This window comes from Sus scrofa, chromosome 4 (genome assembly GCF_000003025.6).
Source record: "Sus scrofa isolate TJ Tabasco breed Duroc chromosome 4, Sscrofa11.1, whole genome shotgun sequence".
Taxonomy (NCBI): domain Eukaryota; kingdom Metazoa; phylum Chordata; class Mammalia; order Artiodactyla; family Suidae; genus Sus; species Sus scrofa.
This window is the reverse complement of record NC_010446.5, coordinates 99,051,340-99,114,808: the sequence shown is the minus strand read 5'-3', so window position 1 is coordinate 99,114,808 and position 63,469 is coordinate 99,051,340. Positions and strand designations below refer to the sequence as shown.

Below are 63,469 nucleotides of genomic sequence, written 5' to 3'. Positions count from 1 at the left end.
GGAGGGGTGGGAGGGAAATAAAAGTAGTTAAGTTCTCCTTACTGCCTCCCCTGACAGACCTAACAAAAGCTGTTGAGAAGAAATAAATGGAAATTGGCCTTCAGGAGATTGTTGCCTAGGGAGGCCCAAGAATTGGGGAGGAAAGTGAGTTAAAGTGTTTTTGTATATCCTCCAGAGAGCATGAAGCATACTTCATAAGGGTACAATGGAAAAGTAGGGAGAGAAATTGAAATATCTGCAGGATGCAGACATAAGTACAGGTATGTTTACTTGCAAGTTTTGGGGGTGGGGATGGGCGGCCCAAGGAAAAGATCTTACCACTTAACCCATCAAACACACACACACACAAACACACACACACACACACACACACACACCCTATTGGAAACTAGAGCCGCTTCAGGTACAAGAGCCCTCCCTTCAGCCCAGACACCAGATCTCCAAATTAAAGATTCATGTAAGGACTTTGAAAGCTGAGGGCTGGAAACTGTTCAGTGCAACAATCCCATCCCTGCAACTCAAGAAGCAAAGATGGGTGGGGAGGGCACTGGAAGGAAAGTAAAGGAACCGTAGCTGACAGTGACTGGGAGTAGGACTGCAAAAATCTACATCTAGATTTGAAAAAGGAAATAAAATACAAAGTAAGAGTTAATGAGCTGCTGTTTTATTGATTTAGAGACCATACAGAGGCAGCAATTCTTAGGTGGGGGCCCAAGATTTCCGAAGTTTCTGAACTCTCTCCTCCTCCCAGCACACACACCCTTCCGGCTTTAAAAGTTCCCTGTCTTGGCTGGAGCTGTGGAAATAGTGAATCTACTGTGTGAAAAGGAGTTGATCTGAAACAGAGAGGCCTACACCTGCTAGAAAGGTGACCCAGAAGCCTGATTCTAGAAGTCCTAAATGCTACCAAGCACCTCCTCCCCCACCTGCATTCCATGGGCCTTTCTTGGAAGAAGAAAATACTTCTCAAGGTCTGTGGCAATAGGAAGAGGTGTGTACCACAAATTAAAATCCATTATTCACTTTCCTTCTCCTACCACCCTTCATTCAAGAGCCTTGTTCTATTCTTCAATACTTGGGGTATAGGAGCAGCAGAGTAATACAGAAAAAAACCATCAAGGGAGGGAGTTCTCTTGTGATGCAGTGGGTTAAGGATCTGGTGTTGTCACTGCAGTAACTCGGGTCACTGCTGTGTGCAGGTTCAATCCCTGGCCTGGGAACTTCCACATGCTGCAAGTGTAGCAAAAAATAAAATAAAATGAAATCAGGGCAATGAGGGAAAAGTCAGAGGCAGAAAAGAAGATGGGTGACTCAGGAGTTCCCGTCGTGGCGCAGTGGTTAGCAAATCCGACTAGGAACCATGAGGTTGCATGTTCGATCCCTGGCCTTGCTCAGTGGGTTAAGGATCCGGCGTTGCCGTGAGCTGTGGTGTAGGTTGCAGATGCGGCTCGGATCCTGCATTGCTGCGGCTCTGGCGTAGGCCAGCGGCTACAGCTTCAATTTGACCCCTAGCCTGGGAACCTCCATATGTTACGAAAGCAGCCCTAGAAAAGGCAAAAAGACAAAAAAAAAAAAAAAAAGAAAGAAAGAAAATGGGTGACTTGGATCAGTACCTCATCAGGGATGCAAGGGGGACAACGGCTGAGGGTTAAGTAACAGGAGGACCACTTCTTATCACCCCACTCACACCCAGTGGAAGTTTAGGGGATGAAAGGAAGGGTGGAGAGGCAAGAGGCTGTATCAGGTTTTTCCATTTTCAGAATCCTGGTATGGTTACAGTTTTCTGCCGGGAGTTAAGGCTGCTGGGAGGGGCAGCCAGAGGAAGGAGGTGGAGCTGACTGACTCACAGGATGAGTCACAGATCCAATTTTAAGCACAGAAAGAGGCCAAGATCCTCCCCACCCCCGCACCTCTCTGCACAACCATCAGCCAGCTTTCTTGCCTCTTTTCCATGGCCCCTTACCCATGTGGCCAGTGAAGGGAGGTGACATGAAGAATGTCTCTGGGGGAAGTCATAATAAATATTTTGTTAATCAACTTAGATGCGGGGGACATAACACCCTTTGATTTGCAGACCAACTATCTAAAGTGAAAGAACAGACTGCTTGTATGAGTCACTGAATCTGTAGTTGAAGAGCCTGGAGGGAAAAGGAATTTAGAAAAATCTGGGGTGCAGGTGATTCCCAGCCGGGAAGGGGCTTCTTATCCTGTCTTCTCACCTGTGGTTGTTGTGTCTGGGGCACTGACTCCTTGGAAAAACAAAAGGACACAGAGTCCAGAGGTGTCTGAGTAACTCAGGGACAATCGTTGAACGTCTTTATTGGGAAAGACAAAATGTGACTGGAACCTTGGACATGTGGCTGTTTAGAAAGTAGTAAAAATAGCAAAAGCTAGGTTCTCAAAAGTCATTCAGAACCAGCTCCATTCTTTCCAGCTCAGTACCACTCCCAAGTATACAGTGTGAAGTCAGTGCTAATTTTTGTTTTACTGATCTGTGAGCTTTAGCTTCACTTGAGAAAGAACTGAGCCAATGGGAGAGGGAGGGGTATCTTCCAGGACCTGTACAGCCCTGACTTTAACACCATGAAGAGATTAAATCTTTTTTAAAAAGCCTTTTAATATAATTTTATTTTGTTGATAGAATCCAGTATGAGGGAAAAACGTTTGGTTAAATCTGATAGCTCTCAGTAAAACCAATATAGATCAAGGGAGGAACTTGGATGCCTATTCTATAGTATACTTGCCCCATCAGGGCTGGGGTGGAGAATGTAGGGTGGGGGGGGTAGCACTGTCTTAAATCAAAAAGGGAAAAATAAGAGCCCTGAAAAATCTCCCCTCGCCAATGAAAAGTAGGTACCCTGATACTCTGGATTAAAGGAACTAAGTGCACTTATTAAAGCCTGAGAGATGATACCATCCCTCAACTAGGGTTACGGGGTCTGCTTACCCCCGTCACCCACATTCTCTTTAATTTAGTCTTGCCTCATTTTGAGTGCATGTCACATACCTATCTCCTCCCTTCTCCCCAACAAGGAATTGCTTGAGCTTACCTCTTCCACCCCCTCATCCTCCCCAAATACCACAAACTAACCCGAGTCTTTTCATTTCCCAGGCATTATTTTTTTCACCACCCTCCCATCCTACAACCCTCTCAAAGAATAAAGTAAAACAAACTTTATTCATCCCTTTGGAAAAACATCCGTTGATTCAGGGTCACTTGTCTTTAGAATGAAGAGGTTTTTTAAATGCTTCAATAAGGTTACCTTTCCAAATTAAAAAATTTCTTAATAAAAAAGCTATAGGGCCTAAATAAAGTCCTATTTTCCCACAGTCACTCCTAGGCCATCCCCCGGAATTTCCACCTTTATTTGAAAAGGCAGAAGGAATTGAGATTGGTTAATTTATAAGTCATGACAAAAACAAAAACAAACACGACACAGGTTTCTGTTTTTTGTTCATTTGTCCTCAGTTTTTAAAAACAAAAGTATTAACTAGAATCTAGTAACAGATCAAATCCAAACACAGCAGTCCAGTGGAGAATCAAAACTTTCCTGGTTTTATTCCCTGGGAGTACCCCTGGTCAATTTCCATTCCTATTGGTCCAGGCCAAAATCCTATGGTATAGATGGATGCCTATAGGAAAGCTAGGTGAGCTGTGCAAATTCTAGGTGTGAGTTTGAGCCACCTGTTGTTTGGGTGCATATTAGGGGACGGAAGTTCATAAGGTGGTGGTCCCACCAGTGTTGTTCTAACCCTAGAAACAGGATGAGGAGGGCAAGGCACTCACTTTGGGCACAAAATTTAAGGGATGCCCCCAAACCCAGTAAGCAAGATGCTATTTTAATGCAGTATTTTTTGAAAATCAAAACTAATCCACAATGAACAAAGCATCAAAATTTTAAATAAAGACAGGATTCAATCCTGTACTTATTCAATTCAGATTTTCTCTCCTCACCCTAATCCCAGTCCTGTTGGAGCCTATCTTTTTAAGATTGTGATATTTTGCTTGTCATGGATTTTTTGCATTAATTTTAAAAAATACGTTAAAACAGTATCTTTTTTTTTTTTTTTTTTGAGGGCCGCACCCAAGTCATATGGAAGTTCCCAGGCTAGGGGTTGAATCTGAGCTATAGCCGCCAGCCTACCCCATAGCCACAGCAACTCAGGATCCGAACTGCGTCTGTGACCTACACCACAGCTCAGGGCAGGGCCAGATCCTTAACCCACTGAGCGAGGCCAGGGATCAAACCTGCATCCTCATGGATACTAGTTGGGTTCATTACCACTGAGCCACGATGGGAACTCCAAAACAGTACTTATCTTGATTACTGTTTTTCGTCATCTCCTTAAATTTTGAACCTGAGAGGAGTGCTCAACTCATACTAGCCCTGGCCCTGCCCAGAAATATATACATACATACTCTCCTTTGGAACCTGTCTCCTTTGACCTCATTGCTTCCTTAACACCAGTCTATTTTCAAATAAAAGTCTAAGAATTAATAGCCATAGGAAATTATTAAGTCATCAGATAATCAGATTTAGAAAATAAGTGACTTTCAAGTTTGTTGAGGACAAAGCAAATTTTCTAAACTGTGGGCAGTTCCAATGAAGAGGACAATCTTGGCTGGCTTTGTTACCAAGGGGGTGATGGGATGACAACGTTCCTGATTAGGCAGAAGCAACATATGGCAAACATGAGTTCCCCCAACACACACATTCAGCCCATGTCTGCCCTGGATCAAATGTGGGGATTATATTCCACAGGATGGTTTATGAGTACATACCTCAAAAGAGAAATCCAAATACAGAAGCATAGCCCCAGTTAACACTCTGGACACTTAAGTACACTTATTCCCCTTCTTCATATGCACCCAGTAGTGTATACAATTGCATAGTTGATTTTTCCCCCCCAGGGAAAAAAAAAAAAAAAAAAACTGAAAGAAAAGGGAAAACTGGCCCAGGATAGGTCCTCCAGTTTAAAGCTCTTAGAAATGGTGCTGGCCAGAGTACAGACTGTCCAGACTTGTGCTTTGTGCAAAATGCAAAGGAGCTTCCCTGTACTGTGTCCACAGGCCCACTCCCACCCCCTGGGGAAAAAGGATGGGTCAGGGAAAAGGGGAAATCCAAAGACAGATCAGCTCATTGGAGTAATCTGTGATCTGTGGTTATAGTTCACTAAAATATATTTCTCTAACTACCTTTTTATAAATTGCCCCAACCCCTACCCCAAGTTTCAACATCAGTCCTATTATCAAAAATATCTCTTCTTACAAAGTATTTTTTATTATTTTAATAAACTAACCACAGATTAAGGTCAGCTATGGCTTAACAAAAGAAGCCAGGATGTTAAGTTCATTCTCCAAAAGTAGGAAGGAGAAAGAATCACTTAAACAGGAGGGAAAAAAATCATTTTTTAAAATGTTTTTTGCTTATTACTGGAGTCTTTTTGTTTCATTTCTTTAAAAAAAAAAATCTAAAAAATAAGTGGCTTTCTACAGAAACACAGCAGCAGAAGATGGTAGTGCTCTATTTAGGTTTTTGGTTTTGTTTGAAACAGTCTGGCCAAAAGTCTGTCCTCCTTCCACCCATCCCAAGGTGCACTCAAACCCCAATGTGTGGTTATTGCTAAGCAGTTAAAAAAAGATCACCTCTGCACCAATTCACGTGGAGAAAATTCAATACACACAGCTGCTCTTCTCATCACTCTCTTCCCTTCCCCAGAGGGAACTTTTTTTTTTTTAATAAAATTAGTCTTAAAAAAAAAAAAAAATCACAACATTCTTAACTTAGCTGAGCTCAGCCCTCAAAAAGGATGGGAAAAGATAGGGGCAATCAGCAATCTCCTCTCAAACTAGAAGGATGACAGATGGCTATTTAGAAGGAAATAAAACTCAAGAGGAAAAAAGATTCCCCTTTTAAGTTCTTCCCTTTTCCATCTCACTAAACTGATTTAAGCAATCCCCCTCCTTCCTAATAAGCACCCATGAGCACATATTATTGCCTTGTCTTTCCAGATCCTTCAGGAGGAAGAATTTATCCAACCCTAAATTTTTACTTCAGTTCATGTCAACAGCAAATCCCTCCACACTCCCAACTCTACCATCATGTGCTTTTTCCAACCTAAAAAAACTTTGGTCTGTTTTTTTTCATTTATTGACTGAGAACCTCCTTTGCCTGTTCCTCCCCCAGACTTCTGCCCATCTCCCCACCCTACACACCAAATCTTCCCTTACTACTTCCCCTCAGGTCCCGGGCTGGACCCAAGGGGTCATGACACAGAATTACCATCTTTCCCCCTTGTACCCTTTCAGTCCCGTCAGGTCAAGATCGGCAAAGGACCGGTACAGCCCTCAAGGCACCATCCAGCCCTGACCTGCTCTTGCCAGCCTGGCAGCTCTCCAGAGCACACGCACATTTAAAAGTTTTTAGCCCGGCTCCCACAAACATTACTGCATTTGCCCCAACAACGTGGGGGCTGGGTCTTAAAAGCCAATTAGTTGAGCTTAACTTTGTTTAGCCCCCTTGCCACTGAGGTTTCCCCATTCAGAACCTGTGCACCAGCAGCTCCCCACCCGGTTCACGTTCCCTTCTCCTCAGTTCTTCCCTGTAACAGCAGGAGCAGAAGTTGTTTGTCTCAGGGTGTCCATAGAAGCTGCAGTTTGGCTGTTTGCATTTGGTCTGGGTTGAAGGAAGGCCCCGGGGACCTCCAGCCCATCCATCTGGCTCAGGGGGCTCTCTGTAGCCGTTGCTATAGGAATCAGCCACGCGGAAGTGAGGGGGTAGCAATGCAGCCCTGTGAACTCCATCCTTGGAGTGACTGCCTGGCTCCAGAGAAGGGATGTTGTCCTGATGGGAGTAGGGTCGCCCAGGCGGGCATTGTCTGGGGAAGGTGGCATACGGTGGTAGGCCCCCCACACACGGCCCCCCTGCCAACTGCCTCCGGGGTTCCTGGCAGTGGACTCCACCCACAGAAGGCCGAGGGATGGTAAAGCCACCAGGGTAGCCAGTAGAGAATGCCATTGCCTTGGATTCTGCTGGAGGGGCAGTCAGCAGCTCCTCCCCGCCATCTGGCTCTGGCTTCTTGGCTGGAGGAGGCCCACTCCCTACCCCTCCATTCATGATCTTCCTCTCTGCCTCCTTCTGCTTCTGCTCTGCCAGGAATCTCTCCTCGGCATCAGAAAGGTAGCGCTGGATCATCTCCTCCTGATATTGGTGACGGTGACCCATCTTCAGAGTTCCAACAAAAATAAACTTCCCCTCCCCTTGCATTGCAATCCGCATAATGCTCAGGCTGTGCATCACCTCCTGGCTATACTTGCTCCCTCCATTACCAGCGGACTCAGATGTGGGCTTCTCAGATACAGGCCCATCCCCAGCTGCCTCCTCCTTGCCACCCTTCCAGCTCTTCAATGAGTTTTTCTTCTTCTTCTCCAGTGTCTCAGTGCCGCTGCTTCCCCCTGACCCCGTTCCTGTCCCTCCAGGCTTAGAGCCCTTGCTGTGCATCAGGCCTCCCATGTTCTTCTTGAGTTTGCTACCCAAGGTTTTGCCAAAACTGCCCAGTTTATTAGCCACAGAATCTGCTCTCTTCTTGTCCTTGTCCCGATCTCGCTTTGACTTCTCTTTCCGCTTGCTGCCCTCATTGCTGGCAGAACTGCTGCCAACTGACTCTTTGTCTGATTCCCCAGACTCGGGGGTAGACCGGGGCTCATCTCCAGCTGAGGCTGTGGGGGACTCAGGCTGGGCCAGGGGAGCCTGGAAGAGACAAGAACATGGTGGACAGTAATCCCATTGGTCTGGTTGAGGGAAACCCCCAGGAACCTCTGGCCCATCCATCCGGCTCACGGGGCTCTCTGCAGCCGATGCTATAGGAATTACCATGTGGGAGAGGGGTGGTAACATCTCTATGAACTCCTTCCTCGGAGTAACTGCCTAGTTCCAGAGAAGGGCTGCCGTCATGATGAGGGAAGGGTCACCCAGGAAGGCAGTGTCCTTCCCCAGCTCGTCAGCCCTCCCATGAACTGGGGGAAGATGCATCTAATATCTAACTTTTATCTCCCCCACACTCTGCAGTTTGACTCCCTTCTGTAATAAGGAAACATCAAAATGAAGCCTGATTGCTCTTTTAGAACAATGAGCAGCTGTACAAATACATGGCCTTTGGGTGAGAAGAGAGAATATTCTATAGATGCTATAAATATCCTTTATTATAAGTTTTTCTATGCTAAATTCTGCCCAAAATTAAACTCAAGGAAGTCTTGAATAACCATCCCAAGTCTAACCATTCTATATCCCCTCGACTTTTAGACATTCAGCACTGGAGTCCATCAATTTTCCTTTGCTTCTTTGTTCTATTCTATGGAAAATAATGGTATCCTCAGAACCTACTGGATCAGGAGCTATTCTGTCTCCCCTAGTGCCCAACACAAGGCTCTATGTATGGAGGGCTTGGAACAAATAACAATCTCAAGTTCGCCAAAAAGTCAAGAAAACATCTTTTCTTGTGGCTTAGTGTCAGAAAGCAGAGGTTGGTGGGTGAGAAGCTGTAGAAGACAAAGCTCACTAATAGGTAGAAAGGCAGGAAAATGTCTTTTGGAATTTATTTGATATTTTCCAGTTATTCCAAACCTTCAATCTAAGCCATCACTTAAGAGACTCAGAAGGAGGCCCCCACCAGATGCCCTTGTTGTCCCTGACACCGAAAATGAGGACATGTAAGGGTGGGGTGTGACGCCCTCACCTGCGCATCAGAGGACACTGGGATCCACTTCACATTCATGTAGCCATGCAGCAGATGCAATTTGACCTCCAGGGACAGGATTACACTGTGAAAAGGAGGAAAAAAATTAAAACCATACTGTGACCTTTAAAAGGCAAAGCAATGTGATCCAGTTGGGTGGGAGGTAGGCTGGAAGAGGGCTACACATGGCTGGGAACTCAGACAGAGCTGGGTCTGAATTATAGCTCCACCAATTACTAAGCTTTATGGCCTTGGGCAAGTCACTTCAACCTTCCCGAAACTCAGTTGGGGTTGATAATGGGTAGAGATTATAACATCTATCCCTTGGGGTTGTTATGAAGATTTAAATAGCATTTGGGAAGGGCCCTGCACAGTATCTGGAAAATAGGAAATACTAACTAAAAGGTAGCCATTATATTATTAGTGGTGTAAATTATTACTTAGAAGGCGCTTTTGACAATTAGGCGAGAACTTATTTAAAAAGCCACAAACTCTGGCTTTTTAAAGCAGACCCTTTTAGTTGGGTCCAGTTTCAGGAGTGCAAAGAAAAAGCACTGGGTAACAGGTAAGGGAGGAGCTTTAACATGCACAAGCTCCTCCTAGGAAGCTGTGGAGACAGGAAGAGGAAACCAACTTCTGGGGTGGGGGTGGAGAGAACGTATTTTTCTTGCTGTTTTGATTCCAGAAAAGCAAAAGTCCACAGCAAACTATTTTGGTCAACTATTTAAAATCCTCTCATTTGGGCTGGGAGAAGAAGTGTAATTTGATTATCTTGATCTTCTGATCGCTGTTTTGTGGATTCTGCAAGAACATTCCTCAGACTGTAAGGAAACCTAAGGATTTCCTTCTCTTTCACAGGGAAAGAGAGCAGCTGCACGCTGCAAAGAGTCCTGGTGTCTGATATGTCTCCCACCTTTCCATCTTCTCAAAGACACCAGAACTAGGATGTAACTGTCTTTGCCTCTGAGCTGAGGAAAAGTCCCTGGGAGATGGATGCTGTAGGTGGAAGAGATCACAGCCTCACTGCAGGCGGAAAGGCTAGGCCTGCCTCACCTGGCCAGTCGGACATTGTCATTGTCATCTTTGCCCCACTCCCAGCCCTTTCCAGGGTCCACGGCAAAGTGCAAGGGCAGCAGCTTATGCTCTGAATCTGTAAGTGGGATCACAGCTGGGGAGGCAAAAGACATATGATCAAGGAGTCTCCATGAGGAGAGAGGAAGGCAAATGAACACAGACTGACTTCAGTAAAAAGGCTGAATCATACCAAAAGTCCCTCCCTAACTGGAGTCACTTCTCAGTTTACATGTGAATTACCTTAGCATTAAAAACTAACAGGCAGATTTTCCCTAAATATCCAGCATACAATTTAGGCCATTAATTGCCACAGCTTCCCACCAGTTGGTCAGCTAGCACCCATGATGTTCTTGCTAGTTAACGAGGATTCAAGGAATTCAAAGTCACTATTAAGACAAATAGAGCAAAGCATCATTTGGAAGCTTCCATGACCTTAATATATCAGAACAGGGAATATAGGCTGTGTTTTTCCCCAAACCTTTTTTTTTTTTTCCTTTAAATTTTAAAACCCCAGTATATCTCATAGCTTAGTAAAAAATTATCAGTGTGCTCTGTCTGGGCTCTTTCCTCATACATTCTCTCTCATTTCAGTTTTTTCAAGTGAAAAAGCAGACCAAAAGACACCGGAGACACAGACATTGCATTCCACACCTTGTTCCTTGCCATTCTCCTTCTGCTCCATGGACACGAGTGCAGAAAAGTGGGCCTGATCATAGGCGAGCACCAGAGGGGAGCGGTGACACTGGCTGGCTGGAACCTCCAAGGGCAGATAGATTCCCCCAAAGGGAATAGGGGCGAACGCTGCAGAATACCATGAAGATTATTATGAAGGCTATATTCCTGCCTAGTGGGAAATGCCTCCCCACCACTCTGCCAATTGAGCCCCTCTTTCATTCCAACTCATGTTTAATAATTCTTTCCTAAGAAGCCTCAGCAATTTACTCTGAATCTTCTGAGAATCCTGCATTGTTCTAATTTATAACTTGTTTTTCCCGAAGGGTCTACATAGCCCTTTTCCTGTCCTCCTCGCAGTGCTCAGCCTGAGGCTCTGCAAATAGGGCTGCTCAGGGTAGAGTGAGGATCCACTGACTCACCTTCCCCACCAGAGTCCCTCAGCATGGTGTCCGCCACCACGACTATGGGCCTCCTAAGCACGTGGGCAAGGACGAAGACGTGGAATTCTTCCAGGCTCTCATACACAGGCTCTTCTGAACTCTCCACCCTAGAGTCGCAGGAGGGGAGAGAGTGGAAGGGGTGCAGTGGAAGGGAGAGGGAAGAAAACAAAACAAGAGACCCCTGAAGACCAGTTCTGCAAAGAGGAAAAGGAGAAAGGTCCTTTCCTGGTTTTCCACTCTTAAGGATACCATAGACATAGCTGATTGCTTCATGCTACCTACCATGGCTGTTTCTACTTTTGTTTCACAGATGGGGGAATGCAAGAAAAGAAATGTGGAGGTTCAAGGGTTAAAGCAGTGTTAGAAATCAGAAGGCAGGCCCTCTCTTAATACTCATCTTATTCAACGACCTACCCCAATTCTCTATATCCAGTAGCTCAATACACAATTGTGTAGCCTCACCCTGCTTATATTACCCACCACAACAACCCACACATCACACTCACCATGTCCTACCAAAACAAAAACCCAAACAAAAATCCCTCCTTCCATGTTCCCATACTTGAAGAACAGCCTCACCCATGTTCTTAGTAGCCAATCAGAAATCTATGAAATATTGACTGTTCTTTATATCTAATTTTCAATTAATCACCTGGCTTGACTGGTTCCTTACCTTATGTGTCTCTTGGATCTGTCTCCTGTGGCCTACTGCAACCCACCACCCTTGCTCACACTCACAGCCCCCTCTTTCCTGGATTACTACTACTCTTCTCCACTTTATCATCTGTTCTGCTGTCAGTGTGTTCAAATTCATGAATTTGCTCCCGTCACTTGCATACTCACAATTCAGCAGTTTCCTGCCCCTCAAAGCAATGTTATTTAACAAGGGGTGGTTACTACATATGCAGATTTCTGGGCCTTACCTCAGTCCAACTTGATTGGACTTCCCTTGGGTGAAATTCCAAAAATCTGCATTTTAAACAATCTTTCCAGATTCTTATTATTCTCATATATAATAAAGTTTGGGGAGGTTATAATTTTTAACTTTTTACTACAGAAAATTTTTAAATTTAAACATATTCAAAACTAGAAAGAATATCATAATAAATTCTCGTGTATCCATCAGCCAGCCTCAACAATTAAAAACTCATGGTCAGTTTTGTTTTACCTAGACCTTGATATATTTCTGTAAGAATTGGCCCCTACCTCCAACCTACCCAACAGATTATTCTGAAGCAAATCCTAGACATCATATCATTTCATCCAAGCATATTTCAGTTTCTATCTCTAAAAAATGATTTATTTTAATGATGACAATATTATCAATATGACAGTTTAAAAACTACCACAATACCATCAATATTACACCTTAAAAACTCAATAATGTACACATTATTCACATTTCCCCAACTGTCTTATAACATCTATACATTCCAACTGGTTGATGTGCCTCTTAAGCATCTTTAAATTTAGGTTCCTTCTCCCTTTTATTTCTTTGCCTTTATTTTTTGAGGAAAGCAGGTCATTTGTCCCGCAGTTTCCCAAAGTCTGGATAGAATAGACAAAAATCTAGACTGCTTGGAGTTCCCGTCGTGGCGCAGTGGTTAACGAATCCGACTAGCAACCATGAGGTTGCGGGTTCGGTCCCTGCACTTGCTCAGTGGGTTAATGATCCGGCATTGCCGTGAGCTGTGGTGTAGGTTGCAGACGCGGCTCGGATCCCGCGTTGCTGTGGCTCTGGCATAGGCCGGTGGCTACAGCTCCGATTCGACCCCTAGCCTGGGAACCTCCATATCCAATAAATAGCAAAAAGACAAAAAAAAAAAAAAAAAAAAAAATCTAGACTGCCTAGCTTCATCTATCATTCCGCACTATGTACTCTATATGCTGGTAACAGTGAACCACCCATAGGACCTAGAATGTACCATGCCGTTACACCCTCTGTGCCCTTGCCATGGCTTCTCCCCTCTCTTTCTTTCTAACATCCTCTTAGCACAGAGCTCTTTGGACACTGAGGACTCAGCAGAGATTACTTCCTGCTCCCCTACTTAGACATACTTACCCACCACAGTTGGCTCCATTGGTACCTAGATGCATGCGGGGTTCACTTGAGGCAAGCTTGATCAGCTCATTCCATTCCTTTTGCCATTCATCCTCTGTGTACACCAGTCCTGACTATGAAAGACAGGCAGGGATATCAAGCAATGAGAGGTCAGGTTCAAGAGGCAGCAGCCATTCCAACTCACTTGTGTTATTCTACTCCCTATTCTATTAGCACTTGGCTTGTACAACAATAGTACAATAATTTGTACTACAAATACTCAAGATTCATGAAGGAATAGTGTGTGCTACTCTCAGACTTCTTCCATTCTTTTCTGACCCATTACAGTCTAGCTTCTGCTTCTGCCCTCTAGCCTATGCCCTTTACCCCCTACTTTACGTGACTCTAGCAAAAGACTGTAGCCTTCTATTTTTTTGGCCACGCCCATGGCATGTGGAAGTTCCCAGGCCAGGGAATGAACCTATGCCACAGCAGTGACAATGCCAGATTAAGGTTCCTTAACACACTGAGCCACCAGGGAACTCTGACAATGACCACCTAATTGCCAAATTCAGTGGACTCTTCACTTCTCATCTTTCTTAGCCTTTGTGTACCATCTGATCACCTCCTTAAACTTCCTTTTCCTTTAGCTCGCACGACACTACTTTCTCCCACCTCTCTGAACTATCTACCTCAGAAATACTGATGTTGTCTCAATGATTGAGTCCTTCTGGGTTGTCTCTTCTACTACTATAATCTCATCTACTGCTATCTATATGCTCGGGACTCTAAAAATCTTCCCCTCTAGCCCAGACCTGCCATGACCCCCTCAAACTCTATTCAGTTAAAACTGAACTTCTACATTTTCTAAAACCCACTTTTCCTATATACCTACCTTTGTGAACAACACTATCACTCAAATACCCAACTAGAAGCCAAGGAGTTATTTAAGACTCCTCTCCTTTCACCCACCCTTCACTTGGATCACTTAGTCAACAATTATTAAGCATGAACTACTGCAATGAATCCTTTACTGGTTTTACTCCTTCCAGTCATACATTCTTAAGATCCATTTTCTACAATGCTACCAGAAATATTTTTCTAGGAAACAACCCAAATGTCCATTGACAGATGATTGAATTAAGAAGGTGTGGTATATATACACAATGGAATACTACTCAGCCATAAAAAAGAATGAAATAATGCCATTTGCAGCAACATGGATGGAACTAAGTGAAGTAAGTCAGAAAGAGAGAGACAAATACCACATGGTATCACTTATATCTTGAATCTAATATACGGCACAAATGAACCTTTCCACAGAAAAGAATATCATGGACTTAGAGAACAGACTTGTTCTAAGCCAAGGGGGAGGGGGCAAGGAGTGGGATGGATTGGGAACTTGGGGTTAATAGATGCAAACTATTGCCTTTGTTTTTTTTTTTTTTTTTTTTTTTTGTTGTTGTTGTTGTTGTTGTTGCTATCTCTTGGGCCGCTTCCGCGGCATATGGAGGTTCCCAGGCTAGGGGTTGAATCGGAGCTGTAGCCACCGGCCTACGCCAGAGCCACAGCAACGCAGGATCCGAGCCGCGTCTGCGACCTACACCACAGCTCACGGCAACGCCGGATCGGTAACCCACTGAGCAAGGGCAGGGACCGAACCCGCGACCTCATGGTTCCTAGTCGGGTTCGTTAACCACTGCGCCACGACGGGAACTCCCAACTATTGCCTTTGGAATGGATTAGCAATGAGATCCTGCTGTGTAGCACTGGGAACTATGTCTAGCACTTATGATGGAGCATGATAATGTGAGAAAAAAGAATGTATACATGTATGTGTAACTGGGTCACCATGCTGTACATTAGAAAAAAAAATTGTATTGGGGAAATAAATCAAATAAATAAAAGAAAGATTTTTCTAAAATTAAAATTTGATACTGTTTTCTTCCTGTAACAAATCCTTTTAAGAATTGGCATTACCTATTAGATACAGTTCAGACTCCTTAAGCATAGCCTACATTGTCCACTTCCTGGCTCCCCAAACCCACCTCTCTAATATTTATCATTTAATTAGCTGCAGCTCCTTGAATGCATGTTATTTTATATTTCTGAGCTTTTGTCTAGGTTTTTCCTCCTGCCTGGACCAGCAAACTACATATTCACCTGGTGAATAATTTCTCAACTGTCAGGAAAAAAACTAAAGCGTCACTCCTCTATGAAGCCTTTCCTCAGTCTCTGCAGTATATCAACCACACTGTCCTTGCTTTGTGCCCTCCCTCCTCAACCAGCTATACAGACTCCTATCATAGGAGTCATAACCTGTGACTTTGTTGCATTTATGTATTTACATGTCCATCTCCTGCTACTATTCTTAAAAGAGCCAGGACCATGTTTTATACAATATGCCTAGTGCCTACTATGTAATTATAGTTTAAACACAAATGGACAGAGTAGAAAGAATCACACTGGAAACATGAGAGGTATTAGGAACAAATTTAACAGGAACTAGGCTATTGTGAGCACATTTTACTTTAAAAATTTAAACAATGACAAAGTTATTTTCTTTCTTTTTTTTTTTTTTTTGCTTTTTAAGGCCGCACCCACAGTACATGGAGGTTCCCAGGCTCAGGGTCCAATCTCAGCTACAGCTGCTGGCCTACACCACAGCCATAGCAACACAGGATCTGAGCCACCTCTGCAACCTACACCACAGCTCATGGCAACGCCAGATCCTTAACCCACTGAGCAAGGCTGGGGATCAAACCCACAACCTCATAGTTCCTAATTGGATTCATTTCCACTGCACCACAACAGGAACTCTGATGAAGATAGTTTCAGATTGTAAAATGCTCCCACAAAGTTTTCAACTAAATATAAAAAGAACACACAGGTTATATATTAGGTGCTCTGGTCACTCAGATAAATGGTCACTGATACATTTGTGAGGATCTGTCTCACTCTTTCACTCTCCTGATTTTTCTTCCTGTTTTTATACACACGGCCACTAGGTGGTGCACTGTTCTAGGCTGAAAATGTTCTTACTGCGTTTTACCACCATTTCCAACAACAAAACAAGGAGGCAGAGGTTGTTTGGTGTTCTATACTGGCTAAAAAAGTAGCTCCCCAGCCCACCACCCCCACAGGGATATATGCTATGCATGTTCTGAGCTAAAACAATTATCTAGTTTCCATACATAACTTTCATTGTGCTGAGCAAAAGAAGTAAAAAGATTGCTCCTCCATTAGCTACTATTCTTTATGCATGTATTTCCATTTGGGAACTTTGAGAGTTCTGGGTCTCCTGGCTAAATATCATCATAATCTAACCCAACCTTTAAAATAATAACTATAATAGCTTAATCGCTGGAGTTGGGCCCACCTATTCTCTGACTATTGCTGTCACATTTACTTAATAGCTGGCATGATCTGGTTTGGCCTTTTCCTGTGTCTGAAGTGGTCAAATCTAAGGATCAGCTATAGTGTGAATTCAGCAGTTGAAGAGGGAAAGCTCTAGACTGGCTCAAGCTCAGTCAAAAAAAGCTCTCTACACAGTCCAGCTCAGCTCACCAAGAAGCCAGGGGGTTGGTGTCAATAAAGAATGCTATTTACTTGGCCTTGCTGCTGTGCATTTATTTCCCTCAGGAATCTTCTGGGGCAGACTGGCTGATCAAAGACAGGATTCTGATTTAATATCATCCTATTTTAACAACTGAGCTCTTTGTTTCTGAGAAAGAAACAACACATTCTATTTCCATATTTTAAATCTTCAGAACATAAAATTCTAATAACTAAAACAAACAAAAAACTCTTACTTCTATATTATGGCCTGTTATGATGGGGGGGATAAAAGGGAAAGTTTCTTAAGAGATATTCCCATACTAATGCCAGAAACACCCAGCTATATACATGGCAAACAAACAAACAAACAAACAAAAAAAGATATACACAAAGAGCAGGCAACAAACACAAAAGACAGAGAACCAGGGCAAAAGGAAATAGGGAGACTCATTATCTTTATGTAACTGTATAATGTCATTACTAAAGGGAAAGGAATCGGCAAACTTTATTCTATAAAAGGCCAGACAGTAACTCTTTTAGGCTTTGCAGGCCACATACAACTTCTCTATTCTGCTGCTGTAGCAGTAGAAGGAAAGCACTTACATAAATATACACAAATAAATGAATGGGGGAAGGAGAGGCTATTCCAATACATTTTTTTTTTTTTTACAAAAAATATTTGGTTGCAAAGTTCCCACTGTGGTGCAGTGGGTTAAGAATCTGACTGCTGCAGCTTGGGTTGCCGCAGAGGTGTGTGTTTGATCCCCAGGCCGGCACAGTGAGTTAAAGATCTGGCGTTGTCACAGCTGCAGCTCAGTTCGCAGCTGTGGCTGGGATTTAATCCTTGGCCCGGGAACTTCCATTTGCCTTGGGTGCAGCCATTAAAAAAAAAAAAAAAAGGGTTGGTGGGATTTGACCCATAGGCCATATTTTGCCCAGGCCCTGTTATAGGGATAGAAAGTAAAAACAGTCCATTGTCACTTTCTTTTACAAAAGCAGCCTCAACATTTGCTAAACCCCCATTTAAACTCATGCTCTCAAAATTTTTTAACAAACTGAACATATGGAAAAAAAATGGTATATATGGCCAAAACCTGTTTTACACATTTACATTTCTATAGGATTTCTATTGCAATCCTAATAAGTCTTTAAAAATTGGTCTAGTCTAATTACAAGCACAAAAACCAAAACAATACAAAAATCCTATGAGCTTGTCTTGTTTCATTTTGCAAAAGGTTGCCACTAAAGGCTTCCTGGTGGAGAAGCACGATGTTAGGTAGCTCCTCCACACATCTCAGCTTCCCCACACCAGTTCTCATAACTGCATCAGAAAGCATGTCCCCCATGGTGTTATCTGTATTTTCAACAATATCCAGGATTACAAGAGGAGTAATACTGACCTAAGTACCTGAGAAGATGTTTCCTACTAGCAGGCACTGGGCATTTCCCTGAGGTGACTTTGGGGAAACAAGATGCTCCTACCCAAGCCCCCTCACCTCTTTATTCTGCTGAGTTTGCTGCCACCTCCAGCGTCGTTTTAATGCTTCCTTCTCAGCTCCCTTCTCCATCAGTGCATACAAAGCTTTCCTCAGCATCAAGTCCCTATCATGGAAACCCCACATCCCTGTGGCAAGAAAACATAATGGTAAGACACCTTACCTTGACTCAACTCTACTTATTAATTATGACACACAGACTCTGGCATGAAAGAAATCAGGCTGAAGCTCAAGTTCAAAGAAACCCCTACTGTGACTTGGGGGAAAGGTAATCAAGCAAGAAAAGATGTTCCTGCTCTGGAGGTTCAGAAACTTTGAGAGCTTGAAAGTGAGGGATTTATATACATACACATCCCACAAACTCCTGACAGGAAGCCCTTACTCCTGATGCCAAGTCTAACGAACTAAAATACAGAGTCACAGCAAGTAAAATGGGTCTGGCACATAGCAATCAGCATCAAAAGTTGAAGGGTGGGGAGTTCAATTGTGGTAACAAACCCAACTAGTGTCCATGAGGACATGGGTTCAATCCCTGGCCTCGCTCAGTGGGTTAAGGACCCAGCATTGCTGTGAGCCGTGGTATAGGCCACAGATGTGGCTTGGATCCCGCATTGCTGTGGCTATGGTGTAGGTCAGCAACTGCAGCTCCGATTCGACCCCTGGCCTGGGAACTTCCATATGCCATGGGTACAGCCCTAAAAAGAAAAAAAAAAAAATCCTTGAAGGATGGTTGGAGAGTGGGGGCTTTTCTTAATCCTAAGGCAAATAATATACTGAATTGTAAATAGGTGTAACAACTTAAAGTAAACAAGTCCATAATTATGTAATTTCTTTGTAGAGTGACAGAGGGTAACTGGACTTTTCACGGTGGTCATTTTGAAATTCAGAAAAATACTGGATCACCATGGTGTGTACCAGGAACTAAAATATAGTGTCGTAGGTCATTTATACTTCAACAACAAACTCATAGAAAAAGAGATGAGATTTGTGGTTACCAGAGACGGGGAGTGGGAGCAGGGGAACTCCATGAAGGTAGTTAAAAGGCTCAAAGCTCCAGTTATAAGATAATTGAGTACCAGAGATGTAATGTACAACATGAAAAATATAATTAACACTGCTGCACATTATATATGAAAGTTAAGAGAGTAAATCCTAAGAGTTCTTACCACAAGGAAAACAATTTTTTTCTGTTTTTCTAATTTTGTATCTATATGAGATGATGGATGGATGTTCACTAAATTTACTGTAATCATCTCATAATATATGCAAGTCAAATCATTTTGCTGTACACCTTAAACTTATATAGTGTTGAAAGTCAATATAGCTCAATAAAACTGGAAGAAAAAAAAGAAGAAAAATACATCATTCCAGATTAAACATACATTAAAAAAATAAGTAAGTCTCAAAAAGGAACTGACAAAATTACAGCTTTTTTATATATCACAAGAATAAATACTAGGTAGAATTATATACATATACATCCAAATGTACGCTACTTGTGTACTGCTGCTCATCACTTCTGGGAGGGTCAGTTCTCAGAATGGGACCTGTGCCAAATCCTGTGTTTTCCATGTGATTTCTAAACAAGACTGAAAAACCAGAGCAGGGCTCTCTCCCATCTCCTGTGCGTGTACATATACCCATATGCACACATCTTGCTCTGAACTATCACTTCTGCCTAAGATGAAGGTTGGTTGGATCAAGTCCTGCACATGAGATTTAACTACTGCTTCCCTCCTACGAGGGATGAAGGGCCACTTTCAAGACTCACCAAGAGAGGCTGCGTGCAGGAGGCAATTTCCATCTCCAGTAGTTGCCAAAGGAAGGAGCCTCTGACAGGTGGGGTCTACACTCACCCACCAGTTCAAACGCCCTACAGAAACAGGAGGAAAAGGAGAGGAGCGGATTATCCGTAGAGCTTTTCCCACGTCCCTATTTTTTATTTATTTATTTATTTATTTATTTACTTATTTGGGTCTTTTTGCTATTTCTTCGGCCGCTCCCACGGCATATGGAGGTTCCCAGGCTAGGGATAGAATTGGAGCTGTAGCCGCCAGCCTACGCCAGAGCCACAGCAACACGGGATCCGAGCCGCATCTGCAACCTACACCACAGCTCACGGCAACGCCAGATCGTTAACCCACTGAGCAAGGGCAGGGACCAAACCCGCAACCTCATGGTTCCTAGTCGGATTCGTTAACCACTGCGCCACGACGGGAACTCTGTCCCTATTTTTTAAACAGATTCCAAGTTTGCTTCCTCTAGGAAGCCTACCCAGAGTAAAACCATCACTCTATTACTCTGTGTACCCTCTTCACTTATATCTGGTTCATCAGAATATGGTGAGCACAGTTGGTTAGACAGTGGTTCTTAAGTGGGGACAATTTTGTCCACAAAGGGACATTTGGCAATGTCTGGAAATATGTTAGGTTGTCACTGGTGGGGGGATGCTACTGGCATCTGGTGGGTGGAGGCCAGGCAGGCCGCTGAACACAACATAAGGCATAGGGCACTTCACACAACAAAGAATGATCTGGTCTTAGGTGTCAATAATGCTAAGATTGAACACCTGGGTTGAATGATGAGGCCAAGTTCATAGGTTGAAATCTGTGTTGGCTCCTTGGTCTGTTTCTGATTCCTTCACTCGGTCAGGAGATCAGCAAATATTGTAGCAACAAAGATCAGCACAAATCCATCATGAGTAAAAGAATAACAACCCAGGAGTTCCTGTCATGGCTCAGCAGAAATGAATCTGACTAGTATCCATGAGGATGCAGGTTCGATCTTTTCTCTGGCCTCGCTCAGTGGGTCAGGGATCTGGCGTTGCCGTGAGCTGTGATGTACATGGCAGACACAGCTCAGATTCTGCATTGCTGTGGTTGTCGGTCTAGGCCAGCAGCTACAGCTCCAATTCGACCCCCAGTCTGGGAACTTCCACATGCCTCGGGTGTGGCCCTAAAAAGACAAAAACAAAACAAAAAAAACAAAACAAAAACAAAACCAAAGCATACATTCAAAGTGTCATGTAAGTATCTGCATATATGACATGTCAGCATGTATGTTATGTAACTTTAAAGACATAAGCAATGAGACAAAGTACTTAAAACACCCTAGAAAGTGAGTCTCAATTCTACAGTCATCCCACAATTGTTAACCTATTATTTATATAAGGAAAATATTTTATGAATGATGCTTAAAGTTTTTCTGAATTACTGAAAAGTCCATAGAAAGAAAAACTGGCCTATAATCATACCAGCCAGATAAACTGCTAAATACTTAAAGCATTATAAATAGATGCATACGGTTAATATAAAAGGGTACAAAATGAAATACAAAAGCTTCCTTTCCGCACCCCAACCTCCCACCCCCGAGTCCTTCTTCCATGGGAATCTTTAAATAACTAGTCTTCCCAGAAATCCCAGCTGCCTCACTCCATCATACTTACTAACTTTCACAATAATTTAAGACAAACATAATTGTAAAAGTAAATAAAATCTTTTGGGAAAGATTCATATACATAAATATGACTTAGATTAATCACCACTGTGCATCATCTATAGCATCGGTTCTTTCTGTTCATAAGGGTGGCCCAGAGCCAATTACAATTCAATTGTATTTTTTTCTCATGTATTGATTCCTAGGCCCTTCACATGTATGTTTGGTTTCTCTTCCATCAAACAGGAAATTTCCAGAAAGTGTCTTATTTGCGTCCTTCAACTTGAAGACGTGCCTAGCTTGGTACGTGTCTATCTGACTCACGGATGAGTTCGACTGCAATCAGATCACATGCTTAGACTGGAAGCCTCCGGTCGAGCCCATCCCCTCCACACGGCTGCCCAGCAATGGAGAACAGAGACCAGAGAGAAGAACATGGGCAAGAAAGCACTCACTGACCTGCCTGTTCCAAGGCAACCAGCATGGACTGCTCAATGAGGTCTCTCTCTATGAAGCTGCGAAAGTCTTCATTGTACACAGTGAGATCTGGAAGCTGGAAGGCACAGATGGGCATTTCCAGGGGGTGCTCACTGCTCCCCCCACCCCCACCATTGGAGGAGACATGGGACCGGGCCAGGGAAACAATGCTGGAGCTGGCGTGGGAGATGCCCCTAGACAGGCGCTTTTCTGCAATGAGAAATGGAGTCACCTTAGAACATACACAACCCACTCAGAGAACTTTCCACTCATGTGGTGATGGTTACCTCTTGACAAGGTTTCTAGCCAGGGAAAAGCTGTGAGTTCTAACTGGCTACCAAATTTCATGACTCTTTCTCAAGCCAAATACAACTGGAGAAAAACAGAGAGTGGTATTTTCGCAGGCACTCACATTAGCACCAAATATATATTCTTCTTTCTAGCCTCTCTGGAATTTGCCTGAACTTCTCTCCAAGACATTGTTTTCCTCCACTTCCATTTCCCAACAAAACAGGAATGACTACCCATTCATTTGGCAATCTGGTCATGGTTTGGTGGAGGGAAGAAGGAATAAGGGAAATGGGATTTCATTTGTCTAGACTGAGTCAAATAATTTCTCTGATAATTATCAGGGTCTTGGAGAATGTAGAAAAGGAATTCCATTATAGAAAATTAATGACAAATCTTACACATTTCAGGAACCTTCTTACTTATCATCAATAACATTTATTTACATTATTTACCACAACTTTTCCTGATACTCCTATTTATCAAAAAGTTATAGGTACAGTCAATTCTTACCTAACATACTACAAAGGAAGACTAACAGAGATGGTGTTCCAAATTATTTCGTTTGTTTTGAATACACAGCACTTAAAATTGTGTAGCACGGAGTTCCTGTTGTGGCTCAGCAGTCATGAACCCAACTAGTATCCATGAGGATGTGGGTTCGATCCCTGGCCCCAATCAGTGAGTTAAGGGTCTGGCGTTGCCATGAGTTGTAGTGTAGGTCACAGATATGGCTTGGATCTGGCACTGCTGTGGCTGTGGTGTAGCCTGGCAGGTGTAGCCCCAATTCAACCCCTAGCCTATGTATGTCCATATGCTGCAGATGTGGCCCTAAAAAACAAAACAAAACAAAACAAAAATTCTGCAGCAGATATTCCACTTTGATCATAATTTGCTCAGTACAGTATTACAATTCATTTGCATGGCATGAGTTACATAAAGACTACCAAAAGAGCTAAAAATCATATTGGGTAGCATGTCTTAATCCAATATTTGCCAGAGATGATGTACAAAGTATGCAAAGAGTTTGTCTAAAGTTATTTTATAGTTACATTGTTTTTGAAACTCTTTTTAAAAGTATTTTAAACATACCACATGCCCATGATAAAAAAATCAAAATACTATCAAAAGGTTTAAAGTGTTACAAAGACATTTCCCTCTCATTCAAACTTCCTTCCCCAGAGATAAGCCTTTATATTCTTCTAAAATTTTTTATGCACATAGAAGCACATATAGCTTTTATAATAATTTTTTAAAGCATAAACAGGAACATACTATATAAACTGTATTGCATCTTACCTTTCTCAATAGATTTTAGTGGTTTTTCCAAAACAGAGTATCAAGTTCTACTTAATTCTAAGGGCTGCAAAGTATTCCCCCATATGAATGATTACAATTTATTTAACCAACTCCTCTACTACTGGACATTAAAAGTTGTTTGTTTTTTTTTTTTACTTTTCCATCTCTCTAATTTCTTTTTTTTTTTTCTCTTTTTAAAAGTTGTTTTTAAGCTTTAACTTTCAAGCTTTATACTACATATATGTACGTGTCTGTTTATGAATGTATGTATATATGTATTTAAAGGGATAGATATACACACACGTGTAGATAATACATGAAACAAAACTGCAGAGACAGAGTCTATATGCATTTTAAAAGTTTTGATAGATACTGATAAATATTAACAAAGTGCCTCTGAAGGGGTAGATGAAGTGATCCTTTGGATTCTCTCTTGATGTGTACCTTATCTCAACAGTTAGCTTGCTATCCTCCTTCCTCTACCTCTTTCACAGCATCTGAAGAAGGCCACTATACAGGATAGCACTCAGAATGCAAACAGTGAGGGCTTCCAACACCTGGACAGACTGAGGTCATCTCTGATCAGTTTGGCTGGGAAGGCGGGAGAGGAAAGGAATCACCTCCAAAGAATCACTCAACTCCCTCCCTCCTTTCCTCTCCAAAGAAAGAGTCCTCAGTACCCCAGTACCTTGAACGATGTCATCCTGCCGCTGTAGGGTGGGGCGGGGAGGACGAGCAGACTCTCTATCAGAAAGCCCTTTGTCAGGGGTCCTGGAGCCACCAGTCCCTTCACCAAAGGGTGGGGGTAGGTTCCCAGCATGGACCTGACGTAGCTGTTCAAAATCACTGAGGGCGGCGCTCACATCCCAATTCTTTCCTGTCAGGAGACAAAGCAAAAAGTGAATTGGGTGCTCAGAGTATGGGAAAACTGGGGGAAGATACGGAACCATCACTCTAAGCATCCCATCAAAACCAGCAAGCATGTACTCATGCGCACTTCAGTCATCCTCCTTTCCCTCCCCTACTTAAAGTGTTCCTTCATAACACTTCAATCTGGAATACCACAATTTCTTTGTTTACTTATTGGCTATTTCCTAAGTAAGCCCCATGGGCATAGAAAATTCTGTCCCTTTTAAGTGAAAAGGTCCTTGGAGACCTAATAACCTCATTTTACAGATAAAGGAAATAAGTCTACAGAAGTAGAGTTATTTGCCCAAAGTCACAGCTAGTTCGCATCAAGTCCTCAGCTGCGCTTAAGCCTGGGTCTCCTGATCCTGAGATCGGAGAATTCTTAGCCTAGTTGTACTCTAGTGTTCTAAACCACCTGAAATTGTATACAAAGTTAGAGGTATGTGTATTTTTCTAAAGAAAGAGCTGATAGCTGCCATTTAGGTTATCAAAGGGAATTGCTAATTCCCCTCAAATTTAAGAATCAATGCTCTGCTGAAGAAAAGACCCAAATGATAGATTTGTCACAAGGGATTTTTCAGTTGCTTTCTCCAGTTAAATTAGCCAATAAATAACATACTGCATAATTGTTCACACTTCTTTCTGTTCTATTCCATTTGTCACCACTTTAACTCAATTCCTGTATCACCAAGTATCCCACCTCCAATCCGTTCTAAAGGATCCCGAGATTAATCTTTCTAAAGTACAATTCTGATCATTTCAGTTCTGTAATGAAATTTTTTAGTGGCTTATACTGCCTATAGAATAAAGCTTAGGTTCCTCTGCCTGACATTCAAGGCTTTTTCTATGATCCGGCCTACTTTTCTAACCTTTCATTTGTGCTTCAATTTCCCCGGCTAGGAAACTGGAGATGATACCACATAGGGTCACTATGAATATTAAATGAACTGAAAGCACTTAAAACAGTGCTTGGTATACAGAAAGCATTACGTATATATTTAATGCCACTGCTGTCATGCTTCTTGTTACAATTCTCCAGTTAAGCTGTATCAATCATCCATACCAGAGGAATTTATTCCTGAATCATGACAGTCACCATTTGTTTGGACTCCCTCTGCTCACTCTGCAGCAGTCATACTCTTTGCTGTTCCTAGAAACATGCTAAGACTGCTCCCACATACAGCCCTTCCACCAACTATTCCCACTGCCTACAGCAAACAACTCATCTGCTTCAGGTGCTCAAATGCCACATTCTTAATAAGGACTCCCCTACCTACTCATTATTCCCTTACCATTTTCCATAGCACCTAACACCCTATTATGTAGTACTTTATGATTTACTTCATTATCAGGTTTATGGTTTACTGACTATCTCTCATGCTAGAATGTAAGGGCATTGTTTTGTTTTGTTCAAGCATCTAGAACCTGGTACACAGTAGGTACTGAGTAAGTATTTGCTGAGAATGGAGGACTTTTGTCCTGAACTAATGAATGAATGACATCTGTCTTGAACACTGGATCGGTATTTCCAATTGTCTGCTAAACTCCTTAAAATAGGTCCTCCTAACAGTTGACATGTTCAAAACTGAATGTCCATCACCTTCCATCCAAAGCTTGATTTTCTCCTTCCTCCATACTCCCTAAATCAGTAATGGCATCACAACTCTGCCAGGCCAGAAACTACCATCATCTCAGCACTTCACCACTCCTCAGATCCCCATTCCTCTTCTTCCCTCATATCTAGTCAATTCTCAGGGTTGTTTACACTCCTGACATATCTCTCAAATCCAATCTTTTTTTTTTTTCTTTTTCTTTTTTGTCTTTTTAGGGCCACACCTGCAGCATATGGAAGTTCCCAGGCTAGGGATTGAATTGGAGCTACAGCTGCTATCCTACGCCACACCATAGCAATGCAGGACCCAACCTACACCATAGCTCATGGCAATGCCAGATCCTTAACCCGCTGAGCGAGGCCAGGGATTGAACCCAAGCCCTCATGGATACTAGACGGGTTCGTAAACCGCTGAGCCATGCACGACAGGAACTCCATAGGCTGGCAATCTAAATGATTATCTATGTATGCTAAGAACTTGCCCCTTCCTCTACAGGCGTACCTATTTGGGTCATGATATATTTTCACCAAGAGCATCTGCTACTTCGAAAACATACTTATCAAAGGGGACAGGTGGGGAGAAGGGATGGATTGGGGGTTTGGGATTGGCATAGGCACACTACTGTATGTGGACTGGATGATCAACAAGGACCTGTTATATAGCACAGGGAACTCTACTCAACATGCTGTGATAACCTACAGAGGAAAAGAATCTGAAAAAGAATGGATATATGTATATATATAACTGAATCACTATGCTGTACAGCAGAAATTAAAACAACATTGTAAATCAACCACACGGCAATAAAATTTTTTTAAATGAAAAAAATTTAAAAATTAAAAAAAAACCCAAAAAGCATCTCTCAACCATGACTCTATGCAAAGAATCCTACTGACATGATGCCAAGCCTAAAGGACATGAAAATCTAGAACATTCGGAGTTCTGTCGTGGTGCAGTGGAAACAAATCCAACTAGGAACCATGAGGTTATGGGTTTAATCCCTGGCCTTGCTCAGTGGGTTAAGGATCTGGTGTTGCCATGAGCTGTGGTGTCAGTTGCAGACTTGGCTCAGATCCTGCATTGCTGATGCTGTGGTGTAAGCCAGCAGCTGTAGCTCCAATTTGACCCCTAGGCAGGTGCGGCCCTAAAAAGCAAAAAAAAAAAAAAAAAATCTGGAACGTTCACACTTATGTGTATATACAGACATGAGTAAACAAAGGTGGCAAAATGAAAACCTTGAATTGATTCATTCTACATAGAATGACCAATATAAGTTAGGGAAGTAAAGAAAAAAAAAAAAAAAACCCATGGATGATCCAAAATATGAAAACCCATATATACAGAAAAAGCCTCATAGATCTAAACTTATGCTTTTAGTGGACTACTATAAATCTGAACTGCATGGAGTTCCTGCCATGGCTCAGTGGTTAACGAATCCCACTAGGAACCATGAGGTTGTGGGTTCGATCCCTGGCCTTCCTCAGTGGATTAAGGATCTGGTGTTGCCATGAGCTGTGGTGTGGGTTGCAGACTCGGCTCGGATCCCACGTTGCTGTGGCTCTGGCATAGGCTTGGCAGCTACAGCTCCGATTTGACCCCTAGCCTGGGAACCTCCACATGCCTTGGGAGCGGCCCTAGAAATGGCAAAAAAAAAAAAAATCTGAACTGCATTACCTGAGCATAAATTGACAGTGGAGAAAGCTGCCAGAAATTCAAGGTGAAAAGGAAATTTTGCATTTTAAAATTATGATAGGTCATACACAAAGTGCATTATTAGAAATAACTTAAATGTAAGGCCTAACATACACAAAGCATCTTTCTGATCACCTTAAATGTTCCAAGTCATCCTAAAAATAAATATCACATTTTACTTTCTCTCTCCTCATTCTCCCCCAAAGACTCTTACCTTCCAGGAGATCTCGGGCCAACCCTGGCTCTGCTCCTGTGGAACGGACAAAATCCGATAGGACAGCATCCATGTCCAGGGTCATGTGATCATTAAGTACTTTCAGGCAGCTAATGTAGGGAGGACACAGATCAAAATTCAGGCCTCCACCTGTGGAGGAAATAAACACATAAGGCCCAAATTACACTGGAACGGGATGATCATAGCCTAACTTTGGAAGCTTCCTAACCAAATCAGGAACTACCCTAGCTCATTCACTTCAGTTGAATTTATTATAAAGTGTAACATTTTGTTTGCTAATTCCTCATTAACATTTTCCCCTTTTATGATATGTTTCAGGTGTCTAACATTATTGTCCAGCGTCGATATGCACTACAGTGATCACCACCACAAGTCTAGTTACCATAGTTCACCCATTTACCTATATTAATTTCTTAATACGTTAGCCACAAAACCATAATACCACTCTGAGTAATGCTTTTCCTCTACCCGTTTAGAGTATTATATTTTTACCCATCAGTTTGCTTATCCAAACTAATGGAAAGAACCAGCAGACGACCACCCTGAATAATTCCCAACCTGCATTATCCTCTAACATAGCATCTTGTTAATTTCCTTCCTGGCACTTGATATATCCTGAAATTATTTTAATAAGTTGTTATCTAGCCTCCTCTTCCAAATGCAAGTTTCTTGAAAGTAAAGAGCTTGTGTGTCCTGTTCACTGACATATCCCCAGCATGGATCCCTTCACACTTGGCACAGTGCTTGGCACACAGCCCTCGGTAAATATTTGCTCTCAGTAAACATTTGTTGAATGAATGAATGAATGAATACTATACACTGAGTAACTATAGAGTTGGCTAGTATTCTGATGCTAGTATTCTGAGGAAATAGGAAGAACAAAGCTACTCAAAACAATCTACGATTATGCAAAGCAGAGTAGAGATCCCAAAGGTTCATAACAAAGGTTAGTCTTTGTCCATTAACTTCATGAACCCAGGAAACATGCCTTTTTCCACTCAGGACAAATGACTGCCAAAAAGGTTAACCTGAAAAAGATCGCCTCTTTCAGACTTGACTTTGGCAGGAGCTACATCCCTGACCTGTCAGACTGGCACCAACCCACATTCCTCTGAAGTTAGCAGTCTCAGCTGAGGAAGCAATAACCAAGTGAAGAACAACTTCTCACCGAAATCTGCCACTTCAGACACGTTTCCAGTTCTCTGTAGACGAGGACTTATTCGTAAAGTCACCAGGCACATACCTGCCCCACCACACCCACAATCCCCCGCTTTCAGGGAATGCCAAAGGCAGAGTTCTCAAAGGTAACAGGCTGCCTCAGGTGACTGTCTCTTTAGAAACATCTCCTTCTAAACAACTTAAATTCTAAGGGTGACACTCTGGTACTTCTCTATCACACTTCCCCTGACCTCAACACATAGCTTGTTTAGTGGTGTGATCAGATCCTGATTTTCTACATTCCTTAGAAATAGTAAGGCAAATAAACTGCAGTGATTTGTGGGTTATAAAACCAGTAGGTCACTAACAACTTCACATAGAATTGTTTTGAGAGAGGGAGATGGCAAAACAAAGTATTCTTTCTTGTACTGTTCCAGGAGTACAAGAGGTCCAGGAGCACAGGGACATGTTTTATTCATATTTGTAGCCCCAAGATCCAGCATAGCATCTACAATATTGTAGACAGTCAATAAATGCCTGATGAATAAATGATTAAATGACTAACTGAACCTCCACATGAGCCACCACCAAACCAATCAATTTAAGGCTTAACTCAGCAGATCAGAAAATTGAGAATACTTCCTATTTCACATCACCCCTCTATTTCTAATGGTCAGTCCCAGTCCCAATCCATCTCTTACAGTTTTAGAAATTCTCTTTTCTAAAGAGACATCAATCATACTGTCATTACTTCCACCACCTTCATATCATGTGATGTTTACCTACACCTGTATATATTAGCTGGGTGACTTTGGTCAAATTACTTACAGGATCTCAGTTGCCTCTTGTACATCCTAGACTTGGATCCAAAGATTTCTAAGATCCTTCTCAGGTTTAAAAAAATGAACTTCTTCAGTTCACTATGGCTTCTTAAACTATGATCCTAACATTTTCTTTTGGTCTGCCTATTATCAATGTCCAATTTACTTCCATTTCAATATCACAATTTCAGAAAAGACTACCGATACATAAAGAATTTTTGGCCCAAGATACCTCAAATTCAAAATATTATTAAATAATTTAGTTCCCTAGATAAAATACTTAAAAATTAAATTCCCCCCCAAAAGAATTAAATCCCTTCAAAATTCAGCGATGAATGGTTTCTCCCTCCTCTAACACAGGGTTCCTTCTTCAAGCCCAGTTTAGACATCATCTTAAGTCACAGGGGATGGTAGCAGCCCAAGTAACTTAAACACACGAATAATCCAAAACTAAGAGCACAGCTGCAAAATGAATTCCAACCTTCTCACTTAAAAAAAAAAAAAAAAAAAGGCAAAGGAGCCTCATACAGCCACTTTAATAACTTTCTGATAGGATGTGGGAAATATATAATAAGCACACAAATAACACCCAACAAAAAAAGGGCTCAGCAGAAAAGAGAAGAGTTGAGTAAGCTACAGGCATAGAGGCAATCTCCCAGCCAGACAGAGGCTTTTTTCTTTCCCTAGACAGAGGCTTTTGAGTGAGAAGCCAATGAAAACCATCAACATCATGGCATCACAGACTTCACAGACCAACATAGTAGATCACTCTTTTCAAAAAATATTTTTAAAAAATAATTTCAAGGTCCAACATTATCTAGAATGACTTGCTCAGAAATTCAAAGCACTAAACCACACTTCTTGGCAGCACAGTCTTATATTTGATATCTGCAGGTGCAGGCCATGGACTCCATCCTAACCCCACCCAACAGGTGAGGGCAGCAGCTCCTGTTACTCACTTCGCACCCCTGGCTTGAGCTTCTTAAATTCCTAATCTGAATATCCATAGCAATGACTAAGACTCACAGTCCTTGGCTCTCAGCAAACAAGGAAGGAAAAAAGAAAACACTAGATTTCAAGCTTTCAAATGAAACAGAAGAGGCACTCAAATACATGTTGATTGAATGGTGTTTAGACAAATTCTCCAGTCTTCCAAGTGGAGGGACTTTGCGATTATTTAATCCTATATCTGCCCCCATGCAAGAATCCTTCTATCACATCTCTGACAGATAAATCATCCAGTCTCCACATGAATACAAGCTCTGATGGAGACTCATTTCTTTGCTACAATGTCCATTTTATTGTTGGACAGCTCTAATTGTTCAAAAATGCTTTTCCACACACAAACACTATAAATTAAATATACTCTAACACTATAAATTAAATATACTCTAAACACTATAAATTAAATATACTTTAAGTCTTTTTTAAAAAAAAAAAAAAAGACTTAAAGGTAAACAGATGAAAAAAAAAAAAATGCTCTTCTAAACTAAATCACCAGCCTCCCCTCTCTCTATAACATTCACATAATGGTCCTTGATCTCTTCCCCAGGACAATAAAAGCTACTCCCAGGAATGATGGAATTTTCATGGAAAACGATTAGATAAAGCATTTCTTTACATAAAAAAAAAAAATTATTGCAGGACAACACTGCAATGTTATCAGAAGGCAGCCAGTGGCTTTTTTTTTTTTTAAACAAAATTCTTCCTTATATCATTAGTACTTGCTTTTACTCGTATTTACTCGTATTTATGCTGACCCTCCGTATTAATCAACAAGTAGAATACATGGAAGTCATGTATCTTGTTCAAAATCCACTTCTTTCTTTGCCTCTCAACCCTACTTCCACTTCCATGCCCTCTTGAAGTAATGACAGCAATCAAGAATAAAAACTAACAAATTAATACTAATTAAGCACTTTCAAAAACACTCTCTTATTCATTAATGACAAAACCCCTGCAGCAGGCTTTTATTCCCAGTTTACAGATAAAGAAAGGAATAAGCCTTGAAAAGGCAGATGGATCATCCAAAGTCTTAACCCAGCTATTTTGAACACATGCTCTTTCTATTGTACCATGTACTGCTGCTTCCCTAGGGACTAAGTCATTACTATTCCCAAAACTGTACCAATTCTTATCCATTGAATTCCTTCACTATAGGAAAGGGCTGTGTCTCTCTATCATATTTATTAAAGACTTAGACCCTTGCCTTATATTTTCCCTCACTTCAAATCCTACCACCTTCCTGAGCAATTTCAATTCCCACCTGCACAATCTATCCAACATTTCTGCATTAGAGTTTCATAATCTCATCAAACACAAAGACCTCCATCTCCACTCCGACACCTCAGTCCTGCCATCCCCCAAAGCCTTTCCACCTCTAAATCTCTAGCTCCCAACATCTTACTCTGGCTACGACCTCATCTCCCTCGAGCTTTTTCCTTTCTACTACCAAACCTGCTCTCTCAGGACATCCTCATCTCAGACTAAGATATCCAATTCCTTAGCCACCTTAATCATTAATTCAACAAAAATTGATGGAGCGCTTATATCTGTTAGGCACTATGGTCAGGATTAGGAACACAACCATGAATTAGACACAATCTCTATCCTCACAAAGCTTCCGATATGGAGGAAAAAACACAAAGTTTCACAATTATAATAAAGAAAAATAGGAGTTCCCGTCGTGGCACAGAGGTTAACGAATCCAACTAGGAACCATGAGGTTGTGGGTTCGATTCCCGGCCTTGCTCAGTGGGTTAAGGATCCAGTATTGCCATGAGCTGTGGTGTGGGTTGCAGACACGGCTCGGATCCCTCGTTGCTGTGGCTCTGGTGTAGGCCAGCGGCGATTGGACCCCTAGCCTGGCAATCTCCATATGCCGCAGAAGCCGCCCTAGAAATGGCAAAAAGACAAAAAAATTTAAAATAAAAAATAAAGAAAAATATGGGGGGGGGGTGTTATATCCTATAGAGAGTCAGGAAAAACTTTCCCAAGGGAATGATATTACATCTAAGAACCAAAGAATGAGTAGGAACTGAGACAACCGGGGAAAGGCAGAATGCTCTAAATAGAGGAAACATATATCAATGTTCTGTGGCAGGGAGCAAAACAGAGGTGAAAATGGTGCAAAATGAGGATGAAGAGAGGGCCTAGTGGACCCTATTGAAGACTGAAATTTTATCCTAAAAGTAATGAGAAGCCACTGAAGGGTTACAGGCAAGGATAGGACACGATCATATTTAAATCATTAAAAGTTCACTCTGGGTGCAGTGAGAAGAATGGTTTGTAGGGAGCACAAGCGGATTTAGGGAGAACTGTTTAGAAAACCACTGCAGGGAGTTCCCGTCGTGGCGCAGTGGTTAACGAATCCGACTAGGAACCATGAAGTTGCGGGTTCGATCCCTGCCCTTGCTCAGTGGGTTAAGGATCCAGCGTTGCCGTGAGCTGTGGTGTAGGTCGCAGACGCGGCTCAGATCCCGTGCTGCTGTGGCTCTGGCATAGGCTGGTGTCTACAGCTCCGATTAGACCCCTAGCCTGGGAACTTCCCATATGTCACGGGAGCGGCCCAAAAAATGGCAAAAAGACAAAAAAAAAGAAAAAGAAAGAAAGAAAGAAAGAAAACCACTGCAAAAGAGATAAAGGTGAGCTGGACTAGGATAAAAGCAGGGAAGACAGAGAAAAAGGACAAGTTCCACTTTGTCCCTTTTTGCCTACCTGAAGAGATATGCAGCATGTGATCACTTTTTTTCCCTATAAAAACCAAGTTCCCTTAGCCACTCATTTGATCTGCCCTACCTGGATGGATCCCACATTCAACTTCTTTGCTACTAAATGGCGCTACTGAGCAAGACAAGATCACAGATACTGCAGAGCAATACAACTATAGATATACAGTACTCTGTCTCATTCCTTTCAATGAAACACTCCTGTCTTTTGCTTGACTTTGGTACCCGTTTTCTCAGCTACTATCCCACACTTTCATCATTCTCCTTGAGCCTCCTACCAAATCTTTATCATTGCTCTTACTCCTAGTAGATGACCTTGCCTCCGACTTCACAGAAAAAATTATGAAACAAAGCAAAAGGAGTTCCTTCAAGTTTCCTCCCCTGCCCTACCTGCTGGCTACTATTCTCTTCTGCCCTGCAAAACTCTTTAAAATAGACTGCATTCACTGATGCTACTTTCTCACCTTATGTTCAATCCTCGGCCTACTAAAACGGGCTTCTACTGAAAGACAATAGCACCAACTTATAGATAAGATCACCATCCTCCTTACTGTTGATCTAATGTATCTTTCTGTAGTATTTGAAACATCTGACCACTCTTCCTGCCTCTCTGGCTCTGTGTCCTGGTCACCTTGTGGACTCCTTTTTCTGGGCCTGCACCAAAGGTTAGTTCAGCCACATTTCTAACCTCAGGCCTTCCGTCGTCTCAGTTTATATGGTCCCCATGAGGAATTTCATTCATGCCCCTGAGCACCCAAATGCTGCTGACTCCAAATGCATCTGCAGCTCCCAACTGCTTCCAACTTACCCAGGAATCCCACAGGCAGTTCAAATACAGCGCATAAAAATATGAGCCCATTCTGCATCTCTGTCCTCCCACCCTTTCAAGCTATTCTTCTTCCAGTATTGCCTATGCTAGCAAGTGGTACCATCACCCCACCCCCCAACCCTACCCATCACTTAAGTCATAAGCCTAGAGCCACCTGGGACTTCTCTCTTGCCTTACCCTCATTCACAAATAGTCCTTTACTAACGTTTACTAATTTTACCTTTAAAAATTCCCAAATCCATCCAACACCTTCCACAGGCTACATCTTTTTTATCCTCTCTCAGGTGTTCATAACCTGGACCCTAGGAAACGGCTTCCTAATTTCTCCCTCTTCCTCTCTCCAGCTATTTTTCACAGTGGTCACTTGTAGAGGCTGATCAATCTAAATACAAAGAGGAGTTCCTGTCATGACTCAGCAGAAACAAATATATATGACTAGGATCCGTGAGGATGCAGGTTTGCTCCCTGGCCTCACTCAGGGGGCAGAGCATCCGACGTCTCGGTGAGCTGTGGTGTAGGTTGCAGACTTGGCTCAGATTCTGAGTTGCTGTGGCTGCAGTGTAGGCCGGCAGCTACAGCTCTAATTCGACCCCTAGCCTGGGAACCTCCATATGCTGCAGGTGCAGCCCCCCCCCCCAAAAAAAATCTAAATACAAAGATAATAATATTATATCCCACTGCTTTAAATTCTTCAATGGATCCTTAATATTCAAATTCCTATACATGACAAACGAGGCCCTTCGTGATCTAGCTCTACCTAACCTTTTGGCCTTTATACCTCCCAGCATTCTCCTCCTGGCACTGGGAGTTTCCCAAGTACACTACAACCCAGAAATAATAAGATGGGTCTAAAACGAAGAAAAGAAGGGAAAGGAAGTAGTATGTGTTAAAGTTTTAGACACTACTTCATTCAAACTTTCAAATTCCAAGAGGTTTGTTTGATGAAGACATTAAATCTCACAAAGGTTAGATAATCTATTCAAAATTACACAGGTAAAAAGTGGTAGAACCGGGATTTTGATGAGTCCAGCCTGACTCCCAAGACCAGACACTTGCACTATACCACACTTAGTCCTGGGAGGACGGCGGAAACCCGGGCAATCCACTCATGTGGAAGCCCACACTTATTGTTTCAACTCCTTTCAACTTCACCTGGAAAGAGAAAAGAGGCTCACTTCAAATTTCAGTTCCTTTGTGCATGTTGTTCCCTTTTCCTGGAATGGGTCCTGGTCTAGCAGGTAAATTCTTATTTCTTTTTTAAGACTAATTTAAGAACTACCTCATGTGCAAAATCTTCTCTGGCTTCCCAAGTTAAGCTGTCCATTTTCTGCTTCACCTTTACTCCATCTGTCATATCATTTAGTACACTACACAGTATTTGTCTTTATTTACGTGCTTGTCTCTTCACTAACCATTAGCCATTTGAGGCTGGAATCTTATCTTGTTCATCCTGTACTCCTAGCATCCAAGCACCTGGTAGGCACTCATTTTCTGTTCAGATGAACTGAATTGTATTTGTACAGTATCCTATTAGACACACACACACACACCAGTACTGCTGATAGTCAGAGAATCAGTGTAGTAAACAGGCAAGTCATCTCAGAGTTTACAGTGTTGTAAAGCAGTAGTCGTCTCGAATACATTTGCTTAAGATTATTATATGATCTTATTTGTAACAGATTTCTCTTTCTAAATGTAGTTTAGCTCAGACCAATATTAAAATCAGTCTGCATGATTTGAGTGCCCAACTATGTAGTAAGAGAAAAGTGACTCAAAGCTAAATACTGCTAATAGATAATGCAGCTATGTTAAAATGCATGAGAAACTACTGCCCCTACATTTTCTCATCTACGACATCCCCCAGAGTGTCCACATTCTCACACTATACCCTCTCCTGGTCCCACTGATGCATTACAGCTGTGTCTGAGTACTCTCCAACTCCTCCCAAAACCCACTGGAAAACCACAACATGCAAGACTGTCAAGAATTTTCAAAGGTCAGGGACTCCTCCACGTCTATGATGTCAGTCCCAAGGAATCCAGACAGGGAGAAAGAGAAGGGACAGAAACCCTTAGAATTTCACACAATTCTTGATTAGGTGGGCAGGAAAGATCAAAGACTGTCTTGGCAGATTGTTCTTAGTTAACATGCATCCTTCCAAGTGAAAGAAACAAAATATAACCTTCTTAGAAAAAAGAGAATTGACCAAACTCCATCCTAAAGAGACTTAAGTTATCAGTAAACGTTACAACCCAGAAATAATAAGATGGGTCTAAAACGAAGAAAAGAAGGGAAAGGGAGTAGTATGTGTTAAAGTTTTAGACACTACTTCATTTAAACTTTCAAATTCCAAGAGGTTTGTTTGATGAAGACATTAAATCTCACAAAGGTTAGATAATCTATTCAAAATTACACAGGTAAAAAGTGGTAGAACCGGGATTTTGATGAGTCCAGCCTGACTCCCAAGACCAGACACTTGCACTATACCACACTTAGTCCTGGGAGGACGGCGGAAACCCGGGCAATCCACTCATGTGGAAGCCCACACTTATTGTTTCAACTCCTTTTCATCTTCACCTGGAGAGAGAAAAGAGGCTCTGGATTCAGACAGATCTAGGTTCAAATCCCTGATTTACTAATGCAGTCATGAGTAATTTAACTATTTTGTGCCTTTGTTCCTTCATGTGCAAAATGAGGGAAATATCCACATTTTGGATCTCTCTCTCTTTTTTTTAAGGCCCCATCTACGGCATATAGAAGTTCCCAGGTCGAATCAGAGCTGCAGCTGCAGCCTACAGCACAGCCATGGCAACACCAGATCTGAGCTGCATCCATGACCGATGCCACAGCTTGTGGACACCAGATCCTTAACCCACTGAGAAAGGCCAAGGATCAAACCTGCATCCTCATGGATACTAGGTGGATTCTTAACTCACTGAGCCACAACGGGAACTCCTCAGACCTCTTGTTAGAATTAAACAACTTAAGATATGAAAAGCCTTTAGGGCAGTGTCTAGCACACAGTAAGTCCTCAAAAAATGTCAGGTGCGTTCTTTGTGCCTTATTCCCTCTCACATGCTCTGCCTCTTTCACAGGTGCCCAACATGGCCTCTGAATCTCTCCTTCAAAAGTTCCCCCTACTCCTCCCAAACCAACCCTCCAGTCCTCAACTACGTCCATGGCACAGTCTCAACACATATCCTCAGTACCTGCTCTGTCGTTCCCATTCCAGTGTCTTTCAAACTCTCAGCCCTCAAGAAAACACCGTAAAGGGACTCTCTCAGTTGTATCTGCTACTAGATGGTTCCTCAAAAACAACAGCAACGGAAAAATGTCTGCCCTCTCCTAAATGTACATACACAGCTAGGTAGCTCATTCATCCCCAAATCTCCAGGAACAGCAATTTCACACAAATCTATCAAAATTCTAATGCTTTAATCTACCACCCTACTTTCCCATCCTTACTTCTACTACTACTCTACTCATTCCAGATTCAAAGATTTTATAATATTCACTTAATCTTGTGCATAATGTCTATTTTTTGGATTTTTGGAAGGAAACTTTCATATCTCTCCTACTCACCCCACACAATTCTGAGAGGGTTTTTTTTTTACCTCCATTACAATGTATACTCAAGGAATGTCTATTTTCTCCCCTGAAAACAAAACTGAGGAAAAAAAAAAAAAAAAAACTCAACAATCATGTAATTTACCACTCCCAAAGTAATTTATTAGTATGCCATATGCTATTATGGGTCTACACCAGCAAGAACTCAATAATTGGCCCCTTGACCCCATCACTATCACTGGTATAAGCATGTGTCAGAACAATATTTAACTATTTTTTCAAGAGTTTCTAGTTTTTTGTTGTTTGTTTTTGGCTGCGCCCACAGCATGCAGAAGTTCTCAGGCCAGGGACTGAACCAATACCACAGCAGTGACCTTAGTCACAGCAGTAACACCAGCAGATCCTTAACCCTCTGATCCACCAGGGAACTAGTTTTTTATCAGGCCTATAAGAAGCAAAACAAATTTCTAAGAGACAAATCCCATTAACAGCCAAATGCTAATATACAAATGAGAGAGAAGTTCACAGAGAACTCCTTATGAACTGGCATTTATCTTTTCAGTGCTACTGATAAAAGACTTCCTGGATTACAGTTATTTGGGAAATTTAATAATTTGGAAGGCTTGTACAATGGAAGTGACCTTTGGAAAAATAAGGGCAGAGAAAGTCTATTATTATAATATTGGCACAACAAGAATAACTTCAATAGAAACAGGAATCATGTTAATGTTTATTTTTTTTTAGATCCAGACCAGTATGTCTATTTGCCACACAATGAATTTTTTTCTCCTTCCTTCAGCTAAGGTCAAAGATAGCCCAAGGTTTGATTCTCAATAAATTCAACTTTTAAAAGAACAGCCCCTGTAAAAACAAAAGTTCTACTTGAGCCCTTAAAAATATTTTGATTACTAAACTTTTGACACGAGGGGAAAATAAATATTACAAACCAATAGAGGCTAGTCTAACAGCGAAATACACTATTTCTCTAGAATCAACCCTCAAACATTCAGTAGCTGACAACCTTCTCTCCACTTGTTGACTCCTAACTGTTGGTCATTTCACTATCAATGACAGAACTTCCATTCAAGAGAAGAAATAGCAAAAAGGAAGAAAATCCCTATTACACTATCTGCAATTAGCTATCCACAGGAAATTCACTTGGTCAATTTCTTCAGCATACATATACTAATTTTTATAAAAGCTGCAAATGATTAGAAGAATTTGCCTGTTATAAAATGATATAATTCAGGAGTTCCCGTCGTGACACAGTGGTTAACGAATCCGACTAGGAACCATGAGGTTGCGGGTTCGGTCCCTGCCCTTGCTCAGTGGGTTAATGATCCGGCGTTGCCGTGAGCTGTGGTGTAGGTTGCAGAGGCGGCTCGGATTCTGCGTTGCTGTGACTCTGGCGTAGGCCGGTGGCTACAGCTCCGATTCAACCCCTAGTCTGGGAACCTCCATATGCCACGGGAGCGGCCCAAGAAATAGCAACAACAACAACAACAACAACAAAAACAAACAAACAAAAAAAATGATATAATTCAGTTCAAAGAAAGACACTTTTTATTACTACTATCATTATTTTTTAATTCTTCACCCGTAAGTTTCACTGTTTCATCTTTCCTGGCTACATCTAAACCTCATTTGAACTCCCTCAGGACGTGAAATACTTGCTGGCACTCGCTGCTATCACATATTGCCTTGTCATATTAGTTGGCCTTCCTGATACTTACCTAGTCAATTTGACTATCAGTCATTCACTCAAAATTTACCAAGCTGGGTCAAGCACCTCCAAGGCACTCCAGTCAGATGTGAGAAATCTAAACAAGTTTTTAGTGCCAGTGGCATAGGAAGAGGTATGAGCACTCAGTTTACATGAATGGGTTAGGGAAGTTTCTCAAACTGAGTCTTTAAGATTTGTAAGATCTCATCAGGCTTGAGGACAAAATACATTCTAGACAGAATTACGGTCCTTGAGATTGGCACCTTTCTTTTGTACTTTTAAAAATTCTAAACAAGCCTAAAAAACTGCTTGGCACATAGGAGATGCCTAACAAATATTTATGGCTCTAAATTATTCATGGTAGCCCATGCCTGTGGATAACTGAGAGTTAATCTGTACCTAAAATAGGCTTGTGAATTATTTAGGGGTTTCCAGTGTCTCCATTCACCCCATAGATATGTATAATCAAGATTTTTATGAACAAATATACATGTACAGCTGACTGTTCACTAGTAGCTTCTCTTTTGTTGTCTTTTTTTTGTTTTTAAAGCACTTTCACAAATACGGCCTCATTTAATAAAAATTTTTTAAATTAAACACTCTGAGATTTCTAATCTCCTCTTTTTTCAGTGGAAAACATATACAGAGAGAAATTTACAAAACTGCTAAGTGATACCCAGATAGCAAGGAACAGGAACCTATATACTCTGAATCCAAGTACAAGGTTCATATCGGTTCTTCAGGATTTATAGCAAAATCAAATCCATCTAGCTATGCAAAGTGCTCAGGCTGGAGAACTCTTTAATACTTTGTTTTTAAAAAACACTACCCACACGCACAGTTTGCTAGCCACCACCACCCTCCCCAATCCCCACCAACCCTACTAACACACACATAATTCTATTTCCAGGTTAGCATTAAGAAGGAGAAACTCCAACCCAGGGTATCCTGAGCATTATCTGGATCTCTTTCATTTGTACAGGTTGTGCCTTTTGTGGTAATAATTTCTCTTTTAAAAGTAACCAAGCCTTTTATATTTATGCACATAAAACTAGTTATGAACATATACTACAATCTGACAAGTCTAGTCTACCTAGGAATATAGGCTATACAATTCCATTATTTACATAAATAGAAGGTCTTATGCGGAACAAGGCTGGTGATAAGGAACAGAAAGTCGGTCTATTTTCCTTGTTTGGCACTTCAGAATTAATTGTGGACTTTAGAACTAGGACATCAGAGATCATTTTATTCCATACCCTCAAGTTACAGATGAGAACACTGAGAACCAGGTGAATGAGATTAACTGACTTGCTCAAAGCCACACAGCTGACTAGTGAGAAAAATTGCGTGTACAACATGAATCTGTTAACTCCCGTTCCAGTAATCTTTACTTGACTTCACATATATGATAACTTTCAATTATACATGTAATCCCCTTTGTGGATTTACCTATGAAAACCTCCTTTCCTCCTGCCACCCAGCTAAATCTTTTATGTCTACAGATGGTATCAAAGAAAAATAAGTGTACTTAGGAAATTTAATCTCTTAAGCAACCATATTAAAGAAGGGAAATCATCTATAAAGAAAATCATGAAGACATGCTCAAACCAAATCATCATTTTTGTTTTGCCTATCACCACTAACAACAGGAGTTGGATTAGAAAATACTGTATTCTAAAGTTTGTAAAATTTAAGTTTTATAAAATTATGTGTGACATAGAGGTTTTTCTTTTTCTTTCCTATTGACAGTCTGAAGTTATACTTCTCATGTTATTAAGAAATCATAGCAGTAACTAAATTTTGAACAGAATAAAATACAAATAAAAATCAAGAGAAATAAAGCACCAACTTTTAATATATTACTTCTCCTTGTCCAAAAGTGTAAAATGCCTGGAAAGCATCAAAGCAATCACTTTCCTCATACCCACATTTATTCATGTTTATTTGTGGGGAAGCTACATTTCTTCTTCCTCTTAGGAAGGGCTATATCATCAGCACAGCTGCACTGAGGTCAAACAATTCTCCTCTAACGAAAACCTTAACTTTCTGACTTAATCATTCAAAAAGTACTTATTAAATAAGGACCCATTCAGTGCCAGACAGTCTCCTAAGTGAAGGAGAAACATCATGAGTCAACTAATAAGGCATCATTCCTGCTTTCTCTAAGTTCATCTATTGGGTTGATTCCAGAGAAAACTCCAAGATGGGTATTAACGAACTTCCTTTATTCAACAACAATTTACTGAGTGCCAGTCACTAGAGACACAAAAAGATGGCAAGGGAATTTTTTTTTTTTTTTTTTTTTTTTGGTCTTTTTCCCATTTCTTAGGCTGCTCCTGCGGCAGATGGAGGTTCCCAGGCTAGGGGTCTAATCGGAGCTGTAGCCACCAGCCTACGCCAGAGCCACAGCAACATGGGATCCAAGCCGCGTTTGCAACCTACACCACAGCTCATGGCAACGCCGGATCCTTAACACACTGAGCAAGGCCAGGGACCAAACACGAAATCTCGTGGTTCCTAGTCGGATTCGTTAGCCACTGCGCCAAGACGGGAACTCCGGGAATTTTTTAAAGTAAGAAGTCTTTTCAAAATTTACTAAACAGGGGAGTTCCCATCATGGCGCAGTGGTTAAGGAATCCGACTAGGAACCATGAGGTTGCGGGTTCAGTCCCTGCCCTTGCTCAGTGGGTTGACGATCTGGCGTTGCCGTGAGCTGTGGTGTAGGTCACAGACACGGCTCGGATTCTGCGTTGCTGTGGCTCTGGCGTAGGCCGGTGGCTACAGCTCCGATTGGACCCCTAGCCTGGGAACCTCCATATGCCGCAAGAGCGGCCCAAGAAATAGCAAAAAAAAAAAAAAAAATTTACTAAACAACTTGCTCTTTTAGATTATTAAAGCCACACATTCTTCCCCAAGAACACCAATCATCAGAAGCTGAATTTAAAGGCTTTTGATGATGACACTTAACCAAATATTTTGTTTAAAGGCATTGTTTTCTCAATCTTCTTACTTCGGGAGGCCAGACAGATACTATCCTGGACCAATTTTTGTTATTTATTATAAGATCCACAATACAGGAATGTGCTTGATCTTACCAACAAATTGGAATGAGTTGTTTCCTATGCAGACCGACGCTTCCAGTAAAAGGTACTACAAGCCTCTAAGGTCAAACAGATGACAAATCTTGTTAAACTTTCTTGCCACTACAGAGTACATCAAAGTAGCACAGGCAACCCTTCACAGTGACATAGCACCAGACCAGGATTTCAGGGTGACGTGTCTCTGCTTTTCCTTCTCCCTTTCACAAAAAGTACAAAAGGTATCAATCGGTACACAAGTCATCTGACAAATATCCCACTATCCTCTGGGTTTTTCTCCTTGAAATTAATCCAGGAAACTAACCATTGTAAGAATGCAACCTATCCGATTAATATTTTTAACAGTATTATTGATAGTGGTGGTAATGGTGATAACAACTGCTAGCTTTGCAGTTCACGAAACACTTCCAAATATATCATCTTATATGTTATATAAGATATATTATTAAATATACTATTTACTGAAAAAAAATGGAGAGACGATAAAAGGAAATACCATAAGCAACTATCTCAAAAATCAAAAGTCAAACCAAGTTTAACTGGAAATGAAAAGCAAGCATGTTTAATTCTACCAAAGGGTCAAGAAGTTATTTCTATCACAAAAGCATAGGAATGACTCTAGCAAAACAACATGACACATTTCTCCTTAAATTCTAGGCTTAATTGATTCAATTTATAAATGCTAAAACCATAGTCTCAGCAAGAATCTGATATTATAAATTTCTGTTACCCCAATCCCGCTTCCAAATGCTTTACCCATAGTTAAAGGCTCAACAAATATTCTTGTAAAGAAGGAATGCTAATGATGAGGAAGCTGCCGTAGAAAAAACAAACTGACACCACTCAGCCTTCAGGAATCTTTTTTTTTTTTTTTTTTTTTTTTTTTTGGTGTTTTTGTCTTTGCTGCTATTTCTTGGGCCGCTCCCGAGGCATATGGAGGTTCCCAGGCCAGGGGGCGAATCGGAGCCGTAGCCACCGGCCTACGCCAGAGCCACAGCAACGCGGGATCCGAGCCACGTCTGCAACCTACACCACAGCTCACGGCAACGCCGGATCATTAACCCACTGAGCAAGGGCAGGGACCGAACCCGCAACCTCATGGTTCCCAGTCGGATTCGTTAACCACTGCGCCACAACAGGAACTCCCTTTTTTTTTTTTTTTTTTTTTTTGGAGGAATCTTTTTAAGATTTAACTAACATTTACGTGCACCAATTGAGTACCAGGCTAGCCACATTCACATAACCTCATGGGCCATGCCCAGATCCTCCTGGAATCCAAATACTAAACTGACTGGATCCCTAATACGAAAGAGTTCTAACACTTATAACCTTGATCCCATCTGATTAATCCCTAGAATTTAATTCCTACTGGAATTCAGCTCCTCACTCTCACAGACTTAAGCATCTTTTAATGCTTTCTACTAAATAATGCTCATGAAAAAAAAAATCCTTGTGTCTGTTTTTAAGCTTGTAACTCCAGAACACCACTCATTCCAGATAGGGCACATTGTGATAATGGCCATAACCTAAAATAAGTACTCTCTTGAATCACGCTTGCTAAAAAATAAACCTAGAATGCTAACAAAACTGAATTTCAGCTGCGCAGGAGATACTGAATTTGAATAGTCTTCCCAACCTCGAGAATATTTAGTCCTCCAAATATAGAAAGTATTCTCTATTTGAATGAACTGTGGAAAGCAAGTATGACCCAAGAGTCATATAACTCATCAGAAAGAACCAGGGGAAAAAGACAAAAATTGTTCCAACTGGCATGACCACATTACAATGTTAACAACACATTACTCATCATTGTGCTACATGAAAGAACTTGCAAGTGGGCAAGGAAGTCAAGGAAACAAACAAAACTCTCCCAGTCCTCAAAGCACAAACACCTCCAAATGCCAAAGCAGGTCACACTGTCCAGTTGATACACAGATATGAATGGGATCAGAGGGAATGGGAAGGGGAGAGAGGAAAAGAGGAAAAGCACTACTGCAAATGTGCCTGCCAGCACTAAGGCAGATTTTTTTCTTGAATTCATCAAGAACCTTTTTAAGGAGTTCCCATAGTGGCTCAGTGGAAACCAATGACTAGGAATCATGAGGTTGTGGGTTCAATCCCTGGCCTTGCTCAGTGGGTTAAGGATCTGGAGTTGCCGTGAGCTGTGGTGTAGGTCGCAGATGTGGCTCAGATCTGGCATTGCTGTGGCTCTGGTGTAGGCTGGCGGCTACAGCTCCGATTAGACCCCTAGCCTGGGAACCTCCATATGCCACAGGTGCGGCTCTCAAAAAGCCAAAAAAAAAAAAAAAAAAAAACCCCAACATTTTTAAAAAGAGGAGTTCCTGTCATGGCTCAGTGGTTAGCGAATCTGACTAGGAACCATGAGGTTTCAGGTTCGATCCCTAGCCTTGCTCAGTGGGTTAAGGATCTGGCGTTGCCGTGAGCTGTGGTGTAGGTTGCAGACGTGGCTCGGATTTGGCGTTGCTGTGGCTCTGGCGTAGGCTGGCGGCTACAGCTCCGATTAGACCCCTAGCCTGGGAACCTCCATATGCCGCAGATGCGGCCCTAGAAAGAAAAAAAGAAAAGAAAAGCAATACTAAGGGAACCCACTTATTTATATAACTTGATTTACTTAATTACATGAGAACATATATATGAATAGCAACACAGTATAATAATGGTTGGAGACATTCCTTTGGAATCCATCAGATCTCCATCTAAATCGTAGCTCTGTCACTTTCTTGCTATGTGACCTTGGGCAAGTTGTTTAACTTCTCTATGCCTTAGCAGGGACCTCATCTGATATTTATTATGATATCCCTCAGCATCTTAAACATACCTAAATATTCTGACAAATTAATAGTTTAATAACATAGTGATAAGTATTTTGGATAAATTATCTGCAAGCAGGTATAAGAGAATCTAACTTGGGAACTGTTATCATTAAATGCAGTGCTATATAAAGCACTTAGTACAATTCAAGGTAGAGTCTCACTATTAAATAGTAAGGTTTTCTTCCCTTTATTCTCTAGCCAGGTCAGAAGAGTCACGGCAAGGATTAAGATTAGATAAAAATTGTAGAAGCCAAGCATTGGAATGTGTTTACTACTAGAGACCTAGTATAAAATCTAAGAATATTTTATTTTGGCTTATGAAATTATTTAAACAGTGCCAGACCCATATAGTAGATATATAATAAGTGCTGGTTGATCCATAAAATGCTACTTTGAGTCTGCAGGTATCTGTTACCAGATAGATAAAAGCCTGGTAAAAGGAAAAAAGGGGGTATGAGTCACATCTTAAATATACCTGACTACATATTTAAAAACCAAATATAAACAATTTTTAGAAAGCTAGACAATTCTCTAAAAAACATACCATTAGCAAAAATACTCCATTGATTCACAATATTTACTGCCCTTCTTAGGTAATAAGATCTATATAAATAAACTGTTCTTAATTGCTGACAGGGTAAACAGGCTGGAAAGATTTGTGTCCAAAATTCCCCTCCTCCCTTTACTCCAAAAACACTAATGGGGCCTTTGAGGCTGCTTCACCTACAGTGTGTCGCCAAAGCAACCTATCTACATGCAGGGAGAAGGACTATTTTATCTTCAAAATTGGGGTCAGAGAGTATATGCAATTAAGTCCAAAAATCTGCAGGAATCTTCTTCCTCGACTATAAAGAACTGAAACTCAGAAGACGACAGTTCTAAGAAACCCAAGTCACTGTTATACTATGAGCCTGATAGAAGTATACACATTTAGTGCCTAAATATAAGAAAAACCTATGCAGAACTGAAACAGCTTGTGGTTAAACCTCATCATAATGTGGTCATCAACTTCCCATTTCACTTCCAGGCATTTGCTCTGTGTTTTTAACCACTAGACCCACCTCCTCTTAAGCAGTATGATATAGAAGAAGGAGCACCGAACAACACTCAAAAGAATGGGCTCGACACCAAGTTCCACTACCTACAAGGGAGGTAAATAAGGCATTAAAACTCTCTGTATTCAGTATTACCTGAATGTCGGATTAGACTCAGTGCTCATTTCCACCAGGGCATCCCTTTGGAGTACATGAATCGGAAACCAATCGAACCCAGCTCCCTAATGCTATAACCCAGATTGAAAACATGTGCATTGTTCTTATCTATCCCTTTCCCAAAAAAGCAGTTACCAAATTCTGTTTAATTTTCTTCAAATCACTTGAATTTCTCCCCTTTCTCCATTACCAGCATCCTTGTAGAGATTTTTCTGAGACTATTATAATGGTCCCCTAACTGCTCTCTCTGCCTCCATGTCACATCACACAGCCAAATCAATTTTCCTAAAATACTAATTTATATACACAATTCCCCTGTTCAGGGATTTTTTACTGGAGGATAAACCAAACTCCTCTGCCTGAGATTTAAGGCCCTCTTCAATTTATCTAACTCTCCAACTTTACTAATCTCATTGCTCTCCTAGGTGAAACACTATGAGAGAATCTACATGTGCTGCCTCCTCAAACAAGATGGGCTCAGCTCACTGATCTCATGCCTTGAACGTTTCCCCTCTATACGTATCAAATCTTCTCTCTTTTCTAAGGCCTAGATTATTCAAAGGGTAAAAAACTTTCCCTATGTACACCCTCTAAATTTCTGTATAACTCCATATAACTGTACCCCTCACTTGACACTTAATACCCATGACTTTGTATTAGTATTTATCTTTTTATGCAAACATTCAGTCTTCATAACTAATTATTATGTTCTTGATAATGTTAACTCTCTATACCTGAGGCCTAACTTTTCAGAGGGCAGATATCCAATAAAATGCTGTTGCCAATGGTAACCACTGCTGTGAACAAGTCATTTAAATATTCTGGGACTCATTTTCCTCACCCCAAAAATGACAATATGTAAATTCCCTTTCCATTCTAAAATGCTATGTGACAGTATACACAATACTACCTACCCTGTATTGTTTCTTGTATTTCTTTTTTTCTAAATATGTGTGTGTGTGTGTGTGTGTGTGTATATATATATATATATATATATATAAAACCATGTCCTATTTTAACCCAGAATATAAATTCCCAAGGGGTCCATTCTCCTACTATTTGTTTAGTTTATTCACTGGGTAACACTTTCTTGGCATCTCCTTAGAGCATCTTGTCCAAATTCCAATACACAGCAGGTGTTCAGTAGAAAGGAATTTATAGTCTCAGCCAAGCAGCAAACATCAAGGGAAATTTCTGTAGATGAATTTTTTTGATCTTAATTTCCATAATGAACTAGCATATTAAAAAAATTTACAAAGATGATGTGAGAGAAAAGGAACTTAATGTTAAAATGAGAGGCCACCTTGTGCCAAATAGCTAGGCATTTATTTTAGGCAACCAAAGAAGTTAGGATGCATGCAGCAAAATCTTAAGTCTAACTTTCAAATTCTATTTTCAGAATTCTGAAGAGTATGGGACGTCTCTATCCCTGGTCGGTAAACAGGGACCAGTGTTCTTCATATCATATAATCTTGTCCTTATTACTGATGGAAAATTTCAGAAAACAGAGTCTAAACACTCAGCCAGGTAGGCTCCCAGTTCAAAGACAAAAGCAAATACTAACAAGGGAACTTATTATAAGAGCAGGAAAGTTTGTAAAACAGATTAAGCACTTGTTGTCTAAAATATTTTTGTTAGTAACATTATATTTTCTCATTGTCTTGCCTCCGTTCCACAACATGGGACTATCTTCATGTAAATATCAAGACTTACTTATTCTAAAGCCTCAGAATTCTTTTCTTTTCCTTTGAAGTCAGTTATTAGTGATTCTAAAAGCACAGTAGAACTCATTTAAAATGACTCTGACGTTTCAAAGAGTTTGATTTTAGAACACAAAGCTAACACTTTCAAAGCTGGCATCTATATATAATGTCCTCCAGGTAGGTATGTGGCCTGGATACAACTTTGATCTAGTTAAGGTACAAGGTTTATAAAGAACTTTAAGCCAGGTTTTGAACGATGAGAGGAAACAGACTCTTTAAATTTTTATACCTATCCTTTTTTTTTCCACTCCTGCTCCTTAATCCTACTCTGTAACATCTGCTAACTCCTGCTAGCTATTCTGTTTCTTTGCTCTTTCCCCTGACTTCTGCATTCCTCTTCCCTCTTACCCTAAGAACTCTTTGGGGAGCCACAAGGTAAGAATCTGGTGCCAGGACCTAGGGCTCTTACCCTCTTTGCTGTTAGGTCTCCAAATAAAATCAAGGGCCACAAGGAATTTTCTCTTTCATGGTTTTTCCTATCATCAGACCTCCTTTATCAAGACTAGAGAAGAGACATGAGGCTGGCAGGAAAAGATAGTGCAGGAGTCATTTATTCAAAGGAACTATAAGCTCATTAAAGCCAACTTTGATCAATTATATGTAGCTACTGACAGCAAAAGTTTTCATCTCAGGCTTATTTCCCAGTACTCTGGCCTACAACCCCCCCACATTTCCCCCATTACCTTACCAAATATATCAATGTGTGCTGAGAAATAGGAACATGTTATCAAAAATTTGAGCTAAAAGATAGTCACAAAAGAAAACTGACTGCAAATTAAAGTTCAGAAATGCATTTTAGAATTATAAATAAATTTGGGATACTCCACTTCAAAAAGGTCCATGATAATGTTCCTCAGAACCCCAGTAAGAAATCAAAATCTGACATATTAAGTTTAACCACGGTTTAAGTTTAAGCAATAACCATTAAACATAAGTTTAAGCAAGAACCATTGAACATAATAACATTAAACATAATAACTGTTTAACATAAACATAGGTTTAAGCAATAACCATTGCTGATATCTAACTTATTTTACCTATAAAACTGCAGTTTCATTATAGTTCAACTTAATGTTTAATTTCTTCCTGGTGGGGGAGGGAAGAGCTTCTGAGTGTCCCAAACAATGTTATATTGGTACTACACACTGCAGAATTAAAAGCTTGAAATATTCTGCTGAGATACAATTTGGTCTCATCAATAAAAAGGAAGATGCTGTCAATATGTACCTATATGTGAACAAATGTGTACATTAATTAGGTTTTTTTTTTTTAGAGGCCAAAGAATTCCTGGTTCTCATCAGCACTTATTAAGTAAACAGACAGGCTGCTTTTTCTCAACCCAATATAAATCTCCAGTGGCGGTGTCAAGACCTTGATGACAATAGCAGAATTTGATAGCTAGTGAAATGAGTCTGGCCACTGGAGCACACTGCCTCAAATGCCATCAGGATCAATTCCCAGGAGTTTCCTCATTGGGATGATATCACCGATCAATTTCCATTGCATTTGTCAGGGAATGTTTGCTCTCATCTCCTACAGGAAGTTCATCCTGACTGCTCTCAGCATTTATGTGCATTTTTATATAATTTTCAGTGCTGAATGTTTGTTCCTTTATAAGCTTTATTATTCATAAGGGCCACTATATTGCTTACAATTAAACTAACAATTCACCAACTCAAAGAACTGTCTTTATTTTCTTATTCATTAATTAACCATTTAGTCATTAGTAGTTACTAAATGCTTACTATCTTTAAGTTACTGTGGCATGCCCATGAAGAATACAAAGATAAAAGAATCCACTTATCTGCTTTCAAGGAGCTCACGGTATAGCAGAAAAGGCATGCCAAAGGCATAAATAAACTAAAATACAAGAATATACAACCACCACCAGACCAGTACCAATAAAATGATAGGTGGATTCGGAAGTGGGAAAGATCATACCCTGTTAGAGAAAAAAAAAATCAGTAAAGATTTTGTGGAAGAGAGGGTTTAAACTGGGACTTTGATGGGTAGGATTATTTCACAAGGCAATAAGGGAGGAAAGCAGAGGAAACAGACTTAAAGATTAGGTGATTAAAATGAACTAGATCTACAGGAGACAAATCTGAAAAACAATGTTGAGAAAATGTTGCAAAAAAACACAGGCAGTATGACTCTACTTATGATTTCAAAACAAAATTATACCTTTTTGTGTATATATTACATACTTTTTAAAAAGTATAAAACATGAAATGGAATGATACATACCAATTCAAGCCAGTAGTCATTTCCCAAGAATGAGGAAGGGGATAAAGATGCAGAGTAAGACTTTGGCTATATCTAATAACCTAACAGTTTATATCTTAAAGAGATATATCTTTTAAAAAAGTGACAAAATGTTAATATCCATTAAATCTGTGTTGTGGTCCCAAAACTGTGTTAAGAGTTTTTCCCCTGAACTTTTCTCAGTATTTAAAATATCTTATTATTTAAAATTTTTAAATTAAGAAAGGGCCAGCTGACTGGAAAAATAGGGGAGTCATTCACACAAAAATAATCAGGAGTTTAGGTTCCCCTACACTTTAAGGGAAAACTTGATTAGCTCAGTCTTAGATTGAAGAGGATCCCTCATATCCCTCACACAGTGTGCACAAATCCACTTAGAACAGAGTGGGGTAGGGGCTGACAAATATGGACAAGAAAGAAGTTTTTATTGTCACCCCAAATCAGATACCTGAGGGGATTGAGAACCACCTTCCCACATAACACACGCCAGTGCAACCAAGTCATCTCCCCCAAAACAATGCCAAGGAAACTTCTAGCTACATAGGAATTCAGATAAAGACTCACTGTGATAGCTTGTCTGTGCCTCTTCTCGCCCCACCCTTCCCCCAAACACTCACAACAAACAAAAACAAAATGTACCCTTGCCCACTTGAGAAAGAATTAAGAATTGGCAGCTCTGCTAAAGTGGACAGTTTCCAATCCAAGGCCCTTTGCTGGAGAAGATGTTGATACAGCCCAGAGAAAGGAGTAAAGAAATCACAGTTCAGTTCAGTTTTGATGAAGGCTTATCAACAGAAGGTATCCACCCTTCTACATCTTCTATCCACCCCTCCTGTCCCAACTTCCCCAGGGGAATCTAAGGACCTCTTCTCCAGCAAAAAAGACTTAGGACACAAATTCCAAACTCTTACTTCACACTTTAAACCCAAACAATTTACTTCCACAAAAATCCAATGAAATTAAAAACATGGGGGAGATGGGAGTTTGGGGTTAGCAGACATAGGATGGATAAACAACAAGGTCCTACTGTATAACAGGGAACTATGTTCAATACCCTGTGATAAATCTTAATGGAAAAGAATATGAGAAATATACATATGTATAACTGAATCACTTTACTGTACAGCGGAAATTAACATGACACTGTAAATCAACCAAAGAAATTTTTTTTAAAAAACACGGGGGATAAAGATTTAGAATCCAAGTATAATAACAAATCTTGCTTTTTTAGATACACTTTTTGCAGGTGCCCAATTTATCCTAGCCTATTTCTTTGACCAAAGTTTCACTGGTACAATTTAAAACTAAGATTAAAAGCAAACAACTTGAAGGGAACTTAGCAGAAGCAATACACACATCTGCACACACAATACAACAAGTACCTTGACATTCTTCTAGAGCTGAATCATTATTGCTGAAGAATCCTAACATCCTATTCATTCCAGTCCAGGGCATCCACTGCCCCAGGTCAAAGTCTCTATTCCCCATGGTACTCTCAGGGCAGATCTTCCTCAAATCAGACCTGAGAAAATACCACTACTCACTCTGGACTAGTAAAAAAGACAATGGAATGTAATGACAGAAGTCCCCATCTTCGAGCATGATACAGTGCGGCAGAATGAAACAAACACTGCAATAGGACCTGTGAGGGAATTCGAGAGGTAAGTTAACATTTATTAATCACCTATGACATTACAGCCACTGAAGACTGAAATCTAGAGCAAGCTTTACTTCTGTGATCCTGAGTAAATCTCACGTATTCCACTCGGAAATCAATGAGGGAGACTAACAAAGCGTAACAGTCTTTCAAGTTCTCTGATTCCATGATTCTACAAACATGATCACTCAACAACAGCAAAGGGGTCATCGCTAAGCATAATAAAGTTATTTTAAAAGTCTTCTGCTTTGTCCCTCTCCAATCCACCCTCTATACACCATTGACAAAATAATCTTTCTAAAACACGAAACTTACTTTATCACCCAATGCTCAGAAACCCTTAAATGGCTCATCACTCAGTGCAACCCAAGATAAAGCTGTCCATGGTTGGCCTTACCTACTTCTCCAGCTTCATCCCTGCCTCCAACCCTCTCCTCCAGCCATAATAACTACTTAAAAGTTACCTGAAAAAGTCTGGCTGTTTTGTTCCTTTAAGCCTTTGTTCATGCTCTTTTCTCAGCCTGGAGTGTACTTCTCCTTCACATCTGTAGGGTATATCCTTAACTCATCTTTCAAGACTCAGCAAAAAATGTCATCTCCTCTGGGAGGCACTTTCCAATCTCTGAATTCATGCCCAAGTCAGAACTGAGCTTTAGGCCCCCACTTTGCCCGCTACATACCCCTATCACAACATCTATCACACTTCATCTATCTGCCCACACAACTGCCCCCTCCCAATAGACCCATAAGCCCCTTATAGGCTGAGACCCTTTCTGACTCCTCTGCTTCCTCAGTGCCTAGGATGGTGCTTAGAAGGCAAGAGACACTCAATGGCTATTTGATGGAGCAGGGAGTAGAGGAATGAAAAACAGAAAAGGAGAAGGAAGAACTCAAGATGGCCTTAAGAGGGGAGAACAGTTAGTGTTTATCAGTACCACTAGCTCTGGCCTTCTGCTCTTTCCCTAAACTCTAGCCTTCAGAGAGCTTATTCATTCTCTTGGCTACAGCTACCACATCCATGCTGATGAAGTGCAAAACCACACTTTCAAGCATCATTAACCCCTACCTCTCCACCAGCTGGAGGCTCACCTCTAATAACTGGATCAGCTTTCACCTGGATATTCCACTGCCATTTTAAATCCAAAACAACTCAAACTGAATTCATCATATTTCCCTAGGAAATGAGGAAACCTCCCTAACTTCTTTTTCTTCTCTCTCTCTCTTTTTTTTGGGGGGAGGGGGCACACGCATGGTATACAAAAGTTCCCAGGCCAGGGATTGGACCCATGCCAGAGCAGTAACCCAAGCCATTGTAGTGACAACGCCAGATCCTAACTGACTACACCACAGGAGAACTCCCCTCCCTAACTTCTTTATCTCACTCAGTGTCCCAGGAATTTAGGCTTAAAATGCCATAGTTACGTCTGATTGATCACTTTCCTTCATCTTCCACATCCAGTCCTCAGTGATCTCAATTTTTCCTTCACAATCTCTTTTTCACTCTTTCCTCTACTTATCCCACCCTCTACAACTCTAGCTCATGCCTCATCACCTCACACACCCCAGGTGCCAATCTCCCTTCCCTCCAAGCCAACCTATTTCCTACTATCATCATATTACAATCCTAATAAAAATTTCTCGGTGGTTCACTATTTTCCATCATTTAAAATCTAAACTTATAAGCCTGGCTTTTAAGACCCTCCCTATAAACACAGCTCCTAACCAACCTAACCACCTTTGTTTTATCTATTCACTGCTTCTCAGGTCAGTCTCCTCACTGCCCCGAGAACAGTCCTAGTACACTGTTGTTTCCACAGTCTTGCTGGATCCCTCTCAGCTCCAAAATAAAATGATTTTGTTGTTGTTGTTGTTATTTGCTTCATCTTTTTTTTTTTTTTTTTGTCTTTTTGCTATGTCTTGGGCCGCTCCCGCGGCATATGGAGGTTCCCAGGCTAGGGGTCGAATCGGAGCTGTAGCCACCAGCCTATGCCAGAGCCACAGCAACGCAGGATCCGAGCCGCGTCTGCAACCTACACCACAGCTCACAGCAACGCCGGATCGTTAACCCACTGAGCAAGGGCAGGGACCGAACCCGCAACCTCATGGTTCCTAGTTGGATTCGTTAACCACTGCGCCACGACGGGAACTCCCATCTTCATTTCTTGTACCTAATACAATTTTTTTTTTTTCTAAAGATCTGGAGTAAGTTACAATTCCTCTGTGACATCATTCATAACTACCTGGGTACTCTCCTCCCAAAATAACTATGGTATGAGGTCTACACTCTGCAACTGATATACTTTTGCATTTAAAATTTTTCTCTGGCATAAAAGAGGCTCAACAGATATTCATTCCTTCCTGCACCCCCTTACTCCCAACTGGACTGTAAATTCTTCCAGGGCACAAAACTCATTTTTCCTAATCCTCCACACTATCTAGCATACAACTAAAATCATGGCAGGTCACTAGAAAGAAGTTTAGTAGACTCTCCTATCCCAAACTGTTTCTTATAGTATAAGGTATGAGATACAATCCTAAAAAAAAAAAAAAAAAAAAAAAAAAAAAGTCTAAAATAATCCAGAACTAAACTGTATACTAGATTCCTAATTTTTTCCACCTCAAATTTTAGCTCAGGAATACCACAGTCTCCTGACTTAGGTGGTAAATAATGATCCTGTGCCCATGACATCACAAGCACATAGTTTGGTAATGATTATGAGAAGGTAGGGGGTAGACAAGGATGAAGGAAAGCAAGTCAACTGAAAGAATAAGGCTGGGAGAACAGCTGTGTGTTTTTTGTTTGTTTACTTCTGAAATATGGACTCTTCTCCCCATTCCTTTTTAATTTTTTTTCCCCTTAAATTGGCCATATTTTCAAACAAGTTTACTTCAGGAGGAAAAATCTAATCGATTTTCAAAGGAGATAACATCTGAAGAGGCTTGACAAAACCCAAGTCCTTTGAAAACGCCAGCTTAATCTTCAACAACGCAGTATCACGCACTAGGATTCTTCCAGATACTGTGAGTAAAGACTTATTCAAGCTGCAACATAGGCATCTTCTACCAACTGCTCTTAGGAATAGGGCAGAAAGCCTGAAAGGCCACACTGGAACACACAGATTTTGAAAAGAAATTGGTCTTCATTAACACACTCAGCACAGCCCAGTCTTAATTACCTCGCATATGGAGTGTTCATCTTATGGATTTCTAAGGTAAAATCTTTAATTCAAGACTGACCGTTCTTTACCAACAGTGTATTTTCCTCACTATCAGGTAATTCAGGCTTAGAAATGGAAAGTCATCAGTATGACCCCCTAAACACTAAAACCAGTCTGGTTTTAAAAATAATGCATTTTTGGAGTTCCTATCGTGGCTCAGTGGTTAACGAATCCAACTAGGAACCATGAGGTTGTGGGTTCGATCCCTGGCCTTGCTCAGCAGGTTAAGGATCTGGCGTTGCCATGAGCTGTGGTGTAGGTCACAGACGCAGCTTGGGTTGGACACTGCTGTGGCTGTGATGTAGGCCAGCAGCTACAGCTCTGATTCAACCCCTAGCCTGGGAGCCTCCATATGCCACAGGTGCAGCCCTAGAAAATGCAAAAAGACAAAAAAAAATAAAAATAATGCATTTTCAAACCAAGAAATTTCTTAAGTCCTGAATCACCTAAACTAGTGCTCCCTACAATAGCAGAGATAACTGAAAGTTAAGTGCACTTGAAACATGACACTGTCCTTACCAAAAGCTCTTAAAGAGAATCCTGCCATAGTCTTGTGACATCCCCACAGGTTGGTACAATGTGAGACAGGCACAAGCAGAGCTCAGCATAGTCAGTAAGGTGTGTGAATACAAAAACTTCTACAGGGAATCATATGTCTCCTGGCTGATCCCTTTAGGCCAGGATGGCCTAGAAGAAAAACAGGACAGTCACAATGTACTGGTGCCTGCATGACTCCTTGTCCCTGAGTTCCTGGACCAGAGGGCTCAATACTTCTTATTAAATCTATTCTTTGTTTAAGGACCTACAATGACTCTATTGACCCGTTCATCAACACCCAACAGAGTCTGGCGTCTGATTTCCCTCCACCCTTTTGCCTGCTCTACCCATGACTTGATCAACCCACATTCTCTCCAGTCATTCCCATTTATTCTCCCCACAAACACAACTTAGTCATTCATACCATCATTTCACACTGTACATTCTATATTCCCAGAAGATCTTTTATTTCCTTTTACTCCTAACACAGAATAACTATTTCATTTACTTGAATGTTCACACATATTATATAGATAAAGATGGAGAAGTAAATTGTCCAAGGTCACTTTAGTAAAAAACAGAACCACAACTTGAACTAAGGTCCATCTAACTCCATAGCCCATGTCTCATAATGAATCTAATCCATAGCCTCCTAAATCCATTTCATATCTGACTGACTCAGAAATTTTACCTAATTTACCTCATTCTTACTTTGTTACTTCAAGGTTTCTAGTCTTTATACTTCATCTGTAGCAGGTTAAACTTGGTTTTGTTTATGTTTTTCCCTAAATGTTAAAGCTTATAATAATAGCCTGCCTTCCCAGTTACATACTGCCTTCCCCAACACCACCTTTGTCCCAAGGGCAAGAACACCTGTTTTTAGATCATTTATATCTCCCCAAAGCCTGTTACCAGAGCTTGGAGACTGCCTTATCCAGAGGAGTGTTCAATCATTATTTGGTAAGGATTTATTAATATTAATAGATGATTTATCATATTTAAAAAACCCCAATTCAGGCATTCATAATAAAATTGTCCTGCATCTACATTCCAGTTATATAGATTTTAATTATCTGCTTTATCAGGGGCTGTTAAGAAGATTCCACAGTCTGCCATTCCACAACTCCTAAGTATGCATAGGAAAGATACTGCTGAAGTCACACTTCAAAGCATTGTTTCACGATTTTTCCCTTGATGGGATCAACGTCTGGGGTAAGGAGAAGGGGTGCTCCCTTATAATGTCCTCTGTCAGCATACTTAGCATGCTTGAGACATTCAGCTCTAAAACTTTAACAAGTGGCACTTAGTGTCCCCATAATAACCAGAAAACTTATTTTTAATACAGAGTTCTTCCATCATAATTCACTTGGTTACATATGTTGAATCTCAAAATCCCAAACTAAGCTTTCTGAGAACTGGAACTAGTGGTGGGTTATTGGGCTGCCCTACACTTATTCTTAGATTTTATTCACTCCTTCAATTCCCATACCCACCCCCAACCCCTGGAATAACATACGTAGTTCAACTAGGGAAAGTTGCTAAATACAAATATAAACAGAATTTGCTAGATATCATCACTAATATTGGCACCAACCAACTCACAAATTAAAATAATTATCGACAGTCAACAGACTCTGGGATCCCAAAAGAAAAAGATTAAGGAAATAAAGCTTCAGGAGAATTTCCAAGCTGCTGGCAACATAACTACACCAAAGTCCAACTAACATTTAACATTCATTACTGGTCAGCCTGCCTTATACAAGTCAGTAGACAGTCCTTTCTTTGGCAAAGGTTTACTTTTTTTTTTCCCCACAAGGGAGTCTTTGGCATTAAATGAAAGGGATAAGTCAAAGCAAGCATCAACAACAACAAAAATAGTAGGAGTTTGGAAACTATCTTCCTTCCATCTTTCCTTCCTGCTTGAATACGTAATGTCCAAAGTGTGTATCTGTTCAGTTCTAAATTATTCATGTTAACGGATGATTATCGGTAGAAAGGTGCTGATAATCCAAATGGAAAAAAAAAATCAAAAAATAGTCTATTTCAGTTTTGGAATATCTTTTCAGCATATTTATCTTCTCAATTATTCCTAGTATGAGCTAATATTTGTATTCATTTGTAATCTCTAAGTACATAGTAACTGGCCACTAACTCAGGGAGGTGCTCCAAAGCATGCTGGGTAGCTAGTGGAAATTAGAACAGACTGGCATTCGGCTTCCAGATGAGCAACACCATTTCATTTATTTTACAGTACTGTTCAGCTTTCAAAATATCAACAGACTAGCACAGCAGGTTGATTACTAAACTTGAAAAGAAAGGCTCAAAGAACAATGAGGACAAAGAGTATAATTGTTTGCCTATAATGTATTCATTTGTAAATTATGCAAAGCAAATGTTTAATTACTAGTCTCATTCTCCCTAACCACCCAGCGTACGTCCTGTTGTCTTCTCCATCCCATCAGGAATACAATCCCATTTACTGGGAAGGAAATTTTCTGGTTTTTAGATTAGCTACCTTTTTGGACTAGCCTTACCACTACCTCTTCTCTCTACTTTGTCCTTTCTCACTTTAGAAATAGGTTGAAAGACAAAGGGCGCCAGCGTCCTCCAAGATCTAAATACAAAGTATGAGAAGCCAAAGACTGAACAATTACCAGCTTCTATATTTTCTAAAAAGTATTTTATGCATATATGTACTAAAACGAAAAGTCCTGCTAATTTTTGTTTTTGCATTCATGAAAACTCCCTGAAGAGCTCGGGAGAATCTCAACATAAAATTTCACCAGTTTCTTTTAACTTAATTTTTATATCTGTACTCTGCCCAGAGAAGCAACCGAAGTTCTAGAGACAGACTACCAAGGCATAGACGGAAAGAGGGGGTTAGAAAAAAAGAGAGAGGGAAAGAAAGAGGGAAAGAGAGAGACTCAGAGCGCTGTTCCTTGTGAGCCGACAAGCTAAAAATACGCCGGCCCAGTAAACAAATCCCATTCCATCCCGACCAGAGCCACACCGTTAACCTAGTAATTATGAGAAGAGGAGTGAGATCACGCAGCCCCCGGCTTACTCATCATCAGCTTCTAAAGTTTCCATCGGGCTCACAGCAACTTTTCTTTTTTCTAAAGTTCATAAGCCTACCGTAGAATCAGTCATTCTCCCTCCCTCCCTCTCACACTCACACACACACACACACACACACACACACACACTTCTTTTTCGCTCCCTTCCTCCATTACTGGACGCACCTCAGTTTGGCTATCCTTAAGGGAGAACAAGCTTGTTTTCATTCTACTTTTATATTGAGACTTTAAAATGAACTTTATCCTACTATGAGAGTAGTAGCCTGCACTCCTAACCACCTTAAAAGTCCACCATCCCTCTCCGAAAGTCTAGCTGATAAGGGAGGACCGTCCGAACTGCCCAGCAGTTGAGGAAGGGAGGCCAAGAATGGGGAAGGAGGGCTGGATCGCGGGACGCAGGTGAAAGGGAGGAGTAACGAGGGAAAGGTTGGGACGAAGCAAGGCACAGTAAGGGCGAGGAGGGGGTGCCGAGAGGAGAAGGCTCTGGGTGAAATATAATCAGAAAGGAGAAGAGGGACCGTGGCGATCAGAGGGTCAGAGTTTGGGAGTCTGAAGAGGCGGGAGGGGCGGGGGCAGACGGGGGAGGGTGACAGGGAGGGGGGCTCCGTTACCCTCGCGACTCCCGGGGCAAGGCCCTAGGCCGGGGCGGAGCGCGGGGCCCGGCTGCCTCTCCTCATTCCACGGCAGTGACCCCGGGGTCCGGCCGGCCCCTCCCCCGACGACGATGGAGTCGGAGGCGGCGGCGGAGAATGCGACCGCGGTTGTTGCTCCGCACAGGATCAGGAGCTGGAGCCAGACGGGACTGATCCGGACTGGCCTCCCCCAGTGGCTTTTTGCCTGCTCCACACTCGGTCGCCACTCTGACTCCGGCGGCTGGTTCAGGATCGTTGGTTTTCGGCCGTCCGGCCGGAAACAAACGCCGGTTTCCGGCCGGAGCGGGTTGGTGGTGACACCCAAGCGGCCCCGGGCCTCCTGCGCCCCGCCTCGCCCCGCCCGGCCCCGCCCCTTGGGAGCCCCGCCCTTAGCGCCGCTCCCTCGGCCTAGGCCAGTTTGGCGCTTGCCCGGAGCGTGACCCCGTGTTTTCCTGGCGCGTGTTCCCAAAGCCCCTGGTCTGCAGAGTTCTTGAACCAGAGCTGGAGAGGTACAGGGTATACCCTCGAGACTTTGAGGTGGAGTCGTTTGGACACAGCCCTTTGGGAAGCAGAGAGAGGAGGGGTAGTTCTAGGAAGGTGAGAGGGATGAGAATACTTTAGAAAGAGAAGACTGAAATTCTAGTTACTCTACGCAATCACTCTGGACTGACCAGAGGGAAATGAACAACGCTTCTTCCAGACCCGTCTCCACCCAGTTATGCACGCTTCATCCACTCATGAACTGAACATACCTTTCCCTATAAACACTCAATATTTATTTACTTGCCTAACGAGGATACCCTATTGACATTTCTGCCTTAGACTCTTAGCCCAATCAAAACAAGTTATGTAGTGCTTTTTTTGGTAATGCCTTTTAACAGCCTTGCAGCATAGTTCAATTCTCAAATACTAATTGAGTCCCTACTATGTGCAAGGCACTGTGCTCATTGATATTGGGAACACAAAAATGATTGACAAAATCCCAGGCATCAAGGATCTTAACACTTTAGTAAAATGCATCAAACTATTACATAAGGCGGAACTCTTATCAGTGCTGTGTGGGTTATAAAGACCTATGACTGTGAGAACATAACCTTTGCCTGACACACAGCAAACCTCCCATATTTGTTGAATGAATAAAGATTTGAAGAATGTGGACAGTTTCAAGTAAGAAGAGCCATTTCGTTAATACCTCTTTATGACAAACACAAAATGGGACCAGTCCCTGCTATAATCTGACCAAATAAATCCAAAATTTTAATTCATATTCCTAACATTGTGACAACTGGCTTGCATGTTCAAAATGTTTATTATCTAAATTGTGCTCCTTAGGCCTATTTAAAAGCAAATATTATAGTCAACTTTTCTGTCCCCTCATTAGATTCTGAAGTCCTCAGTTTCTAAAGGGAAGCCGTTTAGAATTACCCAGCTCAAGATAGAAAATTGACATCTGAAACAGGAAACTTCCTAGACAGCTATGTCTCTTGGGAATATCCTGAGTTTAGAGGTAAGGATTTAGGGCTGGGCCTAGGGTCATACCAAGGCCCAGCAGGAAAGAGTGCCTTGCATGAAGCATGCCCAGGAAGCATGCTCTGGGTTGGCAGGCAGAGCCATTTGGTCTGGGCTTCAAGTATATGGGAACTACAAATTTTAGGTATTGTTCAGTGGCAAATTTGAGGAGGAGTAGAATGAGGCTTGATCACCTAAATTAATTGTCACCAAACTCTGTTGATCACTTCCACCCCTTGCCAGCTAAGTCTGAGGTGAGAGGAAAAGCCCACAGGTAAGGAGCCTCAAAAATCCAAAGCTGGAGTTCCTGCTGTGGCGCAGTGGATTAAGAACCTGACTGCAATGGTTCAGATCGGCGTAGAAGTATGGGTTTGATCCCTGGCCCTGTGCAGTGCGTTAAAGGATCCAGCTCAAATTCAGTCCCTGGCCCGGGAACTCCCATATGCCACAGGTGTGGACATTGAAGAAAAAAAAAGAAATCTAAAACTGTCTTGTTTCACCAAGGCTGTCCCAGGACCAGGTTATGCCCATCCATTAACTATGTCTTTTTAGTTTTAACTCCACTACTGCAGGCTGATTAGGACCAGGTATGGAGTTCAAAGGCACTCTCCATCCTCAGTACAAGGCAGACTTTTACTTTTGGCAGTGACTACAAAAAGTTTCCAAATTTGAAAGCTGGGCCAAGTTGCCGGTCAAACCCATTTAAGTGACCACACTTTACAGGCTTGCCTGGAAATTTAGGGGCCAGGAAGTGATGGGGTTGCAGTTGCTTTGTGCCTGTTTCTTGCTCTGCCCATCCATCACTCATTGTTGTTTGTGCAGTTGCTCAATGGGCTGCTTGTTTTGGGTCAGCGCAGGCTGTGTGGGTAGCAGTGTGGTCAGCTGGGCTGGGAGCCAGGCCACCTGGGTTCTGGTCCCAGCTCAGCCAGCTCCTAATCCATTAAGTGACTCCCTATTCCTCTGTGTCAGTTTCTCTGCCTAGAAACCGGGAAACTCTTCTGTAGTGATGTGCAGCCAGTCAGGCTGTCACTATTCCAAATGCTCAGAAGTAGCTGTCCAGTGTCATTGTCAGAAGGCAGAACACAGCTGGTTATTTTTTGCCCACAGGTAGAAGAATGGTAAGGAAGGAAAGTAAAAGTAGCAGAGAAAACCCTACCGGTGTACCCAGGGCCACACACCCTCATCTGTCATTCAGTACAAAGTTCTTCTCCACCCTAAAGGCCTGTTTCTGTTTACTCATTTTTAGCAATTCTAAGGGCTGCTCCAAGGAGCTCCCAGAGCTTTCACTTTGCTTTGGGCAAGATCAGGAAAAAAAAAAAAAGAGCTTTGCCTTTCGGCAGAGAAACTAGAAGAAGAGATAATTTCAACACTGGGACTAATGGATAGAGTAGGGGGAAACGTTCAGAGAAAGCTATTTTGCAGCTAACCAGGAAAAAAAAAAAAAAAAAACAGCAAATTGTTTGCATTTATATGCTTTTGTGGTAGAAAAGAAAACCAAACCAAAATAACTTCCGTTCCACTATCACCACTATAATTTAGACCAGTGGTTCTGTGGAGTTTTAAAAACTATATGCTGTATGTGCCTAGAAACCTCAGACAACTAACTCAGAAGTCTTGGGACTGAGGACCATGAATCTATTCTTTAAAAACATTTTTTAGGAGTTCCCGTCATGGCGTAGTGGTTAACGAATCCGACTAGGAACCATGAGGTTATGGGTTCGGTCCCTGCCCTTGCTCAGCGGGTTGACGATCTGGCGTTGCCATGAGCTGTGGTGTAGGTCGCAGACAGGGCTCGGATCCAGCGTTGCTGTGGCTCTGGCGTAGGCCAATGGCTACAGCTCCGATTGGACCCCTAGCCTGGGAATCTCCAT

General features: G+C 41.5%; 1 protein-coding gene across 3 annotated transcripts; it reads right to left on the bottom strand.

The window, feature by feature from the left end:
• OTUD7B (OTU deubiquitinase 7B) lies at positions 3,160-60,383 on the bottom strand. Of its 3 annotated transcripts, none has more exons than XM_001925669.7 (12): positions 60,069-60,383; positions 27,948-28,097; positions 24,208-24,396; positions 21,915-22,142; positions 19,792-19,893; positions 18,021-18,148; positions 12,988-13,100; positions 10,905-11,032; positions 10,462-10,611; positions 9,790-9,904; positions 8,737-8,821; positions 3,160-7,751 (listed from the first exon to the last, which is right to left on the bottom strand). In XM_001925669.7, exons 2-12 carry the CDS (start codon positions 28,030-28,032, stop codon positions 6,543-6,545), a joined length of 2,532 nt encoding a protein of 843 aa, XP_001925704.4. In that variant the 5' UTR covers positions 28,033-28,097; positions 60,069-60,383; the 3' UTR covers positions 3,160-6,542. The 3 variants fall into 3 exon arrangements, with proteins under 3 accessions (XP_001925704.4, XP_020945583.1, XP_020945582.1); XM_021089924.1 differs by having other exon boundaries at positions 21,915-22,008; positions 60,069-60,351; XM_021089923.1 differs by lacking the exon at positions 60,069-60,383 and adding an exon at positions 59,445-60,008.

Excerpts from the sequence above, each read along its gene's own strand:
- OTUD7B (XM_021089923.1), bottom strand. Across the intron at positions 8,822-9,789 it reads GACAATGTCCGACTGGCCAG|TGTAATCCTGTCCCTGGAGG; the intron begins GTGAGGCAGGCC and ends TCCTTTTCACAG. Across the intron at positions 7,752-8,736 it reads CAGTGTCCTCTGATGCGCAG|GCTCCCCTGGCCCAGCCTGA; the intron begins GTGAGGGCGTCA and ends TGTCTCTTCCAG.